General features: G+C 36.1%; 1 protein-coding gene across 1 annotated transcript; it reads left to right on the top strand.

Moving 5' to 3' along the window:
* Window positions 1-29966: 29966 nt before the first annotated feature.
* On the top strand, window positions 29967-64119 carry LOC107838924. Its single transcript, XM_016682204.2, has 7 exons — window positions 29967-30295; window positions 30500-30539; window positions 32553-32623; window positions 40740-40834; window positions 62336-62403; window positions 63328-63438; window positions 63711-64119. Exons 1-7 carry the CDS (start codon window positions 30085-30087, stop codon window positions 63844-63846), a joined length of 732 nt encoding a protein of 243 aa, XP_016537690.1. The 5' UTR covers window positions 29967-30084; the 3' UTR covers window positions 63847-64119.
* Window positions 64120-72089: the final 7970 nt, after the last annotated feature.

Genomic DNA, 72089 nt, shown 5'->3' with positions numbered 1-72089 from the left:
TTGGCATCATTGCCAGGAACTTGTATATTGGAAACCGTCTTAGTTTTAATCTTGCTTTTTGATTTCTTAAGTGTTAATTCCTTAATCTTAATATCTGAATTTGCAGGCATAATTTTATAAAGTTAGTAATATGGCAAAGGAAAGGAAGTTGGCCTAGTCATATCTCGAGATTGAGCAACACGTATAATAATTAAGGAGAGAAGTAGTCCTTCTTAATCAAATCCTACAAATTCACCAAGAAGAAGTTATTTTTGCACCCATGGCTGAAAATCCACAAGCCTGCATGATAGTTTGTGAAGTGGAAATCCCACTTGTGACTAATACTATGTCTGTTATCCATAGACTCATTGTGGAAGGTAGATTTGAGTTGAAACAGAACATGGTACGACTTTTGCGCAACAGCGGGCCGTTTACTGGCTTGTACATGAAGATCCACAGATTTACTTGCAGTATTTCATAGAGATTAGTGACATATTTATCCCAACTGGAGTCTCTAGTAATTATGTGACAATAACACTTTTCCCCATCTCACTTTTGGGGGAAGAAAAGAAGTGGTTGAATGCTAAGACGGCAGGTTCCATCACTACCATGGGATGACTTAGCCCTGAAATTCCTTATCTATTTCCATCTATCCAGAAAGACTGCATGATTATGCAATGAGACTTAAAGCTTCAAGTAAAAGTCGGATGAAAATCTATATTATGCTTGGGAGAGGTTCAAATCTCTTCTCCGGGACTGTTCACATCACCAGCAGTCCAATGAGGTAATAGCTTACACCTTTGTTGAAGCACTTGACCTAATACAAATTTTTTGTTAGATTAAGTTATAGGTGGTTAGGCATTGGAGAAAACATATGATGAGCTTTATACTTTATTAAACCACATTGCACAAGAAAATCCTGACTGGCATGGTGATATGTCTAGAGGTGTAGTGAAAATGTCAGAGGGTATGATCGAAGTTGATAGTGTGTTGTTTGCCACCTTAGCTGCCTAATTAGTTGCCCTTCAGAATCAGATGATGACACAATTTAGCAAGTTGGGCGTAAATCAGTCTCAGGCTCGAATGAATGCAGTTCATCATACCCTATCTAAGTGTGAGATTTGTGGCAATAGGGGTCATTCTATAGACTTGTGCGGGGTAAATTTGGAGTCTGTAAACTTTGTGTGAAATGCACAAAAGCTAACTTATGCAAATTCCTACAACCATAAAAAGGCAGACTCAGCCCAATTATACATGGGATAGTAATCAGACTCAATAATTTCAGCAGCAGCATAATACACGGGACAGTAACATTGAGGAATATTAAAGAAAATCCCATCCAAGCAAGAAGAAATGGTTGTTGAGATAAAATCAGCAAGTGGAACAAAAATAGTTAGAGCAGCAATTAGGGCAACTAGATTAAGTGTAGAATACCAGGCCATAAGGTAGATTGCCAAGTGATAATAAAAATCCAAAGCAAGTTATGGAAAGTACCTTGAGAAGTAGTAAAGATCATATTGACAGACCTCCTAAGAAAAATAAGGAGGTACAGGTAAAGCTAGTCCCATAGCAGGTAGATAAGAAGCAAGCTAAAGTTGATGATCCTGAGATTTAAAGGAATTTTAAGTACCCTAAGACCAAAGCAGATGAGCATGTTTTAAAAATACCACCTTCACCATTCCTGCAGAGGCTCAAAAAGGCCAAAGAGTATGCTTGTTTCAAGATCTTTGACATGTTTAGAGAACTTCACATTAATCTTCCTTTGTTAGATGTTTTGCAGGGTATGCCCAAGTATGTTAAGTACTTGACAGAAGTGGTGACCAATAATACAAAGCTGCAGTATATTAAGATAGTGGTACTTACTACGTAGTGTAGTTCAGTGGTAATGCAGAAGATGCCTAAGAAATTGAAGGACTCAGGGAGTTTCACCTTCCCCATATAAATTGGTGATAGCAATATGGTCCATGCTTTGAGTGATTTAGGGGCAAGTATAAACTTGATGCCCCTATCGGTGTTCAATACTTTGGGTTTGGGTAAGCTAAGACCATGCTCTATGGTTACAAATGGCGGACCAAATAAGAATCCAGCCCAAAGAAATCATCAAGGATGTTCTTATTATAGTTGGTAAGTTTATTATCCCTGTTGGCTTTATTATTCTTGATTATAATGCAGATGACAGTATACCGATTATTTTAAGACGTCTATTTTTAGCAATAGGAGGAGCATTGATTAATGTAAGAGAGGGCACTCTCAAGATAATATTGGATGATAAAGAGGTGGTCTTCAAAGACTACAAGACACTTAATCCACCTTCCCATTATAAACACCTATGCATAATCACATCCTTAGAAGTGGATGAGTGTGGGGTGGTAGAGCCTAGACCACTAATCAATTTTTTGGACTATCTCATTGAGATGCCCAAGCCACCATGTAAGCCCAAAGATAAGATGATTTAGGATCCTACAAAGGCTATTGCTGAGAAAGATGCAGACCTTAAGAGCACAAACTTGAGAGGTCAAAAAAGAGTGAGAAGATGGCCTACAAGTAGAAGGAAAAGGATAAAGAAATTTCATTGATATAGTGATGTGGGTCATGCCGCGACACTAAATCAGTTTCTGCTTAGGAGGCAACCCAAGTTATGGTAGGTATTTGATTTTCATATGTTTAGTTTTTACTTCACATAGTATTTGTTTTTGCAGACTCACAGGTTGATGAAAAGTCTGAGTACCAGAGATTTGAGCTAAAGAGCATGGAAAATACTGTGTGTAGGGTCCACCCGACCTTATTGATGTTTAAAGATACTACTAGGTAGACCTATAGGCCTCATGAAGTATTTCTATCTCTACTTTTAATTTTACTTTAGGGATAAAGTATGTTTTAAGAGTAAGGTGGGGAAATTCTCATGGTTTTGGGTGAAGTGATGCTATAGGATTTGAATTCTTAGTTGTTTTCTAGTTTTTAGGTAAATTTAAAAAAAATACAAAAAGATTTTTTCTTTGTAGTTAGTTGTTTGGGTCAGTCTAGTAGGTGCACACTTCAACCACCCTGTGGTTATTCTTTTTGGTTCTTTTCCACAGGGGTTCCTTCTTAAACCCAGTATCCTTTTTATTTTTAGGAGTAAATTTTAAATTTTTTATGTTAGGTAAATGAGATGCTATTGTTGGTGTTATGTGTGATTTCATGATGCAAGTTGTTTTGGTTGTTAAAGCATGTGATTGTGTTGAATAATTACTTTTGAGAAATCTAAGCTCTTGTTTATGACTCTAGTATGTTGTTGGCTTAATATTGAATTCATGTTATTGCTTGGTTGAGAGTCTGTAAGGATCCTACTTGAGTTGGCTAAAACCTTAAACTAGGAGAGCCTTAGTATATAATAAACATGGCACATGGGTTGATACTAAGCCTCTGAATATTTCTATAGCTGACAGTGCTGCTTCATGTAAAGATCGTCAAACAAGGAAAGAAATATCTGAAATACAAGATTATCTTCATGCTAAAGATATCAGTCTATTAAAAAGAAACTACAAAAAAAAATCTTCATACGAATAAGGTTACTCTAGTGAAAAAAAAAAGATATATTCCAAAGAAGGTTCTCGGATAAGGTTTTTGAACAGAACTTTGATAGGCACGAGGTGTAAGCACCGTGAGGTGTGAAGCGATCTCGTACTAAACGAAATTTTAATATCTAGATCTTATCTGGTGTGTGTGCAAAGTAAAATAAAGAATGTGGGTTTAGGAGATGATATAGGCATTTATTTGATACCCTTGTTGCATATCTCTTCTACCTATCCGTGTCCATGATCTTAGTTAGCCCCTTTGAGCCTTTAGACTATATATCTTGGTAGCCTCATGATTGGTATGTTCCTCTTCTTTGATTGACCATGATTTGACCCAACGCTCCTAAGTGCTTTACTTGAAAAATTAATAGTGTTAAAGAGTGCAGAATTGAAGAAGTGAAAGGTGAAAATGAAGCCCAAAAAGTAATGGTTAGTGGTGTTGAATAAGTTTATGTGGTTGGATTGGGAGTGACGTCATAAAAATAAAGAAAATTGTGCAAAACTCTAATCTTGTTTTGAAAATAAACACTCTGGGATTTTAATATATGAACTAACTTAATGAGATGAGGCAAAATAAAAGAGACGTGTGAAGGTAGAGATGTTGAAAAGTTAGTAGTTAAAGAGGATATTAATATTGTATGTGATGTATTAAAGAACTTAGGGAAAATAGTCACTTTCCTAGCCAAATTAGTTCCTACCCATCCCTTAGCCTACATTACAACCCTGAAAGTCCTTTTTGATCTAAAGACATAACACTCTAACATTAGTGAAGTACTACACTAAGGTAAAGCCTATGGTTAATCATATGTAACTTGTGAATTCCTTCTAAAAATGAGCGTAATTTGATTCTTATACCCATTCTTGTGAATAAATTGCATCTATGTAAGTGATTATAGGTAACTCTCTTGTGGTGAGGACACATATTTGATGATAGTTGTGTGACCTATATGATCTCTTTGATTGAGTAATATGCTTGAGTTTTCCAACTTAGTGAGTCAATTCTTAAGGGTAGGATGTTTTGAAGTAATATTCTTGAGTTTTAAATTGTATATAACAAGCTTAGTGTAAAAATTGCTATTTGTGTAGTCATTGTAGTACTATCTTGAGAATCTTGCTTGTGGTAGTAGTGTGGTGTCTTTTCTTGATCTTGATGCTTAAGTGAACAGTTGTTCGAGGACGAATAAGGCTTTAAGTGTGGGGTGATAATATTAGGTAGATTTATGCACCCAAGTATGATTATCTATGGTTATTTAGCTCAGTTTTAAGGACTTGTCATATGCGTAATAAGTTAATCTTGATAAAAAAAATGAGAATTTAAGTGTTCTATCAAGATAACTAGTACTCTTAGCTTAAGTTATGTTCTATTCTAGTCCATTTTGCTTGATTATAGTATGGTTAAAAGCCTAATTTGTGGTGTGTATTATTATAGGAAACTTGGTGTGATGATTAAGGTGAAGTATATATGGTATACAATCTGGAATTGAAGCAGAAACACAACCACGAAGCAAGGAGCAAAGGACCAAATGCATGGCGTATTCAACGACGAAATCCTGAAATTGTAGACTTAGAGGCATGTCAGCTACCTAAGCACCGCTTTTAGGGAGTGTCATGACCTTATATGCAAAGTAAAATGCATAATATTATGTGCCTCTATGATAAAAACATAACACGCTGCCTAGTACACGCGATAAGGGCGTGGCATGCTACCTAGGTCAAAATCGCCAACTTCATTCCTAGTATAAATAGGATACTCCAAACTTTGTGCATTCCCCTTGGATGACCTTGGGGCTTGAATACATGTTGTAAAAGGCTTTTCTTAGGGTTTTTATCCCTCTACTTTAGCTTATTCTTGGATTCTTACATGGATTATGATGCGTGTATGTCCATGAGTAGCTAAATGGCTTTTCCGGGGTTAAGGCCAAGAACATGATTACTCTTGTTATGAATTGGTTTTGGTTATTTATAATTTTTGGTTTTTTATTTATCCTTGTATTAACTATTTTTAGTTTTGTGACCCTTAGAGTACATGCTTAATTCTATCATGAGCCTGAAGGAGGAACGACAGGATAGAACATGAGGTAGATGGAATAGGATCATAATCTCTCAATTGAATGATGTTATGATTTGCATTTAGGATAGGAATATACCTGAGTTCCCTATTGGGTTCAATTACGGGATGAAATATGAATAAATTTAACTTAGGTTTTGCATCTCTGCTCAATGATGTAGTTGTGGGACTAAGTTAGATAGTTGATTAGAGATTTAGAATGTCATAGTCATAGTATCAACCATGTACCAACAACCAAGATAAGTAACCTAACTAATGAAGTTATATCTTAGTATGATTGTTCGGAGTGCCTTAACTATGGGTTTCTCCCCACTATTGTTTAAGAATCTTTATTTTACCGTATTGTTTACTTACCTTTCAGTTTATAACTCTCAAACTCTTTTGGTTGCTTTAGCATTTGCTTAATATTTGTAGTTGAACTAGAATTGGATAGTTTTTCAACATAAGTCCCTGTGAGAGCGATTGCGTGCTAAGTTTAATGTTTAGTTTGTTTAAGGTGAATTTGAAATAAGTCAAAAGTCATAAGTATCAAATAGAGTTTAGATGAGAAAACAAGTGATGCTAGCGTAAACTATGTTTGTTCTAGTGTACTTTATGAGCTTTATTGTGTTGCATGGACTAATTTTTGTTATAATTTGTTCAATGATACCACTATAGTAACTATGGAAGCTAAATTAAGCCTACACATAAGCAACAAGGAGAGAGGAATCAAGGAACAAGTAGATGAGAAGAAGAGAACAAAGATCAAATGAAACCCCAACTTATAGAGGTTGTCATGCGTCGCACCCCCCATAGCATGGGAGGGGACCATGCAACGCACCTCTAATATGGTGAGGGAATACTATTTGGGCTATGTTTTAGCATGCACAAAAACCCCTTGGCCGTGCGGTGTAACCCCTCTCCCTCCCTCCAAACATCTAAATATTTACCTTTTGCTTGGTTTAAGTTGAGAATAGATTGGTCAATGCATATATTTCGTTTGGGAAAGATTATGTATGATCTAAAGGGATATATAAAGAGTAGTTATCCACGTTTACAAGACATCTTGGGAATAATACAAGATTGGAGAGAGAAGCATCAAAGTCTCTACACTAGGGTTTTTCGTTCATTAACTTTTCTTTCTTCTAGTTTTACTTTATGAACTCATCTATGGTGATTCTTTGTATGACAATGAGAGGATAAACACACTCTTTATAGGGTTAAGGATACAAATGATTGCTTAAGTATTATTTTATAGTTGTTTTATACGTTTACATGTCAAGTGATTGTTCTCAAGAGTCATGAACAGTAAGATTAATCTAAGTCTCAAAAAGAACTGACCACGGGAGTAAAAGGATGGAATGATGAATGTAGGAAGTGTGGATCATATCTTTAATTGTTAGATACTAATTGTTAAAGGATGATTTCTGATTAGGATAGAGATATGCATAAATTTTCCACTTGGTTAATGAAACAGGGAGATAGCTTAATACATCTGATTTAAAGACTCATATCCCTGCTCAGCAATGTAGTTGTGAGATTAATTTGGGTAGAAGACTTAGATTAAGACCATTCCCAAGTTGTAGTATCAGCCTTGTAGATCAACAATCATGATAAATATCAGCACTAGTTAGAAATCATGGTTATACATGAATGTGTAGTAAGTCTCAACCCTGAAATCTCTCCATATATTGTTTACAATCCAACTTTCACACCATTTTCATTTTTGTTACTTAGTTTATACATAAAAAATTCAAACTCTTCTTGGTTACAAACTTCATTTGATTAACTTAGATGGTAATACTTGAGTTGGATCGTCTGCTAATCACCAATTCCCTATAGGGTTGATATTTGGCTCGCAAGAGCCACTTTATTAGTTGCACGATAACATACACTTATGTGTGTGGTTGAATGTGACACAACACATTATACTACTAATACTTCTACCATCAATGACCAACCTACATACCTTATTGAATATTGCATGTAAAAGATTAACACTTTGATCAAGTTCTTCTTTAGAAAGATCCCTCATAATTAGCTTTAGATCACAAGAAGAGTTCAAACCCTTCACCAGTTGCTCATCATCTACTCTCAAAGTTGCTTCATTATGTTTAAACTTAGGCTCATCATAACCTTTCCCAACTCATACTCTATTTCATCTTTATAACAAGGTCCATCACACAAGATCATATTTCACCTCCATTATGGACATTTCCTTGACATTTATAACATTGAATGATAGAAAGAGAAGAAGATTGAGGTACACCATGCTTACCTCCATAGGATTGACTTTCTTTCCTTTGTTGTAGTTCAATTGAATATCTTTACTACCATCTTAGAACATTTGAAGACACTATGTTGTCACTCATCCCTTGATCTAAAACACTTTGATCATGATGTTGATTATTCGGTCTTCACACTTTCTTTCTTCATTTAAACACCTATTTTCCTTGTTTTATATAAAATTCTTTGGGTTCTTCCCACCATCTATCAGGGTTAACCTCATCACACATCTCATTATAAAGAGGGTTTTAATAATACATATCTCAGTAGGGCATTTGTGGGTAGTATTTAGGGGTGGAACATAAGGTACATGCAAGGATGTATATGATATATTTCCTGGAGGTGCTTGGCTTCTAACTTGGGTTTCCATACAAGAAGTACTCATTTACGGTGGATGATATGGTTATGTATTTGGATGTGGGGCGACTTGCCTAACATAGCTTGGGTTCATTCATAATGTAGTTTGAGGATAGGTTTGGTTCAATTTGGTTGGGCGTAGTATAGGTTGGATTCTTGACCCAAAGCCCTTCTTGTTTCTTCACTTCGACTTGTTGTAATTGAACACATTTCAATCATACTATCCATCCTTATCACCTATTCCTCCATACTTTTAAAAAATTGATTCATTTTAACTACCCTTCCATTCACACTGGTCACTCGCCTTGACACATCGACATATGACTCTGTGTTGTTTGTCAAGCTCCTTCCTCCATGGTTATAAGAAAAGAGATTAGACATTGTACCTTAAAATCTCAAAAAACAAGGTTAGTGATAAAATTCTCACATCACTCATATGAAAACTCTCAACTCACCTCCTAAAGCGTTGCCTCAAAATTGATTATGAACTAGCTTTTCTTGATCAATTCAAGATCACCTATCTTTTGTGGTGGAGTGGATTCTTGTGACTCTTGAAATAATAAAGACTCAAATGAATCTAAAAGGACTTGAATCAAGAAGTTTATCTATGGATTAAGATAAGAAAAGTCAAATAAAAGATGCACAAAAAAATTGGACTAAAAAAACTAAATAACAAAAGTAGAAAAATTACTTTTGTTGCTTAATTTGATGAAGCAAAGAGATGATTTGATATTTTAAAACTAGATAAAAAGTGCTTAAATATGTTAATTACTTATTAAATAGTTGAGAAATTGAAGGAGAAAAAATTTAAAAAAGAACCACCAAGTTTGGACACTTTGAAAAAATTTTGAGTCCCAAAACTAAGAGTTGAAAACCTAATTTTTGCTCTCTAAATTTGATGTGCACGGGCCACATGGCATAATGCGACTGGGAGCGGTGACAGTTGCTGATATGGCTATTGCTTGGGTGTTGCAATGGTGGTGGCTGGTTGATTTTGATCGTCGACTATTGACGTGGCCTATCCATGTGGAATTTCTAATTTATTTTTTTTCAAAATTTAATTTTAAACAAAATTGATTTTTTATTTTTTAAAATTTGTACAACTACTAACACTTTGACTTGAGAATTTTTGGCTCAAAATGTATTTTTTCTATCTTCTTCTCCAAGAATAAAATGAAGGAGCTCAAGAATACCAAAAAAAAAACTCAAACCTTAAAAATTCATAACTCCTTCATTTCAACTCCAAATTCGATGAAATTTTAATTCACATGGTCCTTTCAACACCACGAACAATCCTTGAATATTTTTAGACCCAATTTTACTCAAAAAATAAATTCACTTTTTAAAATCAATAAAGTTTTAAAAGCTTCAAACCCTTCGATGGTAACTTTACTTCTACGCCTCCAAATCGAATGAAATTCGAGATCTAGGCTCAAAAATACTAAAAAATTTAGATCTAGTTTCCAAAGCAACAATTCAAAACAAAAGAAAAATTAATTTATTTTTGAGATATTTTGATGAATTTTGAAATTTGTTTTTTGATTTTTGAAGAGATCAAAATCCCAATATTTAGATTTGTGAGAACAAACCTAAACCTAGGCTCTTCTACCAAAATGATAAAAAATCAAACAACAAATGAAGGGAACAAATAAAAAGGGATAAATGGGTTAATACCTAAGTAATTAAAATTATGGGCAACAAGGAACTAAATCCATCACTACCTAATTGATTTCAACAACTCAAACAAAACCCTAGTTCAAGAAATCAAAGGAAATAAGAAAACCACAAATGTGTTGCCTTCTTTTAATCAAACCAAAGAAGCTCACCAACAATTCCAAGATTTTACTACCAAGTGCTCACTAATTACTCACTAATGGCTCACTAAATTTCTAAATAGAATTGACTAAGAAGAAACCACAAGTTTAAGAGTTCAATATTCAACATAATCTACTATCCAAAATAAAAGAGGTCTAATTTAAACTAAAGAAATAAAAAAATATTGGCTTTTTAAAATATTACCCCTAATGAGACAAGGCTCTTGTTTGGTTGTCTTCTTTGTGGATTCTTGAATTTAAGGTCTAATCAGTCGCACAAATAGTCTCTTTCATCCTCGACTTCACTCCCACGAACTCCTAACCTTATCTTTTATGAACATCAGACGTGTAATCCATACCATCCATGCTAGTATCAATATGTCTCATAGATGTTATTGTGTCCACAAACCTTTAAACCAAGTATATTATTTGGAACAATCATATTAAAAAAAAATTTATTCTATTTTATAAAATAGCAAATGATAAATGTTTGAAAATATTCTAAATCAAGCTAACAAAAATCGAAATAAATTTGTTGGCTTCTACTCTGCAAAATAGCAGGTGATAAATATTTAAAATGTTTTAAATCAAGATAATAAAAACTGAATTAATCACTAAATGGCCAAATAGTGATATGTTTATTGAAACTCTTTGCTTCTTAGTTTTGATTGTGTAATCATGATGGGTTTGATAATTTCAAATATCTCCTTTGAAATTGCCCCAAATTGAGTCCTCAGAATTCAAAATGGAGTTTTGGATTTTATGTTTGAAAAGACATTTGAAAAGTTGTCTAATTATTAGTTCTTCATAACGATCGTGAATGGACTATCGCGATTGTGATGCTGAACTAACCAAATCTAAGGGATTGCAATCCGAACCCATATGATTGCAAATAGATACCTTATCCAAACTTCGCCCACAAATCAATGTGATTGTCACATGACCATCACAAACTCCTTGAGATTTGTGCCACCCATTCTCGTAGATCATAAAAATAAAAATACAATTTGAGAGGGGTTAAAATGGTGAAAACACTTCAAAAACCAAAAATTACAACTAGGATTGTTGCATGGACCTAAACATCAGTGTTTAGAAAGTTTTAGATATTGCAAAGAATAAAAAGAGAAAAAATGAGTTGGTATTTGTAACACCCCGAATATCCAAGCTAAGATTAAGACCCTACTTCAAGTACATGTAAAATTAAACATCATGTTTTGGTGGTATGACAAATGATTTAGACATGTATTAAGGCTACAAGTAACTTCTAGCTTATGGACAAGTCAAAAGCTTCCTTACCAATTGATTTCATCAGAAGAATCTTGCTATAGTCAACTTCAAATGAAAATAACTCCTGGATTATAAATTATATTGAGCATAAAACCCACCAAAATAAAAATAATTTAAGTCCTTCTTCCAATGCATCCAGTTTTGCCTTAATTCAATACTGGAGTAAAATATTATGGCTATTTTAGTGAAGCATTATCCAACAATGAGAACCTACAAGCGTAGGTACAATTGTGGTGAAATTATATAACCGTATGATACGCCCAAACTACAACTCTCTTTAAAAAAATGTAAGTAGTCATTGTCAAATATTTAACACAACAAAGGTTGGAGTCGAATCTCACAGAAAATAAGGTGTTAACTAAGTTATATATAGTTTAAATGATGATTAGTCGATAATATTAATGGCATAAGGGGTTACGCATAGAATGGTGAATGAATTATTTTTTTGGTATTAAACTATATCAGCTGATCTTGTAACGTATATATCAATAGAGATAAAATAAACTAGGAATGTGTTCGCCTTGGTGTTCCATCACTTTTGGGCCATGTAATTAAAGACTTTGCAACAACATATGTAACTATAAGGTAATCGATTTCAATTCTTCACCTAAGTATATTCACTTTAGTTTTTTTTGAATTTAAAGTGATGAGATTCTAATTCGATCTAATTCTTAAGAGATTAATCATAACACTCTAGTTTTTTGGTCCTTGGAGATTTCTAAAATTTTATCCTCACTGTCCTGACTAAGACTTATCCTACGAGTCATAGGGAGTCTTAAGAAGTCATTGGACCTAAATAGTAGTCTGACCAGTATGTGTGGATAAGTCTTCTACGGCTCACTATGAGTCGTAAGAACTCTTTATAGGGCGTAGTGTATAAATCATAGGATGTCTAGTATATACCCAAATGGCTGCTATGTTGGCTATAACTGGACCCTACGAATCGTAGTGTCACATTACAGGTTGTATTAGGTAAGATAGAGGGACAACAGTATATGTGTGCCCTAGAAACTATCTTGGCTATGACTTGTGGTGATGAGCTGTAATGGATCCCAATAAGTCATAGTATAGTAACCCGTAGTCACTGGCGACTAAATTTAGCTTTTAATATAAGAGCACTTTGGACAATTCTCTTATTACCCAAGAAAACCCTACATTCATAAAGCACTCAAAGGGGGTTATTTCTCATTCATAACATAATTAAACACTCTCAAAATTCTCTCTAGTTCTCTCAAGCAAGATACTTAGAGTTTCCAAGAAGTAGGTCATCCAAGGGCTCAAAGGTTGAATTCTTCTCGTAAAACTTGGTATTTCAGGCATATTACTCTTCCCTTATTATTATTTTATGAAAGACATAAATTTATTACATGGTTCAATTAAATAGTTTTGAATGTGGGTTACCAACATGGTTGAGGGTTTTGACATGGTTGCTCCTTGAATTATTTTCCCATGATTTATTATACATTGCTTATGCTTTATTAATGGTTTAGAACTTGTGGTGTGCATGAGAATGGTGAGTAAACTAAGGGGTCATGGTTTTCCCTAATTTATGTTTAAAAAATTAAAATTGGTTTTGCATAATGGTGTTCTTTCAACCTACTTGTATAAATGATTTTGAATTGCAAAAACTTCACTTGGTTTGACGTGCCACCTATGTTACTGCATTGCATAATTGGTAAGTCAATGAACTTGGATTTTAAAGGGCTTGTTAGCTATTATATTAATGAACGAAGGGCTCGAGGCGTTGCAATAGGATTTTGATATTAATGAATAAAGGGGGTGAGGCATTCCCCCGAGTTTTAATGTGATTATTGTAGCATAGAGATAAGATTAAAAGTGTTTGGGTATGATAATACTCATAATGAGCCTTAATGGTTGGTTATTGATTAATAAATGGGTTATGTCAAACTTGTTTTAAATTAGCCTTAATGAGGGTTTTGTAGCAAAACCGTGAAGGTATAGGTCTTGGATGACTTGTACTGGAAACTCGTGTTTGCCAACATGAGATTTGGTCTTGATGACATATCTGCACATAACTTATTATCTAGTTCATACTAGGATGGACTGATTTTACTGATAAACTAGATTGAACTGAGTTCACTGGATTTTTGTTGACTGGCGAAATACTACTGAATTTTGTTAACTGACAGAATGCTACTGAGTTCTTCTAGCTGACTGAGTTTACTAAGGTTTGAACTGAATACTACTAAGATATGATGACTGACTGAGATCACTAGATTACTGAATGGGGCTGGACTGATATTGAGTTTATTGAGTTTTCCTGAGTCACATGACTGACTGAATTCTACTGATCATGGGTTGACTGAGAGTATCCTGAAATCATGACACTATCTCTAGGCACACAGCTAAATTGTTGGGTACAAGTACCCGCAGGACTCGATAGAAGAAAACTGACAAGGCATGACATTCTTAAACACACGACCAACATCAACAATCCAAAATACAATAAGTTGGGGATTTCATGAAGTACATGGTTATCATGATCTTATACATGGTAAAAATGCATATACTAAATGTCATAATTTCATACTCTAACATCATGAGCATTCTAACAAACATCTACATTGCACATCAATAGCATGGGAGTCATTTGAACATAAGGGTAAAACATGAATCCTTCACTTAGTCACAATTGAGTCATATTACATAATTTCTAGTCTCTTAGGTATTTTGTCAAACACTTAGGGTGCATAACTTAGGGCATGGCATAATCATCAAATTAACATAATATAACCAACTAAAATTCATGGTTTTTAACTCACATGCTAACATATTTTCATAAAAACACATAAAGATCCCAACTTGGGAATCATACAACAACAACAACCACATGGACATAATCAACACATAGCATGAATTTTATAATTCATAGCTTAAAACTTGATTCTTGGGCTTCATGGACGAAAATAATCCATTATGCATACCTGGAAATCTAAATTCTTGAAGTTATTTGAATTGGCCTTGATTTCTTGAGCTAGGGTTTTTGCCTCTTGAGAGAATGATTTTGTTCTTGAGAGAAAGTGAGGAAAAGTATTATAATAGGGTTTTAGGGCATAAATTCGTGGTTACAGGCTGATCTTGGTCATGGAAAATACCTAATTACCCTTAAAAAGTTTTTATTTTTCGTCACTAAAAATCCAATTTAGGCACCCGGTGCGATGCGATGAAATCGCGTTGCAATATTGAATGGGACCTAGAAGATCACCGCGATGCGGTAGCATCACGTTAAGACACTAGAAAGGGACAATTCTAAATTTGAGCCTTGGCGTGATGCGCCGTAATCATGGAGGCTCACTGAATTTTGATGATTGTCATTTTGGCATGCTCCGTGATGCGCTGATGGCTCAAGTGGCACACTGTCTTACTAAATTAGCTCTAACTCTTCGTCTGGGTGTCAGATTTGGGCGAATTTTATATCGATGGAAAGCTTATTCAATTTCTCACATAGCAAAAAGCCAAAATCTTTAAAATTCATACTTAGAAAAGTGGATTCATCTTTTAAAGTAAGTCTTTAACATTTTTGGGATGATTTTAAGCTAGGTAGAAGTATGGGGTATTACATATATGCTTCAATATGATTGAAAGTTCATGGAAAAAACTATTCAATATATGATTTGGAGTTGTTGGTTATGGTTTTCACCCTAAAAATCTAGCTCCATTACTTATATGGGGTTCGTTGATATTTTCTCAGACCATAAGAGTTTGCAATATGTGTTCACCTAGAAAATGTTGAACCTCAAGCAAAGGAGATGGCTTTAGTTGCTCAAGGATTACGACATAAGTCTCCATTATCGTCCAAGTAAAGCTAAAGTAGTTATTGATGCTTTTAGCAGATTGTCCATGGGGAGCTTGTCTCATGTTGATGTAGAGAAATGAGAATTAATGAAAGATATTCAATATTTATCTAATCATGGGGTTTGTCTCTTGGACTCCAAAGGTGGAGGTGTGATTGTTCAATAAGTGGAGAAGTCATCTTTAAGTGTTGAGGTAAAGGAGACATAGATTTTGAATCATATTTTGATACAAATCAAGGATACTATGGGTCACCAGAAAGTAATTGCTTTAGAGATTGGTGGCGATGGTATCTTGAGGTACCAAGATAGGTTATGTGTTCCTGACATTGATGGCTGAGAAAGAGGATCTTAGCTGAAGCTCACGAGTCAAGGTTACTGCTCATCTTAGTTCTACAAAGATGTATCGCGACTTTTAAGATATTTATTAGTGAAATAACATGAAGAGGGATATGGCTAATTTTGTAGCCAAGTGTATGATGTGTCAATAAGTAAAGGTTGAACACTTGAGACCTGGTGGTTTCTCTCAAGAGATTGAGTTACTCGTATGGAAATAAGAAGTGGTTAATTTAGATTTTTTTACCAATCTCTCACGGTCTCGTGGCCAGTTGGATTTTATTTGGGTCATCATGGATAGGATGACTAAGTTGGCTCACTTTTTATCGATGAGGACTAATTTTTTTCAGAGGATTATGCCAAATTGTTCATTGAGAAGATAGTTAAGCTTCATGGTGCTCCAGTTTCCATCATTTCTAATCGATTCTTAGTTTGCACCTCATTTTTTGCGTTTATTTCATAGAGGTTTGGGGACTAAGGTAAACCTTAGCACTACTTTCTACCCTCAGATGAATGGACAAGTGGAGAGGACTATTCAAACTTTAGAGGATATTTTAAGGTCTTGTGTGATTGATTTTTCTGGTAGTTTTGTTGACAATTTGCCTCTTATAGAGTTTTCATACAATAATAACTATCATTCGAGTATTATAATAGCTCTTTTTAAAGCGTTGTATGGTAGGGGTGTAGGTCTCCTATTGGGTGGTTTGAGGTTGGCAAGAATAAATTGTTTGGCCCGGACTTAGTCCACCAAGCCTTGGAGAAGGTGAAAGTGATTTAAGATAAGTTTAAGACCGCCCAAAGTCACCAAAAGTCCTATGTGGATGTAAGACGAAGAGATTTAGAGTTTGATGTGAATGATTTAGTATTTTTGAAGGTATCTCCCATGAAGAGAGTAATGCATTTTGAAGGAAGGGGAAACTCATTCCCAGTTATGTTGGCCTATATCGTGTTTTGAAGAAAGTTGGGAAGGTTGCTTACGAGTTAGAGTTGCCTTCTAGTTTGAATTCTATTCATCCGATCTTTCATGTGTCAATGTTGAAGAAGTGTGTGGGTGATCCTTTCTTTGCAGAATGTTGGTGTTTTAGATTTTGTGTCATATGAGGAAGTCACAATGGGGATTTTGGATTGGCAAGTCCATCGGATGCGGACTAAGAATGTGGCTTCGGTAAAGGTTCTTTGGAGGAACCAAAGCGTGAAAAAGCTACTTAGGAAGCCAAAGAGGACATGAAGTCGAAATACCCATTCCTATTTTCTTTTTCGAATAATCGTGCTTGAGGTATGTGTATTCCTTAATACCTTTGTTTTCTGTCTTTATTAAAGGTAAGTGTTGATGTATTGGGAGTCAAATCGTGCTAATAAATGCATTGTCTTTTCATTTGAGGATGAATGATTCTAAGGGGGGAGAATGTAACACCCTAGGTTTTTGGTCCTTGGAAATTTCTAAAATTTTAACTTCACTGTCCCGACTATGACTTACTACCCTATGAGTTGCTGGGAGTCTTAATGATTCGTTGGACCTAAATTATAGCCACGCCAGTATGTGTGGCTAAGTCTTCTACTCTAAGTAAGAGTGGCTCACTACAAGTCATGAGAACTCTTTACGGGTCATTGTGTACAAATCGTAGGATGTCAAGTATATACCAAATAGCTACTATATTGACTACGATTGGACCCTACGAGTTGTAGTGTCCCATTACGAGTTGTATAAGGTGAGTCATAGGGTCAACAGTATATGTGTGCCCTTGAACTGTTTAGGCTACGACTCGTGGTGACGAGTCGTAATAGATCCCTACGAGTGTATAGTGACCCGTAGTCACTGAAGACTAAATTTCAGGTTTTAATTTAAGGGCACTTTAGACAATTCCCTTCTTACCCAATTAAAACCCCATATTCATTAAGAACTCAAAGGGGGTTATTTCTCATTCATAACATAATTAAACACTCTCAAAACTTTCTCTAATTCTCTCAAGCAAGATACTTAGGATTTCCAAGAAATAGGTCATCTAAGGGCTCAAGGGTTGAATTCTTCTCGTAAAACTTGGTATTTCAGGCATGTTATCTTCTCTAATTATTATTTTATGAAAGGCATGAATTTATTACATGGTTCAATTAAATGGTTTTGAATGTGGGTTTTCAACATGGTTGAGGGTTTTGATATGGTTGCTCCTTGAATTATTTTCCCATAATTTATTATACATTGCTTATGCTTTATTAATGGTTTGGAACTTGTGGGGTGGATGGGAATGATGAGTAAACGAAGGGGTCATGGTTTTCCCCAAATTGATGTTTTAAAAATTGGAATTGGTTTTGAATAATGGTGTTCTCTCAACCTACCTATATAAATGGTTTTGAATTGTAAAAATTATCACTTAGTTTGACTTGCTCACCTATGTTATTACATTGCATAATTGGTAAAACAATGAACTTGAATTTAAAGGCCTTGTTGCACATCATATTAATGAACAAAGGTTGGAGGCATTTTCCTAAGATTTTAATATTAATGAACAAAGGAGGAAAGGCGTTCCCCCGAGTTTTAATGTGATTTTTATGGCATAGAGATAAGCTTCCAAGTGTTTGGGTATGACGCTAAATTGGTTATGTGAAACTTACTTTAAATTGGACTTAATGGGGGTTATGTAGCGAAGCCGTGAGGGTGTGGGTCTTAGTTGTCTTGTAATGAAAACTCGTGTTTGCCGACATGAGGTTTCGTCTTGATGGCCTGTGTGCATATGTCACACTTGATATATATTTTGGGATGGCTAATTTCTTTAATGGTTTTAGCTTTCTCTCAAACTTTCTTCAGTTTATGTGGCTAACAGGCACTGGGGCCCTTTCAGCAGGAGGAGTTGAACCCATATAGCCTGTGGGTGGCTATTATGATGGTTAAGCTACATAGTCCAGGATAATGTTTTACTTCATGCTAAACCTTGTTCCCTATCTCAGCATATTATATATATATATATATATTATGATGTAGCTTATGTGGTATTTGAAATGGTTTGACTTGACATTATTTTGTCCCTTATCCCCGAGTTATATAATAGTGTTCACCCCATTAACCGTTTTTGGATGCTGTATCCCCACGCAATTTAGGCACCGGAGATACTACTATTTTTCCTCGGTAGAGTTAGGTGGATCGACTTGGTTCGTTGGTTCGTTGTGGTGAAGTGGTAAGCTTCCATTTTCTGGAATACTTAGGCATTTCATCAGTTCCTTTCATAGACTAGAATTGAGAGTTTATATTATAATTAACATTATCATTGTCATTGTCAGATTAAAGGACATATCCCGACCAAGACTAATTTTGGTTTTCCTTATGTAGAGGCTTTGTTGGATTACTATGGACTTAAGTGGTGTTGGTTGGTTGATTTGGTTGGTGGTTATCAATTACAGACATATCTTTTATTCTTTAAGTTTATGTCATGCTATCTTGTTATATGTTCAGAATTCAGCCATTGTTAGGCAGTGTGTGGTGTTTGGGTTAAGTTCAGGGGGTAGTTTCCGATCCATGGTGGACTTGGGATACCCGTCATGGTCGGGCCTTGGTTTGGGTCATGACATTGATCTTGTTAAAGCATTAATATTTATTCAGAGATTAGAAACTCTGAATTCTTATTATGAAAGCTTTTCCTAATATTAACCTCTTTATTCAAGCAAGGTAAGTTTCAAGATTTGTTCTATGATTTATATCCATTAGAAATTCATTAAATCAAAGGGAGTAGCAATACAATCACAATTTTAATATAAATTTGGCAATACATGAACCCTCAAAGTGATTTTCCATCAAGGATCCCACAACTCTAGTTATAGGATTTTTAGCCACTCTTGACAAGAAAAAAAGATAATAACTAAATTTCAGAATATAAAGAGTAAACCTTACTAAGGAGAAATTCAAAATTTCAATCTATAATCAAAGTCGAGTGTCTTGTGTTTTTCCTTATAAAAGTTGCTTCTGTAGAGAAAATATGTGTTACAAAGATATCCAAGTATGGAAGATGTCTATTCTAAATACTAGACTAGGTATTTATGGGCTCTAATAAAGTGGAAATTTGAAATTGGAATTTGGGTTTACATTTCACCCTTGATGGGTCATCTGGTGAGTCATTAGAGGGGTGATGGTTCATCGCCTGAACCATCACTATATACTAGTTGTAGGTCATATTCTGCTTGATGTTGATGGTTATGGTGATGTTTCATTGGGGACCTGACAATTCGTCAACCGGAACATTACCTGTCTTGACTTCTTAAGTTATTTTATTTTCATACAATAAGCAGGTTGTCATAGCTAAAGAAAAATTATGATATGAGTGTCTTGTACCATTCGGGTAAATCCAATATTGTGGTCGATGCTCTTAGTAAGTTTTATATGGGAAGTGTTGCTCATATAGATAATGAGAAGAAATAGTTAGTTTGCGAGGTTCACCAGCTTGCTAGATTGGGTGTTCGATTGGTTGATTCAGATGAAGGTAATTTTTTGGTTCAGAATTTTCATTAATAGCAGAGGTGAAAGAAATACAAGATAGGATCCTATTTTTCTTAGGTTGAAAGAGTGGTTAAAGTTAGCAGGTGTAGGTTTTCTCCTAAATGGGAGATGATGTTCTTTATTGTCAGAGCAGACTATGTGTTTTAGATGTAGATAACTTGAGACAGCGAATGCTAACAGATAGTTCTTGATATTCTATTCACTCAAGAGCCACTAACACTTCGTTTGGATGGTGGTTTGCCATAGTTTCATAATGTATGGTACTATATGGTATGGTATAGTACAGTACAGTATAGTACAATACAATGTTTAGATAGACTGTATCGCTCACTGCTGTTTCATGATAGTTTTATTGTTTGGTTTGACAGTATGATACTGTATTGCAACTGGTAAGTTTACTAAAATGCTCTTAATCATTATAAATGTTAAATTTATCAATAATTATTAATAAAATAATTCTTACTACTATTTTATCATAATTATGCCATGTAGATATATTAAATTGTTAAATTCATGTAAATTCTAACAAATTCAATAAAATTGTAGATCAAATAAATATTATCGAATTTAACTTTTATAGTAACAAATTTTATTTCTTTTTGGTGTTTTGAGATAAGACACCGACGACAAGTACAAGTTTGAATGCATTTTTTGTGTATTCTACAAGTGTGTTTAGTAATGGAATCCAAATAAAAAATATTTTCCAGGAAAATAAATTATTTTTTACTTATTTTCTTGTGTTCATAACTTAAAGAAATTTTTTTCAAAAAACATTTGTATATATTTAACACAAAATAATGAAAAAGAATATGATAAAGGGTAGTGGGATTAAAAAAATAATTTTTTAAAAGAAATATTTGGGGTGGGGGTAGAGGAGTAAGGGGGATAGGGGTGGGGTAAAAAAAAAAGTTTTTAACTTTTTTAAAAAAATTAATTAAAAATTATTATTTTTTTTGTGTGTGTAGGGGGGATGTAAGAAAATTATCTTGAAAGTTTTAAAAGATAAAATTTAAAAATAAAAAAGAAATTGGTGGGGGAGGAGGGCTAGTAGATGGTGGGGGTTGGGTTTGGGATGAGGGTTGGGTAAGAATAAGTTTTTGAAATATTTAAAAGAAAAATTAAAAAAATAGGTGGGGGTAGGGGTGGGGCGAGGCTGGTGGGGTGGGGAGTCAGAGTAGGAGGTGGAGTTAAATAATATAATGTAAAGGAAAAAATAAGATTATATAATATTAAGTAAGGGCATAATTAAAAAAATAAGCAAATCATGGGATACCACCAAATCTGTGATTACATAAAATGGGGGTTTTCATGGTTACCAAACCATGAGATTAAACCATACCATACATTTTAATAAACAATCAAAACAAACATGGTTATCTTAATAACTATACCATAGGAAACCACTATCCAAACAGAAGGTAAGAAGTACCGTGATTTATGGAAAGTCTACTGGTGGAATGGCAAGAAGAAGGATATCACAGAATTTGTGTCTAAGTTTCCAAATCGCCAATAGGTTAAGGTTGAGCATTAGAGACCTAGTGAACATGAACTTTATTACAGGGTTGTCTCATACTCGTCGACAACATGATTCTATTTAGGTTATCGTGTACTAAATGACTAAGTCGACCCATTTCCTGTTAGTTAACACTTCAAATTCAATCAAGGATTGTGGTAGACTCTACCTTAGGGCATTGGTAAAATTACATGGAGTCCCTTTGACCATCATATTAGATAAAGGTACTTCGTTTACCTCTAATTTTGAAAGATATTTCATAAGGGTCTTGGTACCTAAGTTGATCTTAGTACGACTTTTCACCCACAGACAGATGGTTAGGCAGAGAGGACCATTCACACCTTAGAGGACATATGGAGAGCATGTGTGACCAATTTCAAGGGTAATTGGAATGATCATTTTCTTCTAATTGAGTATGCTTATAATAATAGCTATCACTCCAGTATTCAGATGGCCCAATTTAAAGTACTTTATAGTAGGAGGTTTAGATATCCAATCAACTGGTTTAAGGTTGGTAAAACTACTTTGATAGGGCCAGATTAAGTTCATGAGGCTATACAAAAATTTCTATTGATTAGAAAAAGGAAAACACAACTCAGAGTCATTAGAAATTCTATGTAGATATGACAAAAAAGGAACTTTAGTTTGCTTCGGTGATATTATCTACTTGAAGGTTTCGCACATCAAAAGGGTGAAGAGATATAGTAAGAAGAGAAAACTTAGTCCCTATTTTATTAGTCCTTATAAGATTGTGGGTCACTTTGGCAATGTAGCCTATGAGTTAGATTAACCTACAAACTTAACATCGATGTATCTAGTTTTTTATGTGTCCTTGTCAGAGAAATTCATTGGTCATCGCGCATCAGTTATGCCCTCAGATAATGTGGGTATTGAAATATAATCTCTCTTATGAAGAGGTCCCAATTTAGATCCTTGGCCGTCAGGTTTGTAAGCTGAGAAATAAAGAGGTCGCTTTGGTCAAGGTTCTTTGGTGAAATCAGTCTGTTAAGGGAGCTACTTAGAAAACATAGACAAATATGATGACTAAGTACCACCATCTTTTCTATTTGAATACAGTTCCAGCTTGAGGTAATAGTTTCCCCTTACTTAATTTTTTCTATTTCATCTCACACAATTATTCTCATAACAGACATTCATGAGTTAGTTTTAGTCCATGGTTCAGTTATAGACTCAGTTATTATGTCAATATTTAACTCTTAGAAATTCAGTATGGGAACTAAAGCTCTTTCCGTAACACTTCAGCTTAGTTAGTTTTCTTTCGGGGATGAATAATCCTAAGGGGGAGATATTGTAGCACCACTAAAATCCAAGCTAAGATTAGATCCATGCTTCAAGTACATGTAAAATAAAACATCATATTTTGGTGGCATGAGAAGTGATTTAGACATATATTAAGGCTATAAGTAACTCCCAGCCATAGTCAAGTCAAAACCTTCCTTACCGATTAATATCTTGAGATAAACCTTGTTATAGTCAACTTAAAATAAGAATAACTCCTATATTTTAAAGTATTTTTTAGCACAAGACCCACCAAATTAAAGATCTTTGAGTCCTCTTTTCAGCGCATCCAGTTTTGCCTTAATTTGGTATCAAAGTAAAAGGTTATGGTCATTTTACTAAAGCACTATCTGGCAGTGAGAACCAATTAACATAGGTACAATCTTGGTGAGATCGTATGATCCTACAATGTTCTCATCTGATTAAAACAATCCCAAACATCTTAAAGTTGACAAGTATCCCTTCTAACCATGAGAGGGAATAATAATCATGGTTAGAAGACACGATCCAAGGTACAATATTGACTTCTAAAGTAGAACTAGTTGAAACCTACAACCTACGAACCCAGGTACGATCGTAGGTGGGTCCCATGATCATACCAAGGCTCGTCTAATAAAGTCTAGAGAGACTCATGCCGGGAACGCAACACGAACACCACCCATGATCATAGGTGACTCACACGATTGCGGGAAGGTCTATATGTCCCTTCCAATAACTTTCAGTTATGTTTTATAAGTGGCATTCCAGTCTTTTCCACTTTTTAAACCCCTAAACTACGTTATTTAAGCTATCTTCAAAGATAATTATTATGGTTAATATTATTTTAATCCCTCACTACTCAAAGAAATATTTGATACTTAGCGTTTACAAAGAAAAGAAGTGATTTCTCTTTTTTATGACAACTAGGGTTTATCTTCGTCAAGCTTCCAATTTTAAGGATTTCTTCAATGTTTTCATCTCAAGGTATGTGGATTTTATTAATGGGTTTCTTTTCACCCATTGAGTCCCAAAGTTAGCTCAATTTCTTAGTTTAATTCCTTCTTTAGAGCTTAAGGTTCATGAAAATGATGGATTTCTTGATATTTTATTTCCTTGATCTCATTGAGTTATGTTTTAACATGAATTTCAATACCATTACATATTTAAAATTATAAATCCTATTTATATTGTGAAATATATGATTGTTGGACTTGAGTTATTAAATTCCTTAATTCGCCCAGCTTATAAAATTAAGATACTAGTTGCATTCTTCAAAGCTGGTAGGTTACGAATACCCGATGACCTAGGATTTCATGCATCTGCTTATGAGTATTATATCCTCCAGGTTACATGTTTTGAATGCTCTCAAATAATGCATTTATTTTTAGTCTTCAAAAAATTACTATTATTGAGCATTTTAGTTATTAGTGTCACTCAGTTGGGAGTACTACTTAGCACCGAGTGAATGCAAAAATGAAGGTTCATCCATCAGTTAGGTTGAGACCATTAGTATAATTTCCTAAGTCCCAGAACTAGGGCCCACTGTAGGTTCTAAAGGGTCATCCATCAGACCAAACTTGATAGTTTAATCTTTTTGAACAACAATTTAGTGGATCCTTGTTAGTTAGTGTTCGTACCCTTTGCAAAGTACAGGATACCCTTCCAGCTAGGGTTACAAGTTGGACCTCTATTAGCTCAGATTGGGTATGTCGGTTAACAGTAGGTCCCACCGTCCACAGTTTGTAGTTTAGATTCAGATACTTTCATGATCTTATATTCAGTTGTTTAGCTTATCATACAGTACATGTTTATTACTTGGTCATGTATCAACTTACCATGGGACATGCATCATATTTAACTTATATCAATTATTTTACACCTCACATACTAGGTACATTCTAAGTACTGATCAATATTTTCTTTTCTGCTATATTATCTTATAATATACGTTCTGACATTCTGCATCTAGATCGTGCTTAGTACGATCTCTTACTACATCAATTGCAGAACTTTGGTGAGTCCTCATCATTCGAGGACTAGTATCAGCATTTTATTTTATTTTATTTCAGTTTCAGACAGTTAGAGTTAGTTAGGGCATGTCCCAACAACCCGTCTTAGTAGAGGCTTTCAGACAAACAGTGGAGATTTAAATTCATGTTAGGTTTAGTGATTTCTATTTTGTTTTTACATTGATATTTTGTTTGATTTTTATATATCAACCAGACTTTATCTTTCTTACAGTGTTATTCAGTTTTATAAAGTGTTCTTCATGTCATGTCAAGTCATGGGTTAGCTTGAGATCACTTGTGACTCTAAGCACAATGTTACGACTAGGCGGTAGTCTCGGATCGTGACATTACTCTACCCTACGAACCACATGACTAAAGCGGTTCCTACTAAACAAAATGAGTTTAATGGTTAGAAATTGAAGGTATATGTTATGTTTAATCATATCATTGTTACCCCTATTTTGTCTAATGAAATTGGAGAAGAACATATTAATGGACTGTTATTTTTTCCTCTGTTCATACTGGTGTCGTGTTAGCAGGTTTATACGCCATATCAACAATTGTAATACCCCGTGTCAACAATTGTAATACCCGAGTTCACATCAGTACAACCTTTCATCCCCAGACAGATGGTCAAGCAGAAAGGACCATTCAGATTTTGAAAGATATGCTAAGGGCGTGTGCAATTGATTTCAAGGGTAGTTGGGATGACCAGTTGCCTTTGATTGAGTTTGCATACAACAACAACTATCATTCCAGTATTCAAATGGCTCCATTCGAAGCTCTCTATGGTAGGAGATGCAGGTCTCCAATCGGTTGGTTCGAAGTAGGTGAGGCTGCTGTAGTAGGGCATGACTAAGTATCCAATACCTTAGAGAAAGTTTAATTGATCGAAGAAAGGCTCAAGACAGCTTAGTGCCGACAAAAATCGTACACAGATACATGCAGAAAGGATCTCGAGTTTGAGATTAGTAATCATGTGTACTTAAAAATCTCTCTCATGAAGGGAGTGAAGAGATTCGGCAAGAAGGGAAAGCTCAGTCCCCGATATATCGGTCCTTTCAAAATTCTCAGTCGCTTTGGCAAGGTAGCTTATGAGCTTAAATTGCCTTCAGATCTAGCTTCAGTCCATCCAGTCTTTCATGTCTCCTTGCTAAAGAAATGCATAGGTGACCCAACAGTTGTAGTCCCTATTGAGGGCGTAGATATCCAAAACAGTCTCTCTTATGGGGAAATTTTAGTCGAAATCCTTAACTATCAGACCCGCAGACTGAGGAACAAAGAAGTCCCTCTAGTCAAAGTTCTTTGTGGAGTCAGTCCGTTGAGGGAGCTACTTAGGAAGCAGAAGCAAACATACAGACCAAGTATCCTTACCTCTTCTCCGCAAACTCAGACTCAGACCAAGGTTAGCTTTCCTTAAAGCTTATTCAGTTTCATGTTCAAATTCCAGTTACAAACCAGTTTTATGCTCAGATTCCCATTTTAAACTTGGTATCCATTTACCATTGCATATTCAATCATATGTTCATGCATTAGGCCAGTTATGTGTTCATTTATCAGACATGTATTCTCTTTGTGAGAAACTCAGTTATCAGAAATCTCAGTCATGTATTAATGAGTCAGTTCAGTTATGAAATCATGCATCAGATATGTATGCGCAGTATGAATCTCAGCAATGTCAGTCATGTAGTCATGTTTCAGTTGTTCATGTTCAGTATGTACTTCAGCTAATCGTTTCTCCCATCTCAATCAGTCTCATTCGAGGATGAATGTTCCCAAGGGGGAGATATTGTAATACCCTATGCTTCTACCTAGCTTAAGATCGTTTCAAAAATGTTAAAGACTTGCTTTGAAGATGAATTTATTTTTGTACATGTAGAATTTTCAAGATTTTGACTTTTTCTTGTGTGAGAAATTGAATGAGTTTTCCATCGATACCAAATTCGCCTAAATCTAATAACCGGGTAAGAAGTTATGGCGATTTAAAGTTTCAGTCATTAAACACCGTCATTCAGGCCAGTAGCGCGTTGCGGAGTGTGTCAAAATAGCAATTGTCGATTTTCAGTGTTGCTCCACGATAGTGGTGCGTGCGCCAAAGACCCAGTTCATAATTGTCTAATTCTAGTAAGGCAACACGACCCTAGCGCGTCGCGCCTTGGATAAAATTCGCATCTAGTACTGATCCGCGATTCCACCGCGTCGCGCCATTCGCCCAGTTCCCAGTTGGCAATTTTCAGTGACACGAGGCGCTAGCGTCGCATTGCGTCAGCCTGCCAAATCTGGAAATTGTTACGAAAAATAAATATTTCGTCGAGGGATAAATTGGTTTTTTCCTAAGGTTTTAACACGTCCAGGTGCTGGATTTAATCCCTAAAAATATTTTAAATCATTATTTACTCACTTTTTCCCCAAATCAAGAACATTCTCTCCCAAGAAACAAAACCCTAGCTTTCAGGAAATCAAAGTCAATTCCAAGAATCTCTCCAAGAACTTCAAGAAACTTACAATTAAGGCATGTCAAGTGTTGATTCATGGGTCCCTTTCACCGATGAAGCTTAAGAATCTCTTTGTATTTATCAATGTTAATGATTTGGATAAATTGAAATTCATGTTGATGTTGTTGTTGGGTTTTGATTCATGTTTTAAAATTACATGTTCCAATGATTGATCCTAGTATGTGATGTTTTGCATAATATTCATGATAAACCCTTCAAATTGCAAATTGATTTATGCAACCATGATAATTAGATACATTGATGATGGTATAGCCAAAATATACTCCCCATGTGTTTGATAAAATGCCTATGTGAAGGAAAAAGTGTCATTATAATATGTTAATGTGAAATCCCTATTCATGTACAAGCTAATGCATGTCAAGTGTTTGATGAAATGTCTTAGTCAATGAATTATGGATATATATATATATATAGTCGTTGTTGTACTTTTGAACTTGTGCTATGATTTACGTTTATGCCATCGAGTCCTGGGGGTATTTATACCCAACAATTTAGTTGTGTGCCTAGAGCCAGTGTCAATTTCACGATAATCTCAGTCACGCCATGATCAGTAGTATTCTCAGTCAGTTACATAACTCAGGAAAACTCAGTAATCTCATGAACTCAGTCAGTTAACAAAATTCAGTAATATTCCGTCAGTCCACGGAACTAGTGAACTCAGTTCAGTTCATCTCAGTATAATCAGTTCAGTGTCTATTTAATTGGGAGTAGGATTTAGCACTGAGCGAACCCAAGGATGAGGGCACACGCTGACAGTAGAGGGTGTGACCCTTTAGAAGCAATCCTTGCATTCTAGAACTATGTAGCCAGCATGGGTTGAGACATCAACATTGACAGTTGAGGGTAGATGGGGTGGATTAACACTGCCAGATGAGGGCTCTACCGTTCTCCTTTGGGGATACTGTAAGATGATGGTCACTCACAGCTTGTCTTTACCAGTGGCGCGGTATTGACACCCTTCCAATTGGGGTTACAGATTGAACCCCAACTCAGCTATAACAGCTTATTAGGGGCATGTCGGTTAGATGACTACCAGAGCACAGTCTCAGTCTTAGTCTCAGTAATAGAACTCAGATAGTTCTACAGATTTCAGGACTGTCAGATATAGTCACTTAGCTCAGTACAAAACTCAGCTAGTTACATCAGAATCAAGACTGTCAGCAACAGTCACCCGGTATCAGTTATATTAATTATCAGTAATCCATGTTATTAGTATATTCAGTATTCAGAATCTCTATGTTTCAGTTGCAATTATGTTGTCATGCATGTATCTTTACGCAGTCGTGTTCATGTTTATGTTCATGTTATCAGTCAGTTATAGTTCATGCATATGAACCCCATGCATTCAGCCTACCTCACTTGCGTACCAGTACATTCTCACGTACTGACACATACTTTTCTTTACGCTATGGTGTTTTATACCGTAGGTTCGGACGCTCAGGTTCTCGATCACACTTAGCAGCTCAGGTTTCAGTCAGCAGCAGTAGATTGACAGTGAGTCCTTATCATTTGAGGATGCTTTATCATTTCAATATTTCAGTACTTAGTTTACTTCAGCAGTTGGAGTTAGTTGGGGACATGTCCTATCAACTTCTTATTCAGACAATTTAGAGGCTTTCAGACTAGATATTTAGACTTTAGTATTTTCAGTTATTTCAGTTATTTTGATATTGTTATACCACATTCAGTATTATTATTAGTCTTCAGTTTTTGAACCTTATGGCCTTTCAGCCTTTTATTTCGCATTTATACAGTATATTATCCGGTGCTCAGTTACAGATATCAGTTACGGATTAGCTTGTGCTTCTTCGGGGTCATGAGCACCGTGTAGCGTTCGGGGTATCAGATTCGGGGCGTTACAACAATGCATATAAACTTGAGTTTTCAAGGCCATATGTGGTCTATTACTTTAACAAATGGGCTATATTTGATCTCATTTATAAATAGAGGGTATAATTAATTCAATTTTAATGAGGCAAATTAAACCTTTTTCCTGAAATGAAATGTGAAGAGTACACCAACCTGAGATTTTTTGTTAAATAACCTCTTCAAGTTTACTGTTTAAGTAAATAGACTACAAGTTTTTTTTTTAGAGAAATGACCCACTTTTGAAAATTTAAATTTATTTACAAGTTTCAAAAGTTACAAATTAGTCCAAAACCAAATTTGTGATTTACAGATCTATTATCGATTTGATTGATATATGGACAGATCAATTATTTATCCGACATATCAAGTATCAATCTGACCAATATATGGATAGATCAATTATCGATCCGATCGATATATGGATAGGTTGATTATTGATTTGACCGATTACATATATATATATACACACAAACCTTTTTTTTTTTTAAATAGGCTAAAATTAAAGGAGAGTAGAAAACATACTAGTTTGGGAGGAGACACAATATTTAGAGATAAATTATTAGTTTCAAAAAGGAGAAAGTTGAAGAAACAATGAGTTTTAATAATAATGGAGCAGAAAAAAGTTAGAGAGAGGGAAAAAAGTAATTTAAAATTGAAAAAAATGAGTTAGAGTTTTATATTTTAAGTATATTTGTAAATAGTTCTCATAGTTTTTATTATGTTATTATAGTCTAATTTTTTCTTAAAGTTATTTTTTTATAAAATAAAAAATTAAAGTAGGTCATTTTACTAATTAAAAACTAATGAATCTTATCACCAAATTTTCGTAATTAAATAGGGTAGAATTGTAAATTCAGGAGGCTGAACTGAACGAAGAGACAGTTCACTGGATAAGACTCCGGGTACAGACTGCTCTTCTCGTTGCCAAATATTCCGACGGGATGGCAATCGCCATCTTCACCGCGCATGTTAGCACCAGTGGCTTAAATTCCCGGCTCCTCCGTTCTCCGCCGCAACGAACCTTGTCTCCGGCAAGATGTCACCGTAATTTTAGCTTGAGTTGCGCGTTATTCCCGGAGAAAAGGCGGGAAAGCAGACGACTGGTCAACTTAGCCCTCGGAGTCTTGCTTCAATGGCTCGTTGTACCTCAAGGTCATTCCCTTCATTCATCAATGCTAACGCACGCCTTAGTAGTTACATTCGTAATGATATTGACATGCATGCACTTGTCATTTATGTTCGTTGCTCTATGTGTTTTTTTTATTCTTTTCTTCTACTTGTGAAAATTTGTTTTTGGATTATGGAAAATATTACAAGCGACCTAAGAAAGTTTTGTTGGAACTTTTTGGTTTGCAGATGCAGTAGGAGGTAGCCCTTTTGACAAGTATGTTAAAAGGTGAGCAGAAAAGTTGTGGAAAGTTGGAATAGGCTACATATATAATTTTATGTTACTTGGTGAAAAACTGGCTAATTTACAAAAGTGGATTCAGCATATGTGAAAATTTTAATTAAAGATCTTAAAAATATGTATATTTATTAAGAGGTGTACCCGATGCATTCCTCACCCCCCTATACAACTGTGCGTTCTTATAGCTTGTAAGTTGTGAGTTGTGACCATTAAACTATATCAAGAGACAGAGTTAGTGATAGCATTCAGTCTAGCCCACTTGCATTAAAATTGACCGGCTTCAATGTGAATGAAGAAGATACTTATTATGGAAGAAAACCCAAGAACGAGCCCAAGAATTATAGAGAAGCATGGGCTAAGTGCTATACATATTTCACGATTCGAGTCCATGTCCAAACGGAAGAAGATTGGGCCATATGAGTTTTGATTAAATTCGGGGGATTTATTTTTGATATTATTTTCCTAGTTTAAAAGTTTCCTAGTTTAGATTTTCCTAGTTTAAAATTCCTAGTTTAAACGTTTCTAAGTTTAAAGTTTCCTAGATTTATTTATTTCCATTAAAGTAGAATTCGAATCCCATGCTATTTGGGATAGGTTTTTTCCCTACATATAGAGATGAATTTTGTTATTTTCAATCAGACAATATTATTATTAACTGAGAGTTTCTCTTATTTACACCTTTGTGTGTATTTATCTTGCAGCCCTATAAGAACGATTCTTTAGGAGGTAATATTAATTCTTAATTTGATATCTTTGGTTTCTATTAAAGTTAATTAAAGAAGGTGATTAGTCTTATACTAATTGTTGTCTTTAGTTTCTTTGAAATAGGGGTCTAGATCACTTTTGATCTAAGTTCTTGAATTGACTCTATTAGTATCATAATTAGTCTTAATCCACTAATTTTGAATACTAAGATCAATTAGGGTTTTTAGCACTTATCCTCGAAATTGGGGATTTTATTCTCCAATTTTACCTATCTTTAATTTCTTGCCTTTAATCTTAGTATTTTCGCTTCCGCATTATTTTCTTGTTTATTAAAGTAACCCGATTCTATCAGTTAGATTTGATTACCACATCAATGTTGTTGAATGGGGCAAATATTGTATCATGTTAAGCTCCACTAATCTTTATATGTTTCTCTTTTTATGACAATAGATTTGATAATGTATTTAATGTGTTGAGTTTGCATTTGGTCTTTTTTTTTTCAAAAAAATACTAGTTTGCTCTTGGAAAAATTTATTGAAAAAAAGAAGGAATTTTTTAGTATGATAAAGACAGAGGCGAAATGAAATCATGGAAACCTTGCTTGAACTAAACGAAATCAGTATCGATGTTTCGCCTCCATCTTTATCTCAAAAAAAAAAAAGACAGCCGAAACATCGTTCGTTTAGTTCAAGCAAGGTTTCCATGATTTTATTTGGCCCGCAATTGAATGAAGTTATATCACTGTCTTTCTTCCATGCCCCTCATTCTCAAGTCAAATTTTCAAATCTTGGGCAATCTGATTTATGAAGTTGGCAAAACTAATTTCCCAAGTGTTGTTGACTATTCAAAGTGTGCAAAGTTTTGGGTTCGAAGTGTGTTATCTACTTCCAAGGATGAAACTAGTGTTAAGGCTAAATTTCGTCCCCAGGTCAGAAAAAGCAGTTTCCATTTTTTTCCTCGAGTGAATTACAGGATTGCTAACTTTTGTGTTTTCACAACTATTGATATTCATGTCAGAACATAAGATCAACTAGCTTGTAAACTCTGTGATATCAGGAGACTGTGTTCCGTATTGTTCCACAATCTTCACTAATCTCCATCATCTGTGTGCATAGCTTCACATCTGGCACCTACTTTACTTAGCTACTGTTATTGGTAAAATTAGCTTCTGCTTAAGTCATTGTCCTATGTGCTTTCAATTGGTTTGATAAGCCTGTGATACTTTGTGATTTCATTTAGGCTTGAATTAAGTAGTTGTGTTCATTTTATTATTTTAATTGTTGATTTGATAACTAGGAAACAGCTTGATCCACTGGAAGCTTATGTACCAGCTGTGCTTCTGGCTGGGGTGCAGATTAAGGAATTAGGTGATACTTGTTTCCCACTTTCACTATTTTTGTTTCCTAGCATGAAAAGCTTAGTAAATATACTCCATTCATGCTGCAATCCATGAGTTTATTTCAATTAAGTATTTCAACGATCATTAAAGCAATACAGAGAAATACTGGACTTAAAGGAGTAATAGCAGATAGTCACCTGAAGTTGGGCACCACAATCTGGTAGACACCTGAAGTTGGCACCACAATCTGGTAGACTACTGAAGTTGGCATCACAATCTGGTAGGCACCAGAAGTTGGCACCACGGTCAGATAGACACCTTAAAATGTGCCAGTCATCGTTAGACACCTTTTATTGGCAGGGGTTTGTCTCGTGAACACCTGTATCCGTGAGATCACCTGCTAGAGACTTGCTCTTTGCTGCCGTATCAGATGGTCAAATGAAATGATGACACGTGTAACTTTTTTTTAAAAAGAAATATAGTAATTTATAAAAAACAAAAACCATCTATAAATAATATAAAAAAACATACTCCCCTTCTCTTACTCATTTCCTTTGTCAAAATGTTTCAGTTCCTTCTCCTATACATTTCCTTTGTCAAAATGTTTCAGAACTGAACCTCCCCCTCCCCCTCCCCTTTTTGTTCCACCACCTGTAGCCCCTTCCCCTCTCCCTCATTTCTTCTAAACCCTTCCCCCTTCCCCTCCTCCTTCAACGAATCTCTCGAAACTGTTACCGGTCGAAATCCATCTCTCACAGAATTCTGAAATGTTGCTTTATTTAAATGGTAAGAGTTATCAAATGTTGTCCTCAGACTTCAGCGTTAATTAAGCGTACATTTCCCCCCCTGAATTTTGATATCGGAAACATTATGTACTCTTCAAATAACTTATAGAGGTTAAGTTGTACTTTCTGTGAAATCAGTAGGCTTTTCAGTCATTATGATTGAAGTCCATCGTATGCTTTCTACTGCTTCAGTATGTTGCAATGTCAGGGACTTAACTCCTATTATACAAGATATTGTCGGATCTTTTTTCATTTTTTTCAGGTTGGTTTATGGTGGAGGTGGGCGGGGGGTGGTAGAAAAAAATTAGAGGAGGAATGGGAATAAGGTGGGTTTGCTTCCATAGTGTCTTGCCTCTTTCCTGACTTCCTGAAACCTTATTGGTTTAAACTATTCTTCTTCAAGAATTTGCGTCAGTGGTTGCAATTAGATTGCTTCCCTGTCCCCTTGCTTACAACCCCCTCTAGGGCCTCCAAGCAAAAATAAAAAAAATCCTAAAACAATAGCCATCCTTGAATATTGAACCAGCTGGATCATAACCTTATGAATCAGAGCAAATGTTGTTTATGTAATAATCATCTAATTTCTCTTGTTAAAAAAGGTGACAAAGGGAATTAAGGCACGACCCCCAGACTTCTTATCCCCTTGTTATGGTTATGGGAATTTTAAGTCTGATGCTCAAAAGCGCCAAAAGATTGGTGTGGCCTAGTGATCAATGAAGTAGATTGAGATTTATGAGGTCTCAGTTTTAAATCCCTACTGTGAAAAACACTTGATGACTTCTTGTCATCCGTCCCACCCTTGGTGGACAGAGTTATCAGGTACTGTTGGTGGTGGGAGGTGCAAAAATATCACGTGTAATTAGTCGAAGTACGCACAAGGTGACCCAAATACTATACTTATCCCAAAGAAGAAAAAGAAAGCCGAAAGATTTGAAAGTGGATCACTGGCTTTGAGATTGGAGGAAATGGTGACAAAGGTGGCCATCTCTCATATTTTGTATGCTGATGACATACTGTTATTGTGGCATCCAAGGGTGTGGCCTAGTGGTCAATGAAGTGGGTTAACTTGAGGTCTCAGGTTCAAACCCTAGTGGAGGCGAAAAAACACTAGGTAATTTTTCCCATTTGTCTTTGTCATAGCCTTGGTGGACAGAGTCACTGGGTATTGTTGCTGGTGGGAGGTGACAGGTATCTCGTGGATTTAGTCGAGGTGTGCGAAAGCTGGCCCAAACACCACGGTTATAAAACAAAAATGACACTGTTATTGTGTGAGGCAAACAAGGAATAATTTCTTAATGTCAGAGGGATTTTGTTAGCCTTTAAAGTTGTCACAGGTTTTAAAGTTTTCCATGCTAAGAGCTACTTGTTTAGTGTTAATGTTGATAGTAATACTGAAGAGTTGGCTGAAATTATGGGATGTAAGGTTGAGAACTTCATTATTGTATATTCGGGACTTCCTCTAGGTGTTAAAAACAACACTCAAATGATATGTCAAGGAGTTCTAGACAGATTTGCAAAGAAACTGATCCCATTGGAAAATAGTATTTATCTTTAGGTCTAGTCAATAGTGTCTTTGATGGAAACCCAACATACTTAATATCACTCTTTCCCATACCAGAAAATATTGAAAGAAAGACAAACTGTAAGGATTCATTTTCTCCGGGAGGCTAATGCAGAAAGAAAGCAAATGCATTAGGTAAAATGACAGACTATTATGAAAGATAAAAGAAGTTGGTGGATTGGGTGTAAGGAACTTAGGGGTCGTTTGGTAGGAGATATAAGGTGGGAATGAATGGATTTTGGAGCCCCTGCACAGTTACCATGCATAAAGAAGTGGGTGTATAGAAACAAATATATGACGCAATTCAAGATAACAAGATTAATATCAAGAATGAGGGTGTGAACTATCTTGGATATCAAAGCTTTCAATCCCCCAAGAAGATCTCAAAGTGCCGCGGAAGATTGATTAAAAGATCTTTTAAAGTTCATAACATACTCAAATGGATTTATGAAGGAAGTGATTACAATCATAAATGTCATAAAGGACTTTGGAGCATTCTTCTAACCATCATAAGCTTGGAGGAAGACTAGTATAAATAGTCTTTAATAATATAGTTATTTTTGTAATTTAGCTAGTTTTGCAAGACTAGTATAAATAGTCTTAAGTTTTCAGTTTAGGGTTAGCTAAATTTGATGATAGAGAAATACTCTTTGTGTGAGTTTATGGGGGGATTCCATTGAATCTCTTCACTGAACCTCTCTTGAATACTTTTAAGTAAGATGTCCATGTATGAATTCAATTCTCTTCTTTCATATCCAAGATAGTCCACACCCGTATTCGTGATATCAATCTTGCTATCTCGATTTGATCAATATGCAAGTTATGGCAAGGATTACAACATGTAAAACTGGTGGCCGGGTAAGAGAGCAGAATCAGTTTCTTGACTAATGTATGGTTGGGGATGATAAATTGATAAATAGTGCCCATTTTGTGCAGTTTATCAATGAACAAACAGTGACAGTAGCTGCATGTTATTCTGGGTCTGAATAGAAATCTAATCTCAATAACAACTACAACAAACCCAATGTATTCCCACATAGTGGGGTTCGGGGAGGGTAAAATATACGCAGTCCATACCACTACCTTCAGAGAAGTAGAGAGGCTATTTCTGATAGACCCTTGCTCAAGACAAAGAATAGTAAACAGAGTTGTAATAAAGCATGAAACAAGATGAAATACTAGAAATAAGTCACCCATAAAGTAATACCCTACACTAACGAACCAAAGGCACCCACCACCCCCATACCCTCCATTAGCCGCTTCAACCTATGGACAAGGCCCTAAGACTACCAACCCGGCTATCCTAAAGCTCTCCTAACTACTGGCTAGGACTCATCCACATACACTAGCCTTCTAACCTAATTCGCGTCCTCCATACCTTCCTATCTAGGGTCATGTTCTCAGTAAGCTGTAACTGCTCCATGTCACGTCTAATCACCTCTCTCCAATACTTCTTCGGCCTACCTTTACCCCGCTGGAAACCATCCAAAGCTAGCCTCTCACACCTACTAATTGGGGCATCCGTGCCCCTCCTCATCACATGCCCGAACCCGAATCATCTCAACCTAACTTCCCCCATCTTGTCCTTCATTGAAGCCACTCCCACCTTCCCCGGATAGTCTCATTCCTAACCCTATCACCCCTAGTAAGTCCTCACATCCAACGCAACATACGCAATTCCGCCACCTTCAATTTTTGAATGTGGGAGTTCTTGATTGGCCAACACTCTGCTCCATACAGCATGACTGGACGAACTGTCACTCTGTAGAATTTGCCTTTAATCTTGGACTACATCTTCTTATCGCACAACACTCTTGAGGCAAGCCTTCACTTCATCTATCCCACCTCAATACGGTGGGAGACATATTCGTCAATCTCTCCATTTCCCTGAATCATAGACCCGAGATACTTAAAACTATCCCTCTTACAAATAATCTGGGAATCCAACCTTACTACCACCTCGTTCTCCTGCCTCAAGTCATTAAACTTACATTCCATATATTCTGTCTTGGTCCTATTCAACCTGAACCCTTTAGACGCAAGGGTTTGTCTCCAAACCTCCAATTTATCATTCACCCCCCCCGCGTCTCATCAATTAAAACTACATCATCTGCAAAAAGCATACACCAAGACACCTCTTCTTGAATACTTCCGCTCGACCACTCTCTCCCAAATCTTCATAGTGTGACTCAACAACTTAATACCCCTATAGTTGTTGCAACTCTGGATGTCACCCTTGGTCTTTTATAAAGGAATCATAGTACTCCATCTCCAGGCCTCAGACATTTTGGCAGTCTTGAAAATGCTGTTAAACAATTCAGTCAACCACCTTAATCTAGCCCCGCCAGTAAACTTCCAAAAATCCATCGGAATCTCATCAGGCCCCGTCGCCCTACCCCTTCGCATCCTGCGAATAGACTCCCTGACCTCCTCCACCTTAAAACGTCTACAATAACTGAAATCACGACACTCCTCTGAGTGCTCTCGCTTCCCTAACACAATGTCTCTGTCCCCCTCCCTCATCATTCAAGAGTCTATGAAAATACGACTACCATCTTCTCTTAATGTGAACGTTCACCACCAACACTCTACCATCCTAGCAGAAAAGAAATCTAATCTCAGGAAGAATTTTATTGATTGGGAATTAGATGAAGTTGGTGAATTATTAGTTATTACATTCTTTGGCGCCTATAAGTCTGGATGTTAACAGGATGGACTCTCAGATTTAGTCAGTAGGTAATGCACTTCACTTGATGTGAACGTCCTCCACCAACACTCTACCATCCTCCCCTTAATGCACTTCACTTGATTAAGGTCACGACCCTTTCGTTCCCTAGCCTTAGCAAGCCTATACAACCTCTTTTCCCGACCTCTCTCCTCTAACCTCGCATACAAGCTCTCTAACGCTGCCGTCTTAGCAGTCGTAACTGCTAACTTAGCCTCCTTCCTAGCAGAAAAGAAATCTAATCTCAGGAAGAATTTTATTGATTGGGAATTAGATGAAGTTGGTCAATTATTAGTTATTACATTCTTTGGCTCCTGTAAGTCTGGATGTTAAAAGGAAGGACTCTCAGATCTAGTCAGTAGGTATTATCAAACATTTTCAGTTCTATATTCTCTTGCAAAAGTATGTTGTGCATTGAGATTTGACTTGGTCATGTAAAATATTGTGGAAAACAAGAGTACCTACAATAGTAGCTTCTTTTGGTTAGATTGCAGCAAGGGGAGCCTGTTATACTTAAGACATGTTTTTGAAAAAGGCTTCTACCTTTGTAGCATATGTTGTATTTGTGATGACTCACAAAAAAAAAAGTAACTCATCCTTTTTGCATTCTGTGGGTTGCACTGCGTAGTTCCACAAGCAGATGAGTGAAGTGTTGGCAGACTCGAAAAATGAATGAAAGATAGAAACAGATCTGGGAGACCATTCCTCCTTGTACCATTTGGACTATTTGGTTGAAGAGGGATAAGAGATGCTTTGAAGATCAAAAGCATCATATTTCTTTTGTAAAAAACAACAGATGCCTATAGAAATTTAACTTTTTGTGTAGGATTAGTATGATCGAGATTTTGTCTTTTTAGACTTTTTGTGGGTGCGTATTTATAACTAGCAATGATGGCCGATGGGTAAACCTTTATTTCTGAAGTACCTCCTTGGTACTCTATTAATGAAATTTATCTTACCTTATAAAAAAGGGAAAAGACTCAAATATGTTATTGAACTATAGAAATGACTCATCTATGCCATCCGTTAAAAGTTTGCCTAGTTTATTCCATCGCCTTTACAAAACAGGCCCATCCATGCCATTAATCTTTAACGGTGGTTTTGCAAACCACCTTTGCCACGTGGCCTATCATTAGAGGTCCATGTCACCAAATCGGACCCACTAACCATCAAATAGCCAAAAAAAAAAAAAGAGCTAACTTCTGGGGATGACAAAAATGAATCAAAATCATAAAAATTTCCCCTGCCTTTCTCCTTTATGAAATCCCACATTTATATAGGCTTTTTTTTAGCTGGATTGAATTTCATCAATGGCCACTTTTGCTGCTTTACCTTTAGTTTCTCGGAACCAAAAACAACAGAAAAGGGGTCTCTTTGAATTCAATAATAATAATAATAATAAAATTATAAGATTTGCAGAGAATTATATATATATATTTTTTCTTATATGTATGTATGTAAACCAACATGCTGGTTAATTTTTGGTCCTATAAGAAACAAAATTTGTCTATCTTGAGCTGGGGGTCTATCGGAAACAGCCTCTCTACTTTTTTGGAGTCAGCGGTATGGACTGCGTACATTTTACCCTCCCCAAACCTCACTTTGTGGGAATACACTGGGACTGTTGTTGTTGTTGTTGTAAGAAACAAAATTTGTGCTTATGTGGATCGAGAAAGGGGAAAAATGAAGATTTTAACTCACAAAACTCGGAATTTGGTAAAGGACTAGATGTTTTTCTAAGTCCGGGCCCTTCAGTTGGCTTCAAGAACTGTTAACATGCTCAATGCATTTTCAGAAGGGCATGGCACTTTTATCAATTTGTTTTATTTCGTACCTTTCATTCAATGAGAAAATGAGTCAATATTATACAGAAAATGACACGAGCTCTGGTAGCTCATTGGTGGAGTGCTTCAATCCCCTGGAGGTCAAGGGTTCAAATTTCTCTTAGTAAACACAATTTCTTGAAAAGTTTTTAAGCTTATTTTGAATAATATTGAAGCCACCTAGGTTTGAGACCAGACTCCTCGCCTAAAAGGATGTAACTGGTCCAACTGAGCCAACATCTACTGAATATAGGTTTTTGCCAATAAAGATACCATTTTATGTGGCAGCAGCTAATGAACAATTTAAAATATTCTTAGATTGAATTATTCAAGTAAGCTTAAGAATTTTAACTTTGAGAAAACTACTCATTCTCTGTTCTTTTATGGGCGGAGTTCTATGAAATTACTGGTAAAGTTGCTGTCATGTGACCTGGTCACTGGTTCAAGCCTTGGAAACAGCCTCTGGCAGAAATGCAGGTAAAGCTGCGTACAATACACCCTTGTGGGTGGGGCCCTTCCCCAGACCCTGCACATAGCGGGAGCTTTAGTGCACACCGAGCTGCCTTTTTTTTTTTAGTTCTATGAAATTACTAGGATTTATTTGAATCGGTAATTAAATTTGTAATTTAGCTTAAATTTCAATGAAGAGATATTATCTAAAGCATCTTGCAATTTTCCAAAATCGAATTCAACATCTAAAGTTTCATTTAACTTGGAATAACGGGTCCATGAGTTGGAACAAGATTAACAAAGTGAAGGAATTGATTTTAATTCCTTAAAAGTCAATCCCGGAGAAAACTTACCAATTCAGAAAAATAATCTGAATGATCATGTTGCAATACAAAGAGCATCTTCAAAAGTCGTTTCCAACCTGGAAATTACAAGTTTCCTCAATGATGAGCTTTTGAGTAATTGTTTGGTATTGAAAAGAAGTGCTTTTTAATATTTCTAATGAGTTTGTTGTGGATACGTCTTAAAAAATGAGAACTCGTTGAGGGGAGGTGTAGTAATGTGCTTGAATTTATTTTTCTGAAATATGATATTGTTACATTGATCCTTCATTCACTTATTTAAATATCAACAGCACTTATACAAAATCATGTGTACGCACCACTGGACCCATAATTGTAGGTTCTTTCAAGTCGTCACATTTTGCTGAGTGCTATATAATTGGAGTATGGTTAGGCTTAAGAAGTTTTATTGTAAGATTTCACAGCATGATGTTTACATGATCTTTTTACATTTTGTAGAAAAATCTTTAGAGGTTGATGAGCCTGAATATGGTGATTGCCGGAATATATTGCGTTCTGGTCCTGCTTCATCTCTTCGTGTCAATATTCGAGCAGTAAGTTAAAATGAATGTCATTTTCTAATGGTTGATAATTATCAGTTTCTGTACAGCTTTTGTCAAAATTAGGAATGCATGGAGCTGATTTAGTTGGTCTAGACTTATGAATGCTCCATTCTTCTTGGACCACACGGTGCATCCTAACCATGAGTGAAAATATTATTGTACCAGTTGCGCCATATGATATTTGTATTGATGAAGCCCTAAAGGAACAGAAGGAAATAGGCAATTAAGAAGAAAAGAATAAGAATTACTCCCTCTGTCCCAAAATTGTTATTTTTTGCTTTTTGAGAAGCCATTAAAACTTTGACCAAATTTTATTAGTGATTTAAAAGCATTTTGGACACATTTTGGTCTCGTAGGATGTTTCATGTAGTTTGTAAATATCTAAGTATTATTTTCAAATCATGATTATAAATATTTTGTCATCTAGACACACATAAGCGTTTGGGTTGGAGTCAGTATATGAGGAACTAGGAAAAATTTGAAATTAAAAAAGCAAGAATTTTCCTCATTGATCTATAAGTGCTCTGCTATGCCAAATCTGCTACCCAACTCCTGAGAAACGCTCTCAAGAAACCCTAAACTCTTAGTCGCCGACCATCATGGACACTATCTCCGGTGGGAACATGGTACCACAATTAGTAGTTAATACACCAAAGTATGCAGAGATTTTGAAACCTAAAGCAATCATTAAAATATTACTAGGGTTCCTCTAAAACCTGTTGCCATGCTGCATGGAGAACCTAGTATCACATGGAAATCATTTGAGCTGAGAAACTTAATCATCCAAGAAAATTTACAATATGCTATCATTGGTAAATTTTTATGGCAAACCAGATATCAAAGAGTTGAGAAAGGCGATTCCTGCACAATGTGGAATAAAAGGAGAATGCACAATAGGATTATTGGATGCAAGACATTCTTATCACGCCGGAAGGTTTGGAGGATTATGTGCAATTGCTTTCAATAGCCTCTTATTACATAAAGACTAAGGAGATGTTTTGGCTGATGAGAACATTGAAGTAGGATCCGTGGTTTGAACCTGATGTGGACACTATAATAAGAGTAGCATGGATTTTAATGCCAGATCTTCCTCCAAATTTTTTTGCTAAGGAAACAATTTTTTCAATTGCTTCAACAGTTGAAAAACCCTTAACGGTGGACATAGCCACTTGAAATCAAACAGGACCTAGTTGTGCAAAGGTGAAAGCAGAAGTGGACCTAATTGCCAAATTACCTTAGAGGGTGAGAATTAATGATGAGAATGACAATACTGGGGAAATGATGAGGAACATTAAAATTCTAAACGTAGTCCAGAACCTTCATGAATCAAAAATCAATTTTGCTACTTATAAAAAGAGAAAGTCAATTTGAATTTTGCTACTAGTTGTCAAGTTTATCTTTTACATCATTCTAGAATACTTAGCTATTAAGAAAATGAGTTGTCAATGAGTTGTGTATGAGTTGCCAATAAGTTGTGTATGAGTTGTCAATGAGTTGTACAAAGGCTTTTGAAGCCTATAAATAGAGACAATGACCTCTAGCTCTGTAGTTTTTAGTTCAACTCTTCTATTAATAGAACTTTGTGTTTTCTTTTAAGATTTTGGATTAAATCATGTATTTTAAGGGCTTTGGATTAAGCTCTTGTTATCCGTGGATTCGGATTGTCTTTAAAGCGTTATCTTACAACACGTTGAAGTTGTTCCTTCAACAAATTGTGTGGTTTACTTTATTTAGCACATTAGAGAGTTCCTCTAAACTTGTGCTACATTAGTTTGGTATCAGAGCAATGGAGGATCTTACAACGAGGGTGAATAACCTAGAAGAAAGATTGGATCAACAAATCGCTACTCTTCGTGAAGAACTCACTAGGAGGTTTGAAGAACTTCTTGTATTAGTGAGAAACAATCAAGGAGGTGTTGCCAGATCCCGGAGACAACATCGAGCTCAATATGTGGAAGAGGAAGATGCTATGGAGGAACATGATCTTTATGCACAACCAAGAAGAGGTCATGCAAATGGTGGAGATATGTACAAGATTAAGGCTGAAATCCCAACTTTCAATGGTAATGTAAACATTGAAGGGTTTCTTGATTGGATCTATGAGGTGGAGACATTCTTTGAGATTATGAACATCCCTCCGGATCGTCCAGTACCATTGGTGGCATATAAATTGAAAGGAGGTGCTGGAGCTTGGTGGAATTGTCATCAAGAAGAGCTTCGTTTGAGGTGTGATAATCGTGTAAGATATTGGCCACAAATGAAAGCACTTCTAAAGGCTAGGTTCTTGCCTGTGGATTATGAACAACTCTTGTAACTACAGTTCCAGAACTGTGTTCAAGGTAGTAAATCTGTTTCTGATTATACAGAGGAGTTCTTAAGATTACAAGGTGTAATCTTTCTGAAAATGAAGATCAACAAGTCGCAAGGTATATCAATGGTCTCAATGATTCTATCCAAGAACGTCTTGGCATACAACAAATTTGGTCAATAGGTCAAGCTCAAACTCTTGCCTTGAAAGCTGAGAGATATATAAAGACCAAGAAGTCTTATAAAGCTGCGTCTTATTCTTGCCCAGAAAGTATATCAAAAAGTTCACGCCAAGAGGAGGGAAAGTTTATTCCATCTAAAGCAAAGAAAGATGAAAAGGCACCATTTTCTAGCAAAAATAATGATAAGCAACCATCTAATACGATCAAGTGTTACAAGTGCCGCTAAGAGGGACACATATCTAGCAACTGTCCAAGAAGTAAGTTTGTCAACAACACTCGTCGTGATGAAAGTGATGAAGAAGTGGACAACTATGATAGTGAAGGTGAACCTGAACCATGTGAAGAAGAGGGAGAAGAAATAGTGTATGTGGTCAAACGCCTTCTATGCTCAACCATGCAACCTGAAGAGACACAATGAAAGAGGATATTCGAAAGGTGAATGGAAAGGTATGCAAGTTGGTAATTGATAGTTGTAGCTGTAAGAATTTAGTTTCTGAAAATATGGTTAAACACTTAAATCTTGAGACACATGATCACCCGAATCCATATACTATCGGATGGCTCAAGAAAGGAGTGAAGATCAGGATCACCGAACAATGTTGGTTACCACTTTCTTTGGGTAAGTATTATCGATCAAATGTTCTATGTGATGTGGTTGATATAGATGCATGTCATGTTCTTCTTGGAAGACCTTGGCAATATGATGTGAACACCACACATAAAGGAATAGACAATTGGTATTCTTTCATTGGAAAAAACCAAAAATCATTATACTTCCAAACAAGACTACTAATAATGCCTCTGAAGTAGAGGAGAAGAGTATGTTAACCATCACTCAAAATCCAAAAGAATTTGCTCAAGACTTGAAGAAATCAAAATTATGTGCCGCATTAGTCGTCAAAGGAGATAAGCAACCAACGAAAGAAATTCCAGTGGAGATGCAAAGTGGAGATGCAAAGTCTGTTATCTGAATACCAAAGCATACTTGGAGAGCCTCAACATCTACCTCCTATGAGGAATATTCAACATCAAATAGATTTTGTTCCAGGTGCTAGTCTTCCCAACCAACCACACTATAGGATGAGCCCAAAAGAGCATGCCATTCTAAGGGTGAAAGTAGAAGAGTTATTGCATAAGATACATGTTAGAGAAAGCATAAGTTCACGCGCTGTACCAACACTACTCACACTAAAGAAAGATGGATCTTGGCGGATGAGCATGGATAGTAGGGCTATCAATAAAATCACTACAAGGTACAGATTTTCTATCCCACGAATGGATGACATGCTTGACCAACTCAGTGGAGCAAAGGTGTTTTCGAAGCTTGATCTAAGAAACGGATATCACCAAATACGAATTAGACCCGGTGATGAATGGAAGACTGCATTTAAGACAAAAGAGGGGTTGTATGAATGGCTAGTTATGCCATTTGGACTTTCTAATGCTCTTAGTACTTTCATGTGCCTAATGAATCAGGTTCTTCATCCATTCTTGTCATAGTTTGTAGTTGTCTATTATGACGACATACTGATTTATAGCAAAAATATGGAGGAACATTTTGAACATGTCAAAAAGGTGATGGATGTATTGAAGGAGAATGAGCTCTATGTTAACTTGAAGAAGTGTGTATTCCTTGAAACAAAACTAGTTTTCTTAGGCTTTATTATCTCAAGTGAGGGGATTCAAGTTGATGAGTCTAAAATAGATGCAATAAAAAGGGATGGCCAACTCCAAAAACTATCTCCGAAGTAAGGAGCTTCCATGGTTTAGCCACTTTCTATAGAAGATTTGTGAAGAACTTTAGTACTATCATGGCATCAATCACTGAATGTTCAAAGAAAGGGAAGTTCAAATGGGATGAAAAAGTTGAAGCTAGTTTCATAGAGATTAAGGAAAAACTGTCACAAGCTCCTGCATTAGTGTTCCCAGATTTCAACAAGACCTTTGAGTTGGAATGTGATGCTAGTGAAGTAGGCATTGGGGCTGTTTTATCACAACAAATGAAGCCTGTTGCTTTCTTCAGTGAAGCAAGACAAAAGTGGAGTACTTACCAGCAAGAGCTGTATTCTATTTATAGAGCATTGAAGACATGTGAGGTCTATTTAATGCCTAAAGAATTCATTGTCGACACTGATTATCAATCCTTGAAACATTTTAGAAGTCAAAAGCATGTGGATCGCATGTTAGCCAGATGGGCATCATACCTGGAGAGATTCAATTATCTTATTGTCCACAAGTCCGGAGTAACTAATTGATTGGCAGATGCTTTAAGCCGACGTGCAAGTCTCATGGTTTATTTTGAAGCTGAGTTACCAGGAGTAGACCAAATAAAAGAACTATATGAAAATGATGAAGACTTCGGGCGAATCTGGGTGAAACAAACGAAAGGTTTACCATTAGAAGAGAATTTTGTGGTACAAGATGAATATCTCTTTAATGGAAACCGCTTATGTATTCCCAGAGGTTCTCTACGAGACAAATTGATTCGAGAAATGCATTCATGTAATCTTAGCGGCCATGTTGGGCGTGATAAAACTATTGCTAATTTGGAAGCATGCTACTATTGGCCTTAACTTAAGAGAGATGCCGACAAATTTGTGCAAAGGTGTCCCGTTTGCCAAACATACAAAGGTCAGGTTCAAAACACTGGACTTTATATGCCATTACCCGTTCTAAGTAAGTGCACCTTGGGAAGACCTATCAATGGATTTTGTACTTGGCTTACCAAGAACAAGGCGAGGACATGATGCTGTTTATGTGATAGTAGACAGATTTTCTAAAATGACTCATTTTATCCCTTGCCGTAAGACTACGGATGCCCATCATGTAGCTAATCTTTTCTTCAGAGAAGTAGTCAGGCTACATGGTGTTCCTAGATCAATTGTTTCAGATTGAGATAGCAAATTTCTAGCTGCATTTTGGCTTACTTTATGGAAACAATTCAACACAGAATTGAAGTTTTCAAGCACTGCCCATCCACAAACATGATGGCCAAACAGAAGTGGTGAATAAATTTTTAGGAAATTTAATTCGATGCATCTGTGGAGATAAGAAAGGACAATGGGATTTAGCTTTATCCCTTGCGGAGTTTGCCTACAATAATTCTAAGCATATGTCTACGGGTCTTAGCCCTTTCTCCATTGTGTACACTAGAGTTCCAAGACATGTGGTTGATTTAGTGAAGCTATCAACAAGGAGAATTCAAGATCAGCTATGACCTTTGGTGACAACTATTCGGAATTATTTAAAGAGGTTCAAGATGTATTAGAAGCATCGAACAAGAAATACAAGCAGTTGGCATCGAGGCTAATGTCATTCCAAGTTGGTGACCAAGTAATGCTATACCTTAGAAAGGAGAGATTGCCTACTGGTGTTCACGGAAAATTAAGGCAAAAGAAATATGGCCTATACACTATTCTAAAGAAGATCAACGACAATGCATATGTGGTAGATTTGCCAAGTGAGATGAATATTTCAAATACTTTTAATGTGGCTGACCTATTACTTTATCATCCAGAGCAAACACTTTAAGAAGAAAACTCGAGGTCGAGTTTCAAAGAAGTAGAGGAGAATGACGAGGAACATTAAAATTCTAAACCTAGTCCAGAACCTTCATGAATCAAAAATCAATTTTGCTACTTAGTAGTCAAGTTTATCTTTTACATAATTCAAGAATACTTAGCTATTAGGAAAATGAGTTGTCAACTATGAGTTGTCAATGAGTTGCCAATGAGTTGTATATTAGTTGTCAATGAGTTGTACAAAGGCTTTTGAAGCCTATAAATAGAGATTGTGACCTCTAGCTATGTAGTTTTTAGTTCAACTCTTCTATTAATGAAACTTTGTGTTTTCTTTCAAGATCTTGGATTAGATCTTGTATTTTAAGGGCTTTGGATTAAGCTCTTGTTATCCGTGGATTCGGATTGTCTTTAAAGCGTTATCGTACAACACGTTGAAGTTGTTCCTTCAAAAAATTGTGTGGTTTACTTTATTTAGCACATTAGAGAGTTCCTCTAAACTTGTGCTACATTAGGAAATCAAATCTAAGTGGATTCATATCCAGTACGATTATATGCCTAAATATTGTAAAGAATGTTGCTTGCAAGGTCATGATGAAGAAAGTTGTTGGAATATTCATCCAGAGCTGCATGAGAAGAAGATAGAGCTGCATCAGAAGAAGATAGAAGAAAGGGAAGAGGTAGAAAACAGACAATCAGATGGAAAGAATATTAAGCAAAAGGAGGAGTCTCAGGTTAACAAAGGAAAAGGAGAAAACACTAAGGGTGTGTTTGGTATGAAGGAAAATATTTTCTGAAAAATATTTTTCAATTTTCTCATGTTTGGTTGGCTTAAAGGTTTTGAAAAATATTTTCTAAATCAATTTATTTTCCTCAAATCTAAGGAAAATGACTTCCTTTCAAAAAGTAAGGAAAACATTTTCCAAAACTCTCTCTCAACCTCAATCTTAAGTTGCAATATTCATACAACTCTCAAAATCACTCGTCCCTACTCCGACTCCCAATCTCGTACCCCCACCCCACCCCTATCAACCCCCATCCAAAAAAAATATTTCAAATTTTTTTCTTACCTCATCCCATGTCCAAAACCCAAACCCCTACCCCTAAACCACCACCCCCTACACCCTTCCAAAATAAATATTTAATTTTTTTTTTTTTAAAATTCAAACTTTTTCTTACCCCACTACCCGACCCAACCCTCACCCTACTAACTCTCTCCTCCTTCTAAAATAAAATAAAATTTTTAAATTTATTTTAATTTTTTTTGAAATTTTCCTTACCCTACCCCTCACTCCCCTACCCCGACCCCCACCTCCTGCTACTTCCATTCCAAAATACTGTTTCAAATTTCTTACCTCATCCCCTAACTCGAAAATTGAACCCCTACTTTAAAAAAAATATTTTTTTTTTTTAAAAAATTTAAACTTCTTTCTTTCCCAACCCCCCACCCCCACCCCTACCAACCTCTCCCCTTTAAAATAAATTAGTTTTTTCTTACCCCACCCTACCTCACCTACCCCGACACCCACCCCTTACTAGCCCCCCCTCTCCCCTCCAAAAAATAATTTTATTTTAAAAGAAAAATCAATTTTTTTCTTACCCCGCCCTTACTATCTATTTTGACAATCTCAACCCCCACCTACTAACCCCCTTCCTAAAAAAATTAGTTTTAAAATTTATTTTTTTTTAAAAATTTAATTTCTTTTTCTTATCCCACCCTTCTTATCCTATTCGTTCTCATTGTTTTTGTTAAATATATATAAATACTTTTAGAAAATATATATACTTAACCAATTTGCATAACGAACACAAGAATATACGCAAGAAATAACTTATTTTTCAAAAAGATGTTTTCCCTCCATATCGAACACACCCTAAAAAAATATTTTTCAGGGTAATAAATAATTTGTTAAAATGTATTTTTACTATCAGCTAAATACTAAAATGTATTTTCTGAAAATTATTTTTTCATTCACCAACCAAACACTTAGAAAACATTTATCAGAAAATATTTTTCATCTACCAACCAAACATAAGAAAACAAGTAAGAAACCAACTTATTTTCCAAGAAAACATTTTCTAGGAAAATATTTTCCATGGAGAATATTTTCCTTCATACCAAACACACCCTAATAAACAACAATGGTTGACAAGGAGAAACAAGTATGAAAGGGATAAATATGGGCATATAGCAGGAGAAGTAGATAAGGAGACTAATGATGGAGTTGTTACATCTAATCCTTTTGTGCCATTACAAAAAGAAGAAGCAGATAATGTCAACAAGGAAGAGGAAGAACAAACAAAGGAAAGTACTAAGTACTGAGTTAGTAAAAGTTTTGGCAAATCAGTTGATGGTTCACAACCAACAAAGGGAACAGATGCAAAGATGAAGTCAAAAGACAAAGTAGTCAGTGAAGAAAAGGAAGTGTCACCAACCAAGGTAGATTATGTGGAACAAGTAAAGCATCATACACCAAAATATGCACATATGGAAGATAATACTCAGCAACATGAGAAGGAACAAAATAAGAAGCCAAGGGAGTTAATTGTACCTTCAGCAATACAAATTGAAAATCAAATTGGAAGTTGCAATAAAAAGAAGAAGATTTGGATGGGGAAGATTTGTATGGCAACATTGAGAAGATAACTACTGAAGGTAATTTGTCCCCTGAACAAATAGACACAATGAAAGCAATTCATGGGAAGCAACAAAGGAATGGAAAAAATTCTAAGGAGCCATACTTCAAAATCAAAATTAAGATGTGCTTTGATTTGGAATATAAGGTCGGTGAACACCCCAAAAGCATTCACCAGGCTAATTACCTTACAAAAAAGACATCACTTTTATTTCGTTGAGTTGATGGAACCAGTGTTGTAAAAGGCGCTTGCCACGTCGCTAATGGCGAATGAAGAGGCGAGGCATAGTCTCCTTTTGTTGTCGTGGCGAGGCGAAATCCAAAAGGCGACTTCCTTTATGAGGAAGGCAACAAGGCGAGCTGACGATGGCGTCGCTTTTTAATTTTTTTTTTTTAAATTAGGGTTTTAGGGTTAAAAGTTAATTTTAGGGCTTATTTTCATATTTTGGCTATACCAACTTAGTCATTGGCTATGACCTACTCACAACTCATAAGTTTGACTTCAACTCCGGCAACCGACGATGTTACTGCGGCGACTCCTACTTCGGTAAGTCTTGATTTCTATTTTTTTTCTTCTTCTTTGGAGTGCAAGGTATTAAGGGAGGGGATAAGAAAGGTGATAGTTTGAGGGTAGGGTCGTGGAACATTGGGACCCTGCAGGGTAAGTCGATAGAATTGGTTAGGATTCTTAGGAAGAGAAAGATTAATATTGCGTGTGCCCAGGAGACCAAGTGGGTAGGTTCTAAGGCTATGGAGGTAGATGGATACAAGTTGTATTCAGGTAGTGATAGGCGTAGGAATGACGTAGGTATCTTAGTGGAAGAAGAGCTTAGGGAGCAGGTAGTGGAGGTTAAAAGGGTTAGTGATAGGGTTATGACTATCAAGTTGGTCTTGGGGGGGTTTGCTTTGAACATCTGTAGTGCGTATGTGCCTCAGGTGCGCCTGGACGAGGAAGAGAAGAAGAGTTTTTGGGAGGTTTTGGACGAGGTGGTTAGAGGCGTGCCTTGTTTGGAGAAGATTTTCATAGGTGGGGATTTCAACGGGCATATTGGGTCTTTGCCGTTAGGGTATGATGATGTGCATGATGAGGGCTTTGGGTTCGGGGTTAGGAATGATGAGGGAGTTGCTCTTTTGGATTTTGCGAGGGCCTTTGGGTTGGTGGTAGTGAATTTCAGCTTTTCGAAGAAGGAAGAGCACTTGGTTACTTTCCGTAGTAGGATAGCCAAGACTCAGATTGACTTTTTGCTGCTTAGGAAGGGGAATAGAGCTTTGTGTAAGGACTGTAAGGTAATCCCGAGTGAGAATCTTGCGACCCAGCATAGACTCCTGGTGATGGACTTGGTTATCAAGAGGGGCAAGATGAGGCGGGGTGGGAAGGGTTGGCTTAGGGTTAGGTGGGGTAGCCTGACCTCGGTTAGTGCTTTGGAGATGGGGGTGAAGTTGGAGGGGATGGGGTGTGGGAGTGCAGGGGGACGTGGATAGTATGTGGGATAGGGCTGCTGGTTGCATCAGGGAGTCTGCCAGAGAGGTGTTAGGTGTTTCGAGGGGCGGGTTTGGCCGGTATCGGGGGGATTGGTGGTGGAATGAAGATGTTAAGAAGAAGGTCGAGATGAAGAAGGCGGCTTCCGCTATGTTGGTTGAGAGTAAGGATGAAGAAGAAAAGTGGGTGAGCAGGGAGGAGTACAAGTTAGCAAGAAAGGAGGCTAAGTTAGCATCACGGCTGCTAAGACAACTACTTTTTAGAGTTTTGTATAAGGGGTTAGAGGAGAAAGGCGGGGAGAAGAGGATGTTTAGGCTTGCCAAGGTTAGGGAGCGAAAGGGTCGTGATCTGGACCAGGTGAAGTGCATTAAGGGGGAGGATGACAGAGTTTTGGTGGAAGACGACCCCATTAAGAAAAGATGGGAGTCCTATTTCCATAGGCTCTTGAATGATGAGGGGGATAGAGGTGTTGTGTTAGGGGAGTTGGAGCATTCTGGGAGTGTCGTGACTTTGGCTTTTGTCGGCGTTTTAAGGTAATGAGGTTAGTGAGGCTATTCGCAAGATGTGAAGGGGCAGGGCGACGGGGCCCAATGAGATTCCGGTGGATTTTTGGATGTTCTCTGGCGGGTCAGGGTTGAGGTGTCTGACCAACTTGTTTAACAATATTTTCAAGTCAGCAAAGATGCCTGAGACGTGGAGATGGAGCACGATGATTCCTTTATATAAGAACAAGGGTGACATTCAGAGTTGCAACAACTACCGGGGTATCAAGTTGTTGAGTCACATTATGAAGATTTGGGAGAGGGTGGTGGAGCGGAGGTTGAGGAAAATTGTGTCTATTTCGGAGAATCAATATGATTTTATGCCTGGTCGCTCCTCGAGTGAGGCAATTCACCTTGTGCGGAGACTGGTAGAGCAGTATAGAGAGAGGAAGAGGGATCTTTACATGGGGTTTATTGACTTGGAAAGGGCGTATGATAAGGTCCCTAGGGAGGTTCTTTGGAGATGCTTGGAGGCGAGGGGGGTCCCGGTGGCGTACATCAGAGCGATTAAGGACATGTATGAGGGAGAAAAGACTCGGGTAAGGACAGTGGGAGGATATTCTGAGCATTTCCCAGTATTGACAGGGTTGCACCAAGGATCAACTCTTAGTCCGTTTTTATTCGCTTTGGTGATGGATGTGTTGATGCGAAATATACAAGGCGAGGTGCCTTGGTGTATGCTTTTCGCGGATGATATAGTTCTGATTGATGAGTCGCGACAAGGGGTTAATGATAAGATGGAGGTTTGGAGACAAACCCTGGAGTCTAAAGGTTTCAGGTTGAGTAGGATCAAGACGGAGTATTTGGAGTGTAAGTTTAGTGACTCGATCGAGGCAAGAGGAAGAGGTGGTAGTGAAGTTGGATTCTCAGGTGGTTTGCAAGAGGGATAGTTTTAAGTATCTTGGGTCTACGATTCAGGGAAATGGAGAGATAAATGAGGATGTCTCTCACCGTATTGGGGCAGGTTGGATGAAATGGAGGGTCGCTTTGGGAATTTTATGCGATAGGAAGGTGCCCCCAAGCTGACAGACAAATTCTATAGAGTTGCAGTCCGGCCTGCTATGTTGTATGGAGCGAAGTGTTGGCCGGTTAAGAATTCTCATATCCAAAAGTTGAAGGTGGCGGAAATGAGGATGTTGCGTTGGATGTGTGGATTCACAAGGGCTGATAGGGTTAAGAATGAAATTATTTGGGAGAAGGTGAGAGTGGTGTCAGTGGAGGATAAAATGCCGGAAGTGAGGTTGAGATGGTTTGGTCATGTGATGAGGAGGGGCACGGATGCCCTAGTTCTTAGGTGTGAAAGGTTTGCCTTGGGAGGTTTCAAACGGGGTAGGCGAAGAAATACTGGAGAGAAGTGATTAAATGTGATATGGAGCAGTTACAGCTGACTGAGGACATGACCTTGGATAGGAAGATATGGAGGAAAAACATTAGGATAGAGGGATAAGGGTGTGGATGAGTCGTAGGCGCAGTATTTAGGTGGACTTTGGTGTCCTTTGTTTGGCAATGTACAATTTTTTAATGGATGTCATACTTGTGTTGTTTTATCGTGTTCTATGCTTTTGATGCTTTTGTATACTGCCTACCTATGTTATTTTATCGCGTTCTATGCTTTTTATGCGTTTGTATACTGCCTTTTATCTTGAGCCGGGGGTCTATCGGAAACAGCCTCTCTACTTCTTTAGAGGTAGTGGTATGGACTGCGTACACTCTACCCTCTCCAGATTCCACTATGTGGGAATATACTGGGTTTGTTGCTGTTGTTGTTGTTTTTTCTTCTTCCTCTTCTTAATCCGGCAGCTGAACATTGACATGCTGTTTTTTTTTCCTTCCACTTTTTCTCTTCTTCTATTCTGTAACAGTGATACAATGTTACAACACACTGTAACAGACTGACAATAACCTGTAATCACTGCATAAATGTATTATGTAATTTTTTTTAATAACTTATATAACATAGTATGATAGTAATTTATTAATATACTAATAAATGACTTGATCAACAGCTATGTCAATTTCAATTGCAATGAGTCATTCAAGTTCTAGACTTTTAGTATCTATCTACTATCTATTTTGAATTCTTGACTTGAAATATTTCCTAATATATTAGTGCTATTGAAATTTTGATCATTTATATATTATTTTAATTTTTTGTATTAATTGTCGCCGCACATTCAAAAGGCGCTCGCCTCGCCGCCTTGTCACCTCTTGTCACCTTTCGCCGTCCAAAACACTAGATGGAACCTTTTCAGGAGAGTCACAACATTGAAGAATATAGAAGAAGGCTGGGAATGCAACATGCAGTAGCTAATACATCCGGTAAGATATGGGCATTATGGATTCAATGGTAGAATATAATGTGGTTAGAGATGAAGAGCAATAGTTGACTCTGAAATTGGAGAATCAAGATGTAGGTGTGTCAGTCATAGTTACATTAGTATATGCAAAATGTACTCAGAATTAGAGGTTACCACTTTGGGAATCCCTGGGAGATATAGTCCTTTCTTTTCAGGACCCATGGTTGGTTGGGGCTGAGGAGGAGAAATTGGGAGGAGATTTCAATCATTGCACCTGTTTGTGCAATTTAGAAGAATGTGGATTTCAGGGAAGCAAATTCACATGGTGGAATGGTGGAATGAAAGAACTGATGATGATTGCATATTTAAAAGATTGGACAGAGTATTGTACAATGACAAGATGCAGGACATGTTCCAGTCATGGAGATAGAACATCTGGTTAGAAGTGGGTTAGACCATTCCCCTTTACTACTTCACTTCAGCAATATCAATGTCAAATTGTGAAATCATTCAGATTTTTGAACTTTTGGCTGTAGAAAGAATCTTACATGGAAGTGATAAGGCAGAGTTGGCAAGCTGATGTAGCAGGCAACCCTTTCATCTTATTTTAGCAGAAGTTAAAGAACAAATCATCTTCAACTCTTTGGATTAATGAGAAATTTGGGAATATTTTTCAAGAAATTGCAATTTTAGAGGAAATCATAGAGGTAAGAGAGAAGCAGAGGAAGATAATCCCAAGCAGAAAGAATTAAGTTTACAGCTCAGGAGTGAGGAAGATTTTTGGAGACAGAAGGCTGGATTTGCATGGTTTAAGGATAGTGAAGTAAATACCAAATTCTTTCATACAATAGTAAGAGGAAGAAGGAGCAGACTCAAACTGAGGAGAATCCAGAATGAAGTAGTATGGATGGAAGAACAGTCATAGATTGCAGATGCTGCTGTAGAACTTTTAGATACAGTTCACAAAATAGAAAGATGAATAAGATTTTTCATTGCTGGATGAATTGCCTACTTTAGTATCTGCAGAACAAAATGAGGAGATAATTAGGGTATCAAGCTTGGAGGAAGTTAAGGTTGCTGTCATGGGTTTGAACAGGATTAGTGTTGGAGGTTCGGATTGAATGGCAGGTGCCTTCTACCAAGATGCTTGGGATAGGACATACACAGGATGATAGTAGCATTCTTTTGTGGATTTGAACTTCCAAGATTCATTACCCATACTAATTTGGTTCTTTTACCAAAAAAGTTAGTGGTGAATACTTTTTCAGACATGAGACCATGATAAGAATCGGGTTACGTTAATAACAAAAAAGATAATGCGGAGGCGAAAATCCTAAGATTAAAGACAAGAAATTAACGATATATGAAATTTGAGAATAAATCCCCAATTTCGAGATGAAGTGCTAAGAACCCTATTGATCTTAGTATTAATAATTAATGGATTAAAACTAATTATGATGCTAATAGAGTCAATTCAAGAACTTAGATCCAAAGGTGATCTAGACCCCTGTTTCGAAGAAATTAAAGACAACAATTAGTATAAGACTAATCACCTTCTTTAATTAACTTTCATCCCAAGTAGCCACACACAAAGGTGTAAATAAGAGAAACTCTCAATTAATAATAATGTTGTGTGATTGAAAATAACAAAATCCATCCCTATATATAGGGAAAAACCTATCCCAAATAGTACGGGATTCGAATTCTACTTTTGTGGAAATAAATAAATCTAGGAAACTTTAAACTAGGAAACTTTTAAACTAGGAAAATTTAAACTAGGAACACAAAAGTTTTAAGCCCAATCTTCTTCCTTCTTGGGCTTGGATTTGAATCATGAAATATGTGTAGCACTTTGCCCATTCTTCTCCATAATCTTGGACTCGTTCTTGAGTTCTTCTTCCATAATAAACATCTTCTTGATTCATATTGAAGCCCATCAATCTTAATGTAAATGGGCCAGCATGGATGCTATCATTCCCCCCTTCTTGAAAATAATTCGTCCTCGAATTGGAATCTCGCAAAATCAAGAAAATCAAGAAGACATATAATAGTAAATAACATTTATTACTTGAAAACAACAATGGCAGGAACAAAACAAGATAGTGACCATGCGTCCACTTAACCCAAAACAAGATAGTGAGATCTACATCCACTGGGCTTGTTAAAGATGTCGTAAGCTCCATAAAATATGTATCAAATACAACACTTTTATGATATAGCCAAGCATCATCAATTACACTTCTCAAAGATTTTTCCACATAAAACTTATCCACATATGCATAGGAATTTTCAAGAAGGTTAGAAGAACCTTTCCATCTCAAATAGAATCTCCACCAAATTCTAAGTAATTGCTTAAATTCTTCATCAAGGAATCATGAATAGGTTCAACAAAGGATATTTGATCGCGGATATCAAAACATTCGCGTATTTCCTCATCACTAGTAGCAAACATCTTTTTAACCTTACAATCACCAAGATTTGAAGAATTATTCTTATCTTGGTCTTATGTAGCAAAGGAATAATATTACCTCGTGTTGCCTTGCTCATTGGCGTTAGATCTACATCTGCCTTGTTGAACTTCTTGTCATAAATCTTATCTTGGACAAGTCCCAAATAATTCTTTTTACCTATATCCTTCTCATGAACAAACACACACTTGCTCAATGGGACATGTAGTATTAAGTTCAAACACCTTAGTATTAAGTTCATCCAATGAAGGCTTTTCAATGCAAACTTTTCCATGAATACCTATAAGAGAGTCAAAACAACTAAAAGAAGAAGTTAGAAGGTTAAGAATTAGAATAAAAAATAACCTCACTCAAACTCCGTTGTTTTTCTTTCTCTACCTCATTATTATCCCTCTCTTTAATACTCTCATGATCATCTCTCTTTTCTTTTCTCTTGACCTCACTTGCTAGCCGTAGCCGCATATCAGCTATGCTCAATGCGGGATTTCTGTTGGATCAGATCTTTTGGGAAGCTTTTGGACCTAGCGAAAAGGGCTCTAAGCCTTCACGCAAGCAAGCGCGAGAGACATCCCATTCTCTTCACATAACATAATCTTTCTTCTTTCCTATCTTGGAATATCAACATGCACGCTCTTACTCCTATCATTTTTTTCTCTCTCAAAATTTTTCATTGTTTCTTTCGTATGTTTCTGATCTTCATCAACTTGGGATGGAGTTAAAGGTACAAGTTTATATTTTCTTTTGCTTAGCTCAAGAGAAACTCTATTCTTTCCCCTATCATAAATTGTATTCCTATCAAACTAGCATGTACGTCCAAGCTTGATTTGACAATTTTGCATTGGAATTACATCGCAAAGAACATTATCGAAGTATCTCCCAATGGAGAAAGAAATCATGCATTGCTTAGTCGCCTTAAGCTCACCAAAATCATTGTGTTTAATGCATTTAAGTTCCAACTTCTCCATCACGTATGAACTTATCACATTAGCATCACTTTCAAAATCAATAATCATAGAGCAAATATTATCCTTTATCCCACACCTTGTATGAAAAATACTTCTCCTCCTTAGATCAGGTATGTTCATAGATGAATTTTGGGTGACCTCTAATGCATCGAGTCGAGCAAAAATCTTTCTAAGTGTCTTGGCTATGTCATTGGTTTGATTCCCAACATTAATATCTTTTTCGGTTTGAGACATCTCAAAAATAATATCAAAGAAAACAAAGATCACAAAGATCTCTCAATTTTGACTTTTTTTTCGTTCTATTGATCGCACTCTCTTGCCCTTTTCCACTCAAATTACAACCTTTGGTTGATTCCCTTAGGATTTATATATTAACACTATTAGTAACAATACCTTTAGAAGTAAGATGTAGAGAGAAAAAAAATTACCAACTCCCAGACGGATTGGGTTTGGTGAGACAAGAAAAAGACCAATTAAAACACAATAAATTTGAAATTTCTTGATTTACAAGCACCCTTTTTTTGGGCTACGAAACTCCCAAGAATTATCAAGAATGGAATCTTGATAGAACCGCTCTGATACCACTTGATAAGAATCGGGTTACGTTAATAAACAAAAAAGATAATGCGGAAGCGAAAACCCTAAGATTAAAGACAAGAAATTAACGATATATGAAATTTGAGAATAAATCCCCAATTTCGAGATGAAGTGCTAAGAACCTTAATTGATCTTAGTATTCATAATTAATGGATTAAGACTAATTATGATACTAATAGAGTCAATTCAAGAACTTAGATCCAAAGGCGATCTAGACCCCTGTTTCGAAGAAATTAAAGACAACAATTAGTATAAAACGAATTACCTTCTTTAATTAACTTTAATAGAAACCAAAGATATCAAGTTAAGAATTAATCTTACCTCCTAATAATTCGTTCTTATAAGATTGCAAGATAAATCCCAAGTAGCCACACACAAATGTGTAAATAAGAGAAACTCTCAATTAATAATAATGTTGTCTGTTTGAAAATAACAAAATCTATCCCTATATAGCATGAGATTCGAATTCTACTTTTATGGAAATAAATAAATCTAGGAAATTTTTAAACTAGGAAACTTTAAACTAGGAACGCAAAAGTTTTCGAATTCAATCAAAACTCCTATGAGCTCAATCTTCTTCCTTTTTGGGCTTGGACTTGAATCATGAAATATGTGTAGCACTTTGCCCATTCTTCTCCATAATTCTTGGACTCGTTCTTGGGCTCTTCTTCCATAATAAACATCTTCTTGATTCACATTGAAGCCCGTCAATCTTAATGCAAGTGGGCCAACTTGGATGCTATCAGACCATATCCCTTAGTAATTTTGTGAATAAAATTTTTTCAAGGATTATTCATGAGAGAATTAAGGGATTGCTGCCAGTGATTATAGCCGAAGAACAGTCTGGTTTTGTGCAAGAGAGGAGCATTGTAGAAAATATTCTAGTGGTGCAGGAAATAATTTGAGAAACACAGAAAAGGTGTAAGCCTCCTAACATGGACATTAAGCTAGATTTGATGAAGGCATATGGTAGGGTGGAATGGTTATTCCTTACAAAAGTTTTGAGAAAGCTTGGTTTTTGGGTAGTATTAATAGAAGTGTACAGATTAATTGGGAATAATTGGTATTCAATACTCTTGAATGAGCAGCCTAAAAGATTTTTTAAATCCTCAAGAGGATTGAAACAAGGAAATCCACTTTCTCCTACATTGTTTATTCTTGCAGCAGAGGTGCTATCTAGAAGTCTAAAGACTTTGCTTCCCAAAAAGGAATTCAGGATGTTTGGTATGCCAAGAGGTAGTCCTAGAATAAATCATCTGCCCTTTGCAGATGATATGATTATTTTGTGCAAGGCTGAGCTGGGTACTCTGTAGTTGGTTATAGAAGCATTGGACAGATATGAACAAGTGTCAGACTAGAAGATTAACAAAGAAAAAAGTGCAATTTACTTGCATAAAGGAGTTTCTAATAACAGTCGTTATGGCAGAGGTAGCTACAGGTATCTTGAAAAAGGAGTTTCCTTTCACTTATTTAGGTTGTCCAATCTTCTATATGAGGAAGAAAAAAGATTATTACCAGCAAATAATGAGTAGAATAAGTTGCAAGTTGCAGAGCTGGAAAGGTAAACTACTGTCTTTTAGAGGAAGAGCTGTTTTAATTAAACATGTGTTGCAGAGCGTACCTATTTACTGTCTTTCAGTGATGAATCCCCCTATGAGTGTTATGAACACAATCCAAAGAGGTTTTGCTAAACTTTTCAGGAGCGGTTGTATAGGGGGAAGAGGGAGGCATTGGATTAAGTGGAAAATCTTATGCTTACCTGAGGAGGAAGGAGGATTGGGGTTTAGAATGTTATTGGACATGTCTTGCTCTTCTTTGTAAACTATGGTGGAATTTCAGAACTAGAAAGTCCATATGGTGTACCTTCATGCACAACAAATATTGCCAAAAAGAGCATCCCAAAATGGTAATGTGGAGAATTTGAGCAGGAGGTTCACAAGTGTGGAAGAAAATATTGCAAGCCAGGGATCTTATAGAGCATCTGATTATATGGCAAACCAAGAGCGGGAATGCCCATATGTGGTTTGATAATTGGACATTTATGGGAGACTTGTACACTATTATGCAGGACAAGAAGGAATGGGATGATGAATATCAATATGTGAGGGATTTGGTGTTAGATGGAGCATGGAATGAACAACTGATTAAAGAGGTTTTCCCAGATGATATTGTTGATCATATCTTGTATAAGATTAGACCACCAATTCAGACAGAAGAGGGGAATAAACCTATATGGACTCTTGAATCAAGAGGCAATTTTACAGTTAAATCAGTCTGGCAATATGTTAGACAAAAAGAACAAATTACCTACAAAGATATATGGATGAAAGGACTACCTTTCAAAACAACCTTTTTCATGTGGAGGATGTGGAAAGGAAAAGTCCCGGTGGATGATAATGTAAGGAGATGCGGTATTCAAGGACCATCTAGGTGCTGGTGTTGTGCAAACCCAGCACAAGAGACAGTGTCTCATGTGTTCTGGAGATCAGATATATCAGATATTGCTAACAAGACTTGGTCCTACTTTTCCTCTTTTACAGGTATGAACATACAAGGATTAAGCTTAAGGGAAACAATACTCACATGGTGAATGCAGATGTGAAGCAAAGGGAAAAAACTTATTTTCATGCAATTCCTAGTTCATTATTTGGGAACTATGGAGGAGAAGAAATAGCATTGGAAACCAAAGTTGGATTTTCCAAATGAATGGCCAGGAATACTTAAGGGAGTTTGAACTGAAGACAAAAATTAAAGTCACTAAAGTGGTATGGGAATTTTCTCAGGAAGGATGGGTGAAGTATAATACTGATGGAGCATCAAGCGGGAATTCAGGAGCTCATATGCATTTTGTCTTAGAGAAGTGCAAGGGGACTTATTATATATAAAAGGAGCTCCTATTGAGGATACTAACAATGTGATTATTCAAACAGACAGTCATACATTGCAATCAGACACAACAACAAAGTGATTATTCAAACAGCCTCCTTAACAATGCAAAAGATCTTAACCAGAGAATGCGTATGTCCATGGAGTATATCAGATGCAGTACAACAAATATGGCATTTAAAGTCGGGAAAGCCAGTGCAGTATCAGCATATAGTCAGGGAAAGGAATCAGTTAACTAATTTAGCATTAGACAAAGGGGAATGCGCATTTACAGGATTTCAGCAGCTAGAATCAAAACGCAAACGCATAGTCAACAGTGATAAGTTACAGTGTCCATTTGCCACCATCAAAAGGGTGAAGGGGCTGGGAAGGCTACAACTTAGTTCATCGCATGAGCGTATTACAAGTCAATAAGGCGACAAAAGAAGTGAAGCAGCTACTTAGCCTATACTACAACAACCAACAAAAAGGACTCGCAACAAAATGTGAGGGTCACTTGGTCAAATTGGACTTGATAAACCTGGGAAACATGCTACTATCCGAATATCTGTGGTTCCAAGCATCCCACTATCTTCATACCAGCCATATCTGTAGATTATGGGTATTCAGATTAAGCACAATACAAGAACACAAGATCAAGAGGAAAAGGAGGTCAGTAGTTAGCTTACTCGGAGGAGGTAACATATGCCAGTTGACTGGATCCCTCAAAGCAACACAAAATGAAGAACATAATCCCATTCATCGGAGAGCACAACTGAAACAACAAATCAGAGCATGAAGAGGATGCAAAAAAATGGAGAAGAAAGAAGCTTTACTCACTTCTGCAAGCTAAGAAATGCTCAGATCAAAGCCCACCATGGTACAGTATTTATCACTCAAAGCAATTGGAGGAGGAAGCTGAGATTCACGAAAGGAGGCGTACTTCAGGTGGAGGCGTGGGAGGAAGCTGAAAATGGGAGGTGTTACTCGATTTTGGAAATCCTACTCAAGGGTTTTATGTAGTAGATTTTTTAGACTTGGATTGGGAGGATAGTAGTAGTTTTATTATTTATTTTTGTGATTTTTGGATGGGTTGGCCCATTCATGTCCAGAATTCTTTTTTGATTTGATTAATAAAAATTTCCAAATTTAACCAAAAAAAAAAAAAATATGCCATATCTGCTGCATGGTCTAGTATGAACATTTGATATCAATTAAGGCCCTGTAGAAATCCAAGCTAAATATCCAAATTAGAGAATCAGTTACAAAAGATGATCATTGCAAGTAGCATTTCTTTCACGGATTATCATCTGTCTATCAAAGCAAGGGAAGCATATCCGAATGCTCTAATTTTAGTTACCAAGAAAAGAACTCCGTAAAAAGGAAAAATCTCCAAATTTGTAAATATATCTCATTGCTTGGTTTGAAAATGGCATCGCATTGAATTTAGATATTTGTTCGCATGTTCGACTAATTCTAGGCAGTTCTCTTTTCTATTTATTTAGTTATGTAGTATGTGACGTTTTTTTTCTCAATTCATCTATTGGTTGTTGAACCAAGAAATACTAAGCCTTTGCTACTACAAAAAGATGATCAACTCTTGAAAAACTCTCGTATTTTCTCATTTAATTGCAGGTAGCACAATACGCAGCTGATGGTGGCAATGGTAAATCAGCTTTCAGTGATGTTGATCAATGTCTAAGGTACTACGACGCATATTAACTGTCAACCTAAACAATTCTGTTTAAACTTTAAATAGAACGTAATGCACTAACATAATAGCTTTACAGTTCAAATTTTCTATTAAAATTCGCAATAGCCTGCACAGGATGATCAGTCTAGTGTAGAAGATGTAAAAAAATTTAAAATGTTCTTGCAACACTGGTCACTTCACTAGGACATTCTCCCAGAGAGCTTCATAAGTGATCTTGATTCCTTTAAGGTTGATTTCTATGGTTCTAAAATATGACTATTTGACATTCTCCCAGAGAGCTTCATAAGTGATCTTGATTCCTTTAATGTTGATTTCTATGGTTCTAAAATATGACTATTTGACATTCTCCCAGAGAGCTTCATAAGTGATCTTGATTCCTTTAAGGTTGATTTCTATGGTTCTAAAATATGACTATTTAATACTCTCTCTGTCCCAATTTATATGACTCACTTTCTAGTTGTCAGTTCCAAAAAGAATGACATATTTCATATTTAGTAACAATTTAACTTTAAAATGCCTATTTTGCCCTTAATGAAATGATTTATACCCACACTAACATCTATGAATTATTTTAGACCATAGGTTTTAAAAGTCTTTCTTTCTTAAACTCCGTGCCAAGGCAAACTAACTCATATAAGTTGGGACGGAGGGAGTGGTATTTTGTTCTTGTAAGCGTCATACTTTTTTTTTTCTTAAGCAAGGTAATATGCAGATGTTATTATTCCAAACTGCCAGCAAGAGATGGAACCGCCTTAAATTAATGACGAGAGGAACATGCTTTTATTATATCCTTGTACCTTGCTGACAAATTGGACCAATGTTAACCAAAATGCAAGTTGGACCATCATATTGCATGCAAATTTGTATATTTACTCTCACGTGATATTACTAGCGTGTTTATTCTTTCGTGCAGTGCGTTGGAAGGACTTGACTCGTTGCTTTTGCGTGCATCAAGAAAGGATCCAGGGGCCTCGATTGACTCCATGAAGACACAAATTGTTACAGCCCTAAATGCATTGGACAGGTCAGACTTCTTTCATTTTATTTGTATATTTCTGCCTTGGTGATCGCTAACCAATCAATAGCGTGTTACTCCCAAATCAATTGGTTGACGTCAGCAATATGAGTTCCCTATATCCATTCCACTCTATTAACAAATAATAAATAATTCGTTCAACCTCAGCGGTTCTTTAAATCTCAATTATCCCTGCATGATTAGTTGTTTAATCTGAATTCTGAACTAGTTAGAGCTTTGGCCAATCAGAAGGTTTAAATTATTGTTTCCTTCCTCTTCAGTCTTCTTAAAAATGTCCCAGCTGACGTGCTTGAGAAAGGAAAGTCTGTAGCTGATTCGTATTTTTTTGCTCGTGAGGAAGATGTAGCACCGGAGAAACTGGACCCTGATGTGAAGCAACTGGAATCTATATTGTAAATACGGACTGTTTCATCCTTTCAAAGTTTTTGTATTGCTTATGAGTTGATGGGCAGAGGGTTGCTCTTAGTCTCTTAATTGATTAAGATGCAAGTCATCCAAAGTATGTAGCTCTTGTATTTTGTTTTGTTCTGTCCCAATGTATAGCTCTAAATTTATAGCAAGAGTTAACTCTGGATTACCCATCAACATGGACGAATGAACATAACACATTCGTTTAGTTTGGAAAACCGATGCTATTGAATGAAAAAATAAATAAATTCCTCTTTAGCATTCTTTGGATTTCCATCTCGCACTTATTCAAGTTTATTTTTTTGGAAGCATCTTAAAAAATAAAATTAACGTGTTAAAATATTTCGCAAAAAAGGGCAAAAACTATTTGTGAATTATTCGAAATAGAGCAAAAATATCTTCGTTTGTTCTTTGGCTCAAAAAATTTGTTCATTTATTTTTGGTAAAATGACCTTCTGGACTCCTCTAGTATGTCAGTTTTGTAAGTTGGACACTTCTACTTACATGTTTGTCATCTGGATCCCTGAATTTACTAAAAAATAACATTTAAAACCCTTTTTTGGTAAGTGTAACACTCTCTTCCACGTCAGCTGTCATGTCTGCCACATCAGCCATGCCTGCCACATTAGCCATGCCTGCCACATCATCTACCATGTCATTTAAAAAAATAAAATAAAATTAATTTAGTTAAATAAGAAAAATTTATAAATTGTAGAAAAATTTGAATAATCATGCTTTTAAAATTTAAAAAATTTGAATAATCATTTTTAAAATAAAAAATAATAAAAAAGTATTACACTAAAATTAATTAAATATTAAAATTAATTTAATTACTTAATTTAAATTAGTAAAAAATTAGTTAATTAAAATTCTTAACTAATTCATTTATTTAAATTAATTAACTTTTAAATTAATCAATTTATCAAATTTAAAATTCTTACCTAATTTAAATAAATTTTACTTAAATAATTAATTAATTTAAATATGATTTACATATTTAAAATATGTAATTTAAATTAATTGTGGGGGGAGGGGCTGAGTGGGGTGGGGGCTGGGGGAGGGGGTTGCGTGGGGCTAGGTGGGGTGGGGTTGGGTGGGATGAGGGGCTGGAGGAAGAGGGTTAGGTGAGGTGGGGGGTGGGGAAGGGATTGCGTGGGGCTGGGTGGGATGGGGATGGGCTAGGTGGGGTGGGGGGTTGTGTGGGGCTGGGTGGGATGGGGACGGGCTAGGTGGGGGGGGGGGTTACGTGGGTCTGGGTGGGCTGGGGACGGGCTGGGGGAAGGGAGAGGGTTGGGGGAGAGGGGTGGGTGCGGGTGGGGGGGGTGGGGACGGGCGGGGGGGGGGGGGAGGGAGGGTGGGTGGGGTGGGGAGGGGCGGGGGGGGGTGGGGTGGGAAAAAAAATTTAAATTTATTATTTTTAAATTTTTAAAAATATTTTTAAATTAAAAAGGAGGGGCTGGGGGTGGGGACGGGCTGTAGGGTGGGTTAGGGAGGGATTTTTTTTTTTTAAATTTTTAAAATGATTTTTTAATTTTTTTAAATATTTTAAAAATTTTTTTAAATTAAAAAAGATGGAGGGAAAAAAAGGATCCTTTTTTAATTTTTGGAAATTTTTTAAAAATATTTTTAATTTATTTTTAAAGTTTTAAAAATATTTTTAAATTTTTAAAAATATTTTTAAATTTAAAAAGATGGAGGAATAAAAGGACCCTTTTTAATTTTAATATTATTTTTATTATTAAAATTGATCAAAAATTGGCCCCCACTCGCACCCCTAGACGAGTAGTTACACTCTCTTTGTCCTAGTCATCATGACCTTGCCGCATAGGCAAGATCAACGGTCAAAGGGTGCGAAATATTGCTTTTTGATGGGTTCAAGGGGTCTAGATGACAAACATGTAAGTAGAAGTGTCAAACTTACAAAACTGACATAGTAGAAGGATCCAGAAGGTCATTTTGCCTTTATTTTTTGGCTCATAAATACCCCTCTCTAACGGAATGCTTACTAGGTAGGAAATTACGTAGGATGATCTCCATAGCATGTTACTTTGTTTTTTTTTGTTTTTTCATAAGAAGTCTTTAAATATTAGTTTTTCTTTTTATGTATAGGACAAAGTATATTTTTCTTCTCTACACCCAAAATATTTTTAAACTTTCTATGCTCAATTCTCTTTCAACTTTTCTTTTTATTTTTTTTCTCTTTTCTGTTTTTTCTTGATTTTTTTTCTTGTTTTAATTCATTTATCTCAACTTTATATTTCATTTTTTTTCATTTTCTTTTTTTTCTTAAATATTATATTTATTTTAAGTTTTTTTTTTTTAAATTTATTTGTTTCAACCTTTATTTTTTTTTTGTTTTTATCATTTATTATTATTTCTTTTTTTTCTTTTCTTTTTTCTCAAACTTTATTTTTATTTTTTTCTTCTCATTTTTATTTTTCTCAATATTTATTTCTTTTGTTTTTTATTCATCTCTTTTTTTAACCTTTATTTTTTTTTCTTCTCTTTTATTCTCAAATCTTACTTTTTTTCTCCTCTTTTTTCGTTTTTCTCAACCTCTATTATATTTTGTTAATAAATAGAAAGTTGGATAATCTGCAAAGGAACTTCTTTCTTTAACATTGAAGTAAATTTAAGGGCGTGATTTGTTGTTTGAAAGTCCTTTGGGAGCCTTGCCTTTAAGGCAAAAGCAATAGAATATCTCATAAATTAAGACATAACGAGGTAGTGTAAAGACTTGCTTGTGGGACATAATTTATTATTTGAAATCCTTGATTTAAGTTTTGCCTCTTAGCCAAGAGTTATAGAATATCTCATAATAAAAAATAATGTAGTATTGTCAACACTTGCCCATGGTGCATAACTTATTATTTTGGGAGGTTCTTGGCGGTCTTGTCTTAGAGGCAAGACTAATAGAGCATCTCATAAATCAAGATACAATGTAGTAGTGTTAACTCTTGCCCATGGGGCGTAACTTCTTGTTTGAAGTCCTTGGGCTATGTCTTGCCTCTAAGGCAAGAGTTATAAAACATCTCATAAATCAAGACAAAATGTGATAGTGTCAACTCTTATTTATGGGGCGTAACTTGTTGTTTGAAAGTCCTTGATTTATAGAACATCTCATAAATCAGAACACAATGTGGTAGTGTCAACTCTTGTCCATAAGGCGTACCTTGTTGTTTGAAAGTCCTTGTGATACGAGCCAAATGACCATCATAACTTTTGATGCCATCATACGAGGCCAACACATGAAAAATTTGATTTTGGACACATTAAAGGCACGAGAGTATACATAGGGAGGTCATTTCAGACACTCCGTAAAGCAATTCCGTGTGTGAAAGGTCGCTTAGAGGCTTTCCTTGATGACTACCCGAGGCTCCAAAGGACTGCAAGTGTTGAAGTGTGAAGAAGGAGTCCTTACACTCCATGACCGCCCCTCATTAAATGTGTTTTGGTCTTTTTGTGCCTTTTCTTTACACTCCATAGGAGCCCTTTTTCATCAAGGGTAGTTTGATCATTTGATGTAATAACTATAAATAGACTCTTTAGGCTTATTTTCTCATTAGTTGATTATTGATATTCAAACATGAAAAACATTTTCTCTTAAGAGAGAGTGTGAAAACCGTAACTAGGGTAGCACTTAGTGTGGAATCACTAGTGTTGCATTTTGTCTAGAAACATTGATGCTTGAGTGGTGGATTCCCTCTTGTGTCTATGTAAGATTGTGGTGTTACTATTGTAAGTCTTAGGGGTTCTAGGATTTGATACATCCTTTAGTTCCTACTTTTTGTAATAGTGTATGTCTCATTACCTATCATTTTATATTCTTGTAATCATTTAATATTTTCTTCTTATTCTAGTGAAATCATTGGTTGTGGTTTCCTTTGTGTTGTTGTTGTCCTATGTTTTTGTTGCTGTCGTGGTGTTGTTTTTGTGTTTGTGGGATGTTCTGTATCATTTGGTATCAAGAGCCTCGTTTTAGAATTGTTCCTACAATTCTAAATCTTGGATTGTTGTTACCTTGAGAAAATCAACACAAAAAGAGTGTCAAAAATCCAAAAATAAATAAAAAAATTGTTGTTCACGTTTGGTACTTTGACAGATTTTTGAAACTTAGATCTAGGTAATTTTTGTGTGTTTTGTTAGTTTCTAGTGCTAGATCTTTGTTCCCTAGCACTAATAGAGTCTAGATCTAAAATTTGAGCCAAATTCGGGTTGTTTTGAGCTATCCGCCATTGTTGAGGTGGATCTCATTTTTGGTAGAGGTGATTGTGGCATTTTTGAGTTGAAATTGTGATATTTGTGCTTAGTTTGTCAAAGCGACCTTGGATCTTCAAGAGTTATAAAATTTGGAGGTCATTTACTTGAGGGTCAATTTGGTCAAACCTTGAATGTTCTTGGTGTTCTTCAAGTTCTTCATATCTTATTGAAGAAGAATATCAAAAAGTGGTTATTTGATCTTAAAAAAAAGGGAGGGGGTGTAGTACTTGTTTGATCAAGGAATATTCCAAGCATCTTCCAAGTCTTCCAAAGAAAGAAAACAACAAAAGAAATATTCAAGTACAAAGGAAAGTACAAGGGGGGACCATTTCAAATTCAAACCATTTTGAACTTGAAAAGGCTCCAATTCCTCCATTTTCTCCCCTCAAAACCGAAACTACACCCCTTTAGTGAAGATTGATAAAAAATTCAAAGTTGGAAACATAAGAAATTTTCAAAAAAAATTGACCAACCACAAGCTGCCACATCATCACTTTTCAAAACTGACCCTAAGCTTAAATTTTTGGATTCTTAGTCTCAATTCGTCGTTTTCTTAGTTTCATTTTGTTGATTCTAGTACTAATTGACAAACTAGTAATCACCTACTAGGTTGTGAGTTAGTTTTGAATCCCTTTTCTTCGTGTTTATGTTCTTTGTGTTCTTTTATTCTTTTGTGATTCGTTGTAGTTCTTGATTCAAGTTAGAACAAGATTTCTTTGAGTCTTTCAAATGAAAATCTATTTCGTACAAGAGTAGACGCATCCCTTAATTTCTCATGGATTACAAGCCAACTTTCAACACTTGTGAAACCAAGTGTGAGGTAACAAAGGAGTGGAAAGTGTAAGGATACTTTTAAGCTAACTAGTTTGTTGTTTTTCTTTGTTGTTGTCTTTCTTAGGTACCATGGGTGATACTTTCAATGCCACTTATGGAGATTTCAAATGGGACGTTGAAAAGCTATGCCAATTGATATCCATACTTAGACCACCAAATCCAATTCCTCTTGTCTAAGTGCCACTTAATATGAAACTCCCTTATGATGAGAGCTCCTCAAAGGAGAAAGTGGGATGCTATGACACACTCTATGGTGAAGGCCGAAACTCATGTGAGCTACAAGGTAAAAATTCTATCTCTTACACTCCTATAAACTTAGAATGTTGTGATGTGACTAGTAGTAGCCAAGTGGATGTGGTTGGTGGTTTGCCTAGAGGAGAATGACATGAGTCTTCCCTTTGTGATACTCTTAGTATTTCTAGGTTGCAAGAAGATCCAATTCTTATTCTAAGTAAGCAAGCACTAGTTGATCCTATAGATGAAAAAATTGATTCTTCTCATAAAAATGAATTGAGTCCACCTAGTGCTAGTACTTATAACTTGAATTAGGTTTCAATGCCAAGTGATGTGATTATTCACACACTAGTTAACCCTTGTGAAAACTATGGTGAGTCTATGTCGGCATAAGGGTTGACAACTAGTGGCGATGTGAATGATGATCAACTTACTCCTAAATGTAGTCCACTACTTAGCATGTGTGTGGTGTGCTTGATGAGTCTCAAGTTAGTGATGATGTTGATAGAGTTGATCATGAGATTGTAGATGATTCTTTGAGCATGTTGTGTGATGAAAGCCTTATTGTTGCTCATAAAAATTGTGGAAATGAAAATGTCATGGAGAATGATCAATTGGGTGAAAATGATCTTGATTTGCTTGAAAGTTTGGAAAATCCTAATGGTACTTGTTTTTGTAAAAATGGTTTTGGTTATGACCCCTTTTATACTCATGGTGGTTTGTATCTATGTGGGGATTGCTCTTTTGAAAGAGAAAGTGGCGCATGCTTAGAAATTTCATCTACTTCTTCTTTATGTGTTTCTTATGTTGAGCATACTCATAGTGAAGGTCTTGAAACTAGTAGTGAGTGCATGCATGAGAACACTATATTTGAAGTTGACTTGCGGGACACCTTTTTTTACCCATTTTTGCTCATGATATTTCCAATGATAATAAATAGGGTATGTCTAATTGTAAGGATGGTACCTTAGGGAAAAGTGAGTATAGCCTTGACCCATGTTCTTGGCTACTTTTCCCATTTGACCCTGGTGACTTATTGGGTTGTGGAAATTGCAACATAACTAACTTAGTTCTTGGTTAAGATGACAAGGAAAGGTTGATTGTGGATCTTGGTATCCTTCCCTATGATGGAAAGTCTTTCTTGGGGATTTATAATCCACTTGATAGATCCAAGTTGTACATGAGAGGAATTTCCAACAAAGTTAAGTGTTCACTAAAGAAGGGGAGTAATAAAAGGAACAAAGAGAGTTCACCCTTAAGTGTTTCTATTCTTAACCAAGTTATCAACAAAGAGTTCACCCTTAAGTGTTTTTATTCTTGACCAAGTTATCATTACTTATAGGTCAAGGAGAGAGTTACCTCTTGAGAATACTTTAGATGATTTCTATTCATATAATATCCTTCTTTGTGACTTGGTTTTGATTGGGAACCCCTTTCTCAAATGTGGTTTCATATTTGTTAAAGAAAAGATTAACATCTTTGCCTCTTTGTTTTCAAACTTTTTTGAAGGTATGTTTGATAATGCAAATGACTCTCCCCTACCTTATCCATTATTCGGGGACGAATGTTCCTAGTAGGGGAGACTGAAACATCCTAGGTTTTGACTGTAATGCCCCAAAAATGGGTCTCGAGATGTCACACGGTACTTAGGGTCATAAGTGACCCCAAGCTAACCCTTCTACTAGCATAACTTATAAGCAACTGAATAAAAGTATAAATCTGTACAAGTTAGCGGAAAATAACTCTTTTCAGAATCTGATCAATACAAAATTGGATTTACAAAATTACAACTTTGCTTTACAAATCAAAACTGAAACTGGATACATCAACTTCTACTGACTGTCTATGAAGCCTCCACTAGTACTAACTTTAGATAGCTGGGTCATGACTCCCAACTATCCAAACTCAATATGACTGAGTAAAGAAAATACAATACTTCTCGAATAATATAGCTGACTTAAGCACTTGAACCAAAAGGACTCATCACCTGCTGACTGGAAGCTTCGAATTGACTGAATCTGAATGTGCATACTAATTCTTGTGCCTACATTGTGAGACAATGTAGCACATAGACATATATGTGGATCAACACTTTGGGAATGTACTGAGTATATGGGGGTGCAATGCAATAAGTAAACATTATCTCAATATCATCATAGTTTATAAAATTATGCATGCTAACATAAATTACTTACATAGCTTGAATAATATCTGAAGTATAAATCTCATAAATCATGAATAATGAAACATGTATAAATCTCGTGAATCATTTAACTTGCTTCTAAAATCTCTATTCTCCATTTATTCTCAAAACTTGTAAGCTAGATGAAATCTGAAACTCATTCTGTTTAGTAACTCTTTATCTCAATACTTTAAATCAATAAAACTATTTCAAGAGTGGGGGATATCTTTGGGAGTTTCTTCTAACCGACATAAACCAAGTGAGCTACATGGAGTCCAACGTCTTACCCACGTTGGGGAGAGCTATTCTATCCTTGCCATCGGATAGAACCTTAACTTTAGTTCATTAGTGATCACTATATCAGCCTCAGGCTCACATTCTATGGGGGCACGTAATTCTAGAAAAGTACCATACTTCTCTCTTGGTGCCAAATACTACTCCTGGATTTAGCTCGGAACTTTAAAGAAAATTCACTATAAACAATTCAAAAATTTACATCGGGAGCCAATATGCTACCCCTCTTATCATAAAGCAATCAAATGTGGATTTCTTTTCTTACTTGGGTTCAAAAACTAACTCTTTCCTGAAATCTTGATAGACTCATCATCAAAGCTTTAAAGATCTCATAATAATGGAAATATAAACATACTTCTTGCAATTCCTTAAAAGTCCTAACTCATTCTCAAAATAACAATCTTTAAATAGGGGTTAATGACCCATA

Source organism: Capsicum annuum, chromosome 8 (genome assembly GCF_002878395.1).
Source record: "Capsicum annuum cultivar UCD-10X-F1 chromosome 8, UCD10Xv1.1, whole genome shotgun sequence".
Lineage (NCBI taxonomy): Eukaryota > Viridiplantae > Streptophyta > Magnoliopsida > Solanales > Solanaceae > Capsicum > Capsicum annuum.
The sequence above is the reverse complement of the archived record's forward strand: the minus strand, read 5'-3'. Positions and strand labels throughout refer to the sequence as shown.

Coding starts and splice junctions, on each gene's coding strand:
- LOC107838924 (XM_016682204.2), top strand. CDS start 30,085: ATGGCAATCGCCATCTTCACCGCGCATGTTAGCACCAGTGGCTTAAAT. Junction 30,540..32,552: donor TTTGACAAGTATGTTAAAAG/GTGAGCAGAAAA, acceptor TTTGATAACTAG/GAAACAGCTTGATCCACTGG. Junction 32,624..40,739: donor GGTGCAGATTAAGGAATTAG/GTGATACTTGTT, acceptor TACATTTTGTAG/AAAAATCTTTAGAGGTTGAT.